The 72089-nt window shown below is 41.8% G+C and overlaps 1 protein-coding gene, 2 long non-coding RNA genes and 1 pseudogene across 3 annotated transcripts in view; 2 read left to right on the forward strand and 2 right to left on the reverse strand.

Moving 5' to 3' along the window:
* Positions 1 to 6703: 6703 nt before the first annotated feature.
* On the reverse strand, positions 6704 to 13318 carry LOC129640845 (rho GTPase-activating protein 20-like). The gene is made up of 3 exons (XM_055565833.1): positions 13137 to 13318; positions 12028 to 12192; positions 6704 to 6857 (listed from the first exon to the last, which is right to left on the reverse strand). The coding sequence occupies exons 1-3, from the start codon at positions 13316 to 13318 to the stop codon at positions 6704 to 6706; spliced, it is 501 nt and encodes a 166-aa protein (XP_055421808.1).
* Positions 13319 to 31339: 18021 nt separating this feature from the next.
* Positions 31340 to 39154, reverse strand: LOC129640863 (mitotic spindle assembly checkpoint protein MAD2A-like; annotated as a pseudogene).
* A 138-nt stretch (positions 39155 to 39292) lies between these two features.
* Positions 39293 to 46209, forward strand: LOC129640865 (uncharacterized). The gene is made up of 4 exons (XR_008709003.1): positions 39293 to 39424; positions 43207 to 43238; positions 44360 to 44494; positions 45702 to 46209. It is a non-coding gene; the product is annotated as an uncharacterized LOC129640865 (long non-coding RNA).
* A 24477-nt stretch (positions 46210 to 70686) lies between these two features.
* LOC129640866 (uncharacterized) overlaps positions 70687 to 72089 on the forward strand; it is a 2885-nt gene continuing 1482 nt past the window's right edge. Inside the window, exons 1-2 of the long non-coding RNA XR_008709004.1 lie at positions 70687 to 70793; positions 70901 to 71031. This is a non-coding gene — a long non-coding RNA (uncharacterized LOC129640866). The remainder of the gene's footprint in view (positions 70794 to 70900; positions 71032 to 72089) is intronic.

Below are 72089 nucleotides of genomic sequence, written 5' to 3' on the forward strand. Positions count from 1 at the left end.
CAACATCACTCATTATCAGAGAAATGCAAATCAAAACCACTATGAGGTACCATTTCACACCAGTCAGATTGGCTGCGATCCAAAAGCCTACAAATAATAAATGCTGGAGAGGGTGTGGAGCAAAGTGAACCCTCTTACACTGTTGGTGGGAATGCAAACTAGTACAGCCAGTGTGGAGAACAGTGTGGAGATTCCTTAAAAAACTGGAAATAGAACTGCCTTATGACCCAGCAATCCCACTGCTGGGCATACACACTGAGGAAACCAGAAGGGAAAGAGACACATGTACCCCAATGTTCATCGCAGCACTGTTTATAATAGCTAGGACATGGAAGCAACCTAGATGTCCATCAGCAGATGAATGGATAAGAAAGCTGTGGTACATATACACAATGGAGTATTACTCAGCCATTAAAAAGAATACATTTGAATCAGTTCTAATGAGGTGGATGAAACTGGAGCCTATTATACAGAGTGAAGTAAGCCAGAAGGAAAAACACCAATACAGTATACTAACGCATATATATGGAATTTAGAAAGATGGTAACAATAACCCTGTGTACGAGACAGCAAAAGAGGCACTGATGTATAGAACGGTCTTATGGACTCTGTGGGAGAGGGAGCGGGTGGGAGGATTTGGGAGAATGGCATTGAAACATGTAAAATATCATGTATGAAATGAGTTGCCAGTCCAGGTTCGATGCACGATACTGGATGCTTGGGGCTAGTGCACTGGGACGACCCAGAGGGATGGTATGGGGAGGGAGGAGGGAGGAGGGTTCAGGATGGGGAACACATGTATACCTGTGGTGGATTCATTTTGATATTTGGCAAAACTAATACAATTATGTAAAGTTTAAAAATAAAATTAAAAAAAAAGTCTTCTGCATTTAGCATTACCTTCCTCTTAATCCTGTGCTAGAAAGGGGCATTATTGAGATCAGCTAACAAAATGGAAAAGTAAATGGTTGATTAAAGTATTACACGTATGGTAATTTACCAAAGGTCATAGCTGTGTGACGGTTATATGAAAGACTATCCTTATTCTTAGGACATACCTAATTATTTAAGGAGAAAGGGCATGGTGTACGTATGACCCTCAAAAATAGTTAGATACACACACACACACACATATATATTTATATTTATATTTATATATATATATATATATATAGAGAGAGAGAGAGAGAGGAGACAAATAAATGGATCAAACAAATGGAACAAAAGGTTCATAAATAGGTGAATTTAGGTAAATGGCATATGGTGTGTTCTTTGCACTATTTTTTTAACTTTTCTGTAAGTTACAATTATTCCAAATAAAAACATCACAGGGGGAAAAAGCAAAACAAAACAAAACAAAAAACAGTGGAAACAATCCAAACCACAATGTAATGACACTCATCTTTTCACGGGAAAATATGTGTTCCCACACAGTGCTTGCTAAATTACTCCCCTCTCTCTTTCTCCTCTTTTTTGTTCTCCCTCCTACCCACCCCATCTCTCTATCTCTTCTGTATATCTCCATCAGTTTCATTTTGCTAAGTTGAGAACTTGGAATTTAATTTTTGATCTTAAAAATACTTACACATGCACTGTTTTTGATGTCCTCAGTGAAGATTTGGAGGGGAATGCTTTCTGATTGATCCTTCTCTTTGGCTAGATTGACGTACCTAATAAAATTCAGTAATAACCCAGGATAGGGTAGACAAATTAGCTTTAGCTATTAGCTTATTTTCAAATCAATCAATGTTGCTAATCTTTTAAATACTGTTATTATTTTCTTTAAAAAATTTATTTATTGAATTCGTTTGGCTGCACCGGGTCTCCCTTGTGGTACACAGGATCTTTACTGGTGGCATGCAGACTCTTAGTTGTGGCATGTGGGATCTGTCTAGTTCCCTGAGCAGGTACTGAACCCAGGCGCCTGCACTGGACCACCAGGGAAGCCCCTTATTTGTTATTATTCTTCTTTTAATATCTATTTTTTTTATTTCGCCTTATTTTAATTTCTAAATTTTCGGCTGTGCTGGGTCTGTGTTGCTGTGGAGGCCCATCTCTGGCTGTGGCCAGTGGGGGCCATGCTCTAGCTGCAGTTCACGAGCTTCTCCTTGCAGGGGCTTCTCTTGTTGTGAGCACGTGGGCTTCAGTAGCTGCAGTTCGGTTCCTGGGCTCTGGAGCGTAGGCTCAGTTAATTGTGGTGCACAGGCTTAGCTGCTCCGCGGCATGGGGGATCTTCCTCTATCAGGGCTCAAACCTGTATCTCCTGCATTGGCAGGCAGATTCTTTACCACTGAGCCGTCAGGGAAGCCCTTGTTATTATTCTTAAAAGCATGGAGAGATAAACTGAGTAAAATCAAATTAGGGATTGGAAGAAGATATGCAAAAATATTTTCAGGAAAATAAGATATGACCCAGAAAGTAACAGGTCACCTTTGTTATGTGCGATTTGGGCAGCAGATCCAATCCTCAAAGTTTTCCTGCCTAGATTGGCGGGCGCAGGGCCTTCCTGGGTTCAAGGACAGGACGTGGCATTTGCTTTGAGAATCTTTCATTAGAGTAAGTAATCTACACTTATGGAAATTTAACATATGTTTTGAGAATAATGTTAGTTCCAACCATTAGGATGGAGAGAAAGGAAAGATGACAGTGACACACAGAACTTCCTTAAAGCTAAGCAGAGCATACGTGTAAATGAGAGAACATTCTTTGCAGCAGCAGTCAGGATAAACCTAAACAAGAAGTTACTTGAGGGGAGTCTAACAATTCCTACCAGGGAGAAGGACACAGTTTGGGGGCACTGCCTTGAAGAGATTTGCATTCTTCTATCATGGATTAAAGATTTAACATACGTATACTGTTGTCAAAATACCTCTGAAGGAAGGACTGCCATTTTTCCTTTTGTTCAGGAAAACTGCAATCTTAAAAAATGGGAGAAAAATTACATAAAATACTTACACTAACATATTGCTGCTGCTGCTGCGTCGCTTCAGTCATGTCCGACTCTGTGCGACCCCACAGACGGCAGCCAACCAGGCTTCCCGTCCCTGGGATTCTCCAGGCAAGAACACTGGAGTGGGTTGCCATTTCCTTCTCCAATGCATGAAAGTGAAAAGTGAAAGGGAAGTCGCTCAGTCGTGTCTGACTCTTAGCGACCCCATGCACTGCAGCCCACCAGGCTCCTCCGTCCATGGGATTTTCTAGGTAAAAGTACTGGAGTGGGGTGCCATTGCCTTCTCCACACTAACATATTAAGACTTGTATTAGCATATTAAGTGCTATTCCAGATTAAAAAAAATATCAGCAGCCAGTTGTTAACTAATGTGTATGCATATGTAAGTTGTACCCTCTTCATAATTAGGCTCTTGATATGGAGTCTCTCTTTTTTAAACCATATTACAGTGATGAGAAGTAGATGTTAAACTTGACAAAAAGTTGGTTTGAAATCTAAACACTTAACTGCAGGTGTCATGCAAGCTGTGTAATCATGGGCAAGTCACTGAACCACTCTGTGCCTCAGTTTCCAGAACAGGAAAAGGATTAATTATACCTGAGTGTTCTTATAGGTAGAAGTGCTATTCAGATATAAAGAACATGATTATTCAGATTAAATCATACTTAGGAATTGGCATTTGGATGGAACTATGTTATCTCAGAAACAGGAGTATCCTATTAGGAAAAAACCCTACAATATTTTAGTCCTTTATGTGTGTTCAGTTCAGTTCAGTTCAGTCGCTCAGTCGTGTCCAACTCTTTGCGACCCCATGAATCGCAGCACTCCAGGCCTCCCTGTCCATCACCAAATCCCGGAGTTCACTCAGACTCACGTCCATCGAGTCGGTGATGCCATCCAGCCATCTCATCCTCTGTCGTCCCCTTCTCCTCCTGCCCCCAATCCCTCCCAGCATCAGAGTCTTTTCCAATAGTCAACTCTTCGCACGAGGTGGCCAAAGTACTGGAGTTTCAGCCTCAGCATCATTCCCTCCTAAGAAATCCCAGGGCTGATCTCCTTCAGAATGGACTGGTTGCATCTCCTTGCAGTCCAAGGGACTCTCAAGAGTCTTCTCCAACACCACAGCTCAAAAGCATCAATTCTTCGGCACTCAGCTTTCTTCACAGTCCAACTCTCACATCCATACATGACCACTGGAAAAACCATAGCCTTGACTAGACGGACCTTTGTTGGCGAAGTAATGTCTCTGCTTTTGAATGTGCTATCTAGGTTGGTCATAACTTTTCTTCCAAGCAGCAAGTGTCTTTTAATTTCATGGCTTCAATCACCATATGCAGTGATTTTGGAGCCCCCCAAAATAAAGTCTGACACTGTTTCCACTGTTTCCCCATCTATTTGCCATGAAGTGATGGGACCAGATGCCATGATCTTCGTTTTCTGAATGTGGAGCTTTAAGCCAACTTTTTCACTCTCCACTTTCACTTTCATCAAGAGGCTTTTGAGTTCCTCTTCACTTTCTGCCATAAAGGTGGTGTCATCTGCATATCTGAGGTTATTGATATTTCTCCCACAATCTTGATTCCAGCTTGTGCTTCTTCCAGCCCACTTTATGTGTGTACCATATAGTAAATTGTAATATATGAAATTAGTTTCTAGGAAACTTATTCTTCATTACTATGATCCTCTGATGCAGATCAATCTACTGCTAAATTGTTAAAGATTAGCATTTTCTGTGCTAAAGTTTGTGTAGCATTTAATTATCCAGAGCTGAAAATGTTTTAGGCTCATTCATACACAGACTTATCACTTACTAAATTTTATTTATTGTGGTAAATTATGCATAACATAAAACTGACAATTAGTGATCATCGGTAGATTAACAAGATTGTGCAACCATCACCATTATCTACTTCTGGAATATTTTCACTACCAAATGGCAAACCCTGTGTGCATTAAGGAGTCACACCCCAGTCTCCTCCATCCTCAGGCCCCATACCAGGTTTGGTTTATACATTCATTAGTTGATAAACACTTAGGCTATTTCCAATTTTTTTTTTTTTTTTTTTTTTTTTTTTTTTTTTGGCTGTGGTGGATAAAGCAGCTATGAGCGTTTGTGTATAAATTTTTTGTGTGGATGTAAGTTTTCATTTCTCTTGGATATATACCCAGAATATGTATGTTCTCCTATGGCTGCCACATTTTATATTCCTACCAAAACACTGCTCCTACCCCCCATCCCCATTTCAAGAACTGTTTCACCAGGAAGTAGAGTGCCCTCTGAGCTCCCAACCTGCATATATACCCGAACACAGCTGCTAATTACTCATGGCAACCTGCAGAAGAGTAAAATAGCAAATGGCCAAAGCACTAGGTGTCAGGCATTGTTATGAATGCCGTGTATGTTCTCGCACAGCTTTTAAACCTAAATAACATGTGTAAACCTGGCTTCCTCCTTTCTAGCCTCACTAGGAAAAAAGTTTCTTGGACACTCCCTTATCAGAAATTGCACATTCCCAAATGAAACTGCTTCCATTCACTTAAAACATGGAAAAGATGTTTAAGCAATAGGAACTGGATCTTTAGAGAAATAAGTCATGGAAAGCAGACATACAGAGAATGATACAAATACATATTTCTTCCCCAAAAGCTTTCAAAGTTTTCATTAAGTCAACAGCTGAATTCTAGCATTTAGTCAGTTTACCACTTGGCAGCATTTTAGTTGTCTTAGCTCTCTGATGATACAAGAGATCTTGGTGGTCAGGTGAGGAGGACAAGAAAGTGTGTCAAGTGCGTGTGAGGAGGGCCCAGTGTGCGCACGAGACTGAGATACGGGGTATGGTTGTTCCAAATGGCAGTTGTGAATGTTTCATGGCACTGGCGAACCCGGGACTGTCAACTTGGGATAGTCACATTCCCCATCCTCACTCCAGTCTAAGAATGTAATTGGAAAACTGACCTGTACTCCATGGAATCGTAGCTTTGTTTTATTGTCACCCTTCTACACACACCAAATAAGATTATTTGTACACAGCAATTCAGGCAACTTACTATTTGATGACACAATTAATGTTATGTGTATAATTAAGTCCCATTTTAAAGGGAATTAATTTGGGAGTATAAAGTCAGTTTTTCAAATATAATTGTACTTTTTCAAGAAAGATAATCGGGATTGGATTGAGGGCAGGATATTGGTGAGGGGTCCTAGAGTCTTGCTCTCATGATCCTCCTTCCTCATACAAGGATACCATGAACACAAGAGGATCTGGCTTCCCAAGGAGCTCACATAGCCCATCTGAAAAACCACTGATCAAAACCAAAGGAAATCACTCCAGTCATTTCCACTATTTACTATCCATATGCATGCATTTGCACATGAAAACCTTTTTAGGAGGGAAAAGTACAAGGCATATGTGTCATTTGTTGTTGTTTATGTCACTCAGTCGTGTCTGACTCTTCTTGTGACCGCATGGACTGTAGCCCGCCAGGCTCCTCTGTCCATGGGATTTCCTAGGCAGAATGCTGGAGTGGGTTGCCATTTCCACCTCCAGGGGATCTTCCTGACCCAGGGATTGAGTGGGCGGGTCTTCCGCAAGTCTCCTGCATTACAGGCAGATTCTTGACCACTGAGCCACCAGGGAAGCCCGTATGTGTCATTATGGTCAGTCAAGAAGTGAGTCACTGGCTTAATAGACAATCAGATTAAAATGTCCTCCTTTTGAACCCACATAGATCCAGGACACCAAGCTGTAGGTCTCACCTGGAGGGGGCCACAAAGTTCACCCTGGGCCAGCCCAGGACAAAGGACTTTCTGGCAACGACGCCGGCTTCACCAGCCTTGTGTATACGGTTGTCAGTCCATGTGGTGCTCAGTGGTGTTTTATCTTTTATCTTAAAGTTCTTTTTATACCTGGAAAGAACCAAATAATGCCTCTGTTAGTTTGTTTCTGAAACGTAATGGGAGCAGCTGTGTTCATGCTAAGATGGTGTTTCTTATTGCTGGAGGGCCAAGCATGCCTCCTTCATCTCTATTTCTCACTGTGGATGGCGTGGCTAGGCATTTGATAGACCTTTTCAAAAATACGTGTTCAGCGGAGGCTGGTCCAGAGAGTCCCTGAAAACACTTCCTTCATGGTGGGAATAGACATTTTCTGAATGTTAAGTAATGAGTATAGACCATCCTTTATATCTTAGAGCTTTTTTAGAGAACCATTAACTCATTTATCAGTCTCATATTTATTATTATATATTATATTAAAAATAAATCTTATATAAATGTAAATATTTAGCATTTTATAATTATAATAATATAAATGTAGAAAATATACAAATATGTTTGTAATTATTATAATTAGTTTATTATTCATTCATGTCTTGCATATGTCAAAAAGTATTGAGAGGCTGAACCAAAATACATGCATGATATATGGTTTATAAAAATAGTTACACTGGAGAAGGAAATGGCAACCCACTCCAGTATTCTTGCCTGGAAAAGTCCATGGACAGAGGAGCCTGGCAGGCTGCAGTCCATGGGGTTACATGACTGAGCATGTGTGTATGAGGGTGGAGGGTCACGGGTTGGTAGCAATAAACTGGTAGAACTAAAAAAAATAAAAATAAAAATAGTTACACAACTATTTCCTTAACAGAGACCAAATAATAATAATAATAATAAAGGCTAGACTAGAGAGATTTAAAATACATTTTCAACTTTAATTTTTTAAACAAGATGTTTTATTTTCTAGCATAGGTTATTTTAAATTTCCTTTCGTAAATTTTGTTCATAACATTTTCTCTTATAGGTAAAAACCGAAAAATTGTTAGCATACAAATTGAACCCCAACTTAAAACTCAATCAATCAGTCAGTCAGTCAACCTCAGATCAGTGGCCAGGATGTCTTCTGCATAGATGAGAGACATCTTTCCCATTTACCTCTGGGGAGTCAGAAGGTCACCAATGAATCTGCTCTCTGACAGTTTCTGCTGATTCTCTTTTGACTTCTAACATGGAAACCACCATATCTCTTGGTTAATTCACAAATTTAACTCTTGGCGGGCCTGAGATTTAGATAGCTACAAGCCCTATGAAAGATGCCGAGGTAACTGGGGTGCACAGCTCTGGAACTTCTACAATTCAGAACCACATGTAGACACACTAAATGTAGAATGAGATCCGAGATACCTCGTGTGCAGAAATGCCTTTGATTCTTCTGGTTCAGGGAACAGTTAAAGCTCCAACTCTTCAATGGGACTTATGAAATGAAAATAATTTTGCAGGGAGCCCACTTGAAGGATAATCTTGATTCAGTGGGCACTATGAATATAAATATGATGGAAATCTGCTTTGCAATACAAGGTGGGTTTTTTCTACATCTGATTTCAACATTTTTACCCTGTGCCTGTGTATTTGAAGATTTTATGAAACACAATTATCAAATAAAATTATTTTTCTATATAGTAACTCTAAAAGCATTTTCAAATTAAAAATATATGCCCAATGGGAAAGAGGGCTTCCCTGATAGGTGGTAAAGAATCCACCTGCAATGCAGGACACACCCGTTCGATTCCTGGGTTGGGAAGATCCTCTGGAGAAGGGAAAGGCTACTCACTCCAGTATCTGGCCTGGAGAATTCCATGGACTGTATACTCCATGGGGTCGCAAAGAGTAGGACACGACTGAGCGACTTTCAGTTAATGGGAAAGATAGATGCCTATCTGCTGGGTTTTATAGGTTTTTTTTTCTCATGTAGATGTCTAAGTGTGTTGACACCCAAGGTACTGTGTGGAACCGTCCAAATACACTGACCTGGGAAAAGGCATTTCAATAATTCTCTTCTTAGTGAAGTGAAGCGCCAAGATCATTCACTCCCTTGAAACCAAATCAAGGAGTTATCCAAAAGCCCAGAGCATGGTTTGCATTCTTCAGTAACACTGAGTATTTACCATATAGTGAGCATTGTTCTAAGACTTTTATAAACATTTTTTTCATTTAATGGTCAACTACACCAAGTAGTCTTTAGTAGCTGCATTTTAGGAGAAAGCAATGGCACCCCACTCCAGTACTCTTGCCTGGAAAATCCCATGGGCGGAGTAGCCTGGTAGGCTGCAGTCCATGGAGTCGGTAAGAGTCGGACATGACTGAGTGACTTCACTTTCACTTTTGACTTTCATGCATTAGAGAAGGAAATGGCAACCCACTCCAGTATTCTTGCCTGGAGAATCCCAGGGACGGGGGAGCCTGGTGGGCTGCCATCTATGGGGTTGCACAGAGTCGGACACGACTGCATCGACTTAGCAGCAGCAGCTCCATTTTACAGGTGAGGTTAAGTCAATTTCCCAAAGCAACAGAACCAGGATTTGAACTCAGACAGCCTAAATCACGAGCCTGTGCTCCTACCCACTTGGCCTCCATCGGTGTGGACCTCAGCTTCCCTGAGGTACCCTTCTCCTCTTTCCTATCCTCAGCCTCAACTCTTCTCCAGGAGCCACCAGGCTTTCTGACGGGATTGTTCTTTAATTTGCAGACTGACATGATAAATCTCATGACACTATACCAACAAAGCTAGATGCCAGCTTGGAAATGTTTAAGACAACAAAACTTTATACTGCAGTGGATTCTCCTAGGGTCTCATTGTATTTCTTCAGCCTTAGTCATGACTTAATGAGATTCTCTCACAAGTTAGAACGAATCTAATATAAAATGACTGAAGGATGAGAAGGAAGAGGAGGACTACATTTAAAATTTTTATTGTGTATCCCTTACTACGGATTCCCACACCCCTCTCCTTTCCTCTTTGTTGTTGTTCTTCAGTTGCTAAGTCATGTCAGACTGTTTGCAACCCCATGGACTGCAGAATGCCAGGCTCCCCTGACCTTACTATCCCGCGAGTTTGCTCAGATTCAAGTCCATTGAGACAGTGAGGCTATATAACCATCTCTAACTCTGCCCTTCTCCTCATACTGGAAGGTAAGCCCCAATGGTTTGTGGAGTTTCTGGGATTCTAGGCAGACTTCCCCTATTCCAACACAAGACTGTTCCTTTAGATGCTTGGAAATAGAGATTGTGGTATGGTGTGTAACTGTCTGCTGTTTCACTGGTAAGTTAATAGTAAATTATCTTTTGATCTAAATAACATTCATTTTTTATTGTTTCTGTATTCTGTAACAACTAAATGTGAGGATAGTGATGTCTAAAAGTGGTGTTGGCTATGTATGGTCCCTTCCTATTTGTTAATTCTTCATAGGCCTCTGCTAGTATTAATATCGTAATATTTATAAAGTAGATCCTGTTATAAAAAATAAAAGTAATCATTTTATTTGAAAGATAGCTTATTAGCATTCTAATGAATATCAAAATGATGTTGAAGAATTCATGAGATTAATTCTTGAGAACAGATGTTTCTAATGTTTGTAATATGGGAAAAAATGACTAAAAAAAATCTCAAAATAATTTTAATTGAATATTAACATCCCACAATTGGAGAAATATAATTTCTCTGTGAAGAAATAAATATTTAAATCCCCCTTATTATTACCTAGAAACTAAAATGTACTTATTCTCATCAAATGCATAGGGAGAAGTTAGTAAACCATTTATTCCATTTGTGTTAATTTCTATGGCATCAGCCTCAAGATGAGTGAGTTTTCCACTGAAGTCTGAAGGTGAGCTGAGGCAATAGGGAACCTCAGTGTCCCCACCTCTTCTTATGGCTAAGTGGCAAAACTAGGTGCTACACTCAGATTATTAATTTGAACAGATTGATTCAAGGCAGGATACAATATTCCATCTAAGAATGAGGCATGACAGGAAGAGATGTGTTTGTTATCACGGGAGGTGATTTCTTTTTAGTTATTTCCTTCTGAAAAAAAAATTTTATATTAATAATAATCATGAATACACCTAAATGTTACTGTGGGAATGATCTTCTAGGTCTTTTTCCAAAACTTGTGTGAAGAACAAGGACTCAGTGCTGTGGTTACTGCAGTGGGGGAACTGTGTCCCCCGCCCCTCCTGGCTGCTAAAGTCCTTAATACAGTGACGCCCTCCCTGCAAATGAGACTATATTTGGAAAATGAGCTTTGGAGGATGTCATGGAGGCTAATGAGGTCATAAAGGGTAAGATTCAAATCCAGTAGGATGGTGGGCTTATTGGCACCAAGGAAATGCCTTGTGAGCACACAATGAGAAGACAGCCATCTGCAAGGCAGGAAGAGAGCTCTCACTAGAGCCTCATCATACAGGTACCTTATTGTGGATTTCCAGCCTCCAGAACTATAAGGGAACACATTTCTTTTGTTAAGCCACCAAGTCTATGGTGTTAGTTGCATCTATGTTGAGGGTTGGGAGGAAAGTGCACCCCGCTGGTTCTGTCTCCAACATATATTCCACATCTGTGTGGCTGAATCTTTTGTTTTTACCACCAACCCCAGGGTGAAGTCCTTGATACTGTTCACAGGACTGTTGCCTCCCTAACTAGTCTCCCTGCTTCCACCCTTGCTTACTCCAAAATCTCTCGTCTTCCGATAGCCAGAAAGCTTTGCTAAAAAGTATATGTCAGATATGGTTACTATCCTAGTTAAACACCTTTCAGCATGTATTTTAACCCCTTACTGTGGCCTGTGGGGACCCTGTGTGGCTGGACCCCTGACTACAGTGTTATATCTAATGTCATGCCCCTTACTTTAGGCTCCGGTCACATTGGCCTTCCCAGAACTACCCCATCCACGGGGCCCAGCTGCACCCAGTCAAAGCCTGCTGCTCCCTCAGCCTCGAAGGCTCAGCCGCCTTGGCTGAGAATGGAGGCTGCTTCTCAAGCCACAGGTCTAGCTTAGAGGCTGGCTTCTTGAGAGGTCCTGCTGAACAACCCCTTTCAAATATGGTCCCATCGTCTTCATGGTCCCCTTCATGATGCTCATGGTATCTACCTTGTATCACAAGCACGACGCAATCTCTCCTTTCCCCCTCTCCTTTTTTTATCATCTAAGTCACAGAGAAGAGAGACCTTGCCTGTCATATTTTCCTCAAGGTTAGCAGAGGTGCCATTTTATACTAGTTAGGAAAGCATGTAATATGTACTCACATGGTATTAGACGTAGGCAACGCATCACTAAATGAGGAGAGGTACCGCTTCTGCTTCCTCCAGCCGCTTTTGAGTTCTGCGGGGCTGTGGATCAGCAGGGTACCGTTGGCTCCCTCGGATGATGAAGTACTCTCCCTCTTGGTGGCCACCTCAACGGAAGGGCTTCTGAAAAACATCAAATACCACAGAACAACGAGTCACTGGTCAGATATACGATGGGGTTTATGTTAAATGTCAAGATCGACACAACTTTAAAAAGAAGCCTCAGTCTCCCAAACAGGGCTTCACAGCTCAAATCCAGGAATCAGCAAGCTATAGAAAGTTACTGAGAGAAATGAGGTCACTCGGGCAGTTGATGCGGACAGGCGACAAGTTCAAGGACAAAGCCCTTGGGCATGCGGACTCTTAGAGGCAGGGAACAGAGAAAGGAGCGGAGCTGGTCATGAACTCTTAGGAAGAGGAGAACCAAGAGGCCAAAGGTAGAGACGATGGCAGGAAGGCAAAAACAGACAACGTTAAAAACCCAATAACCACACAAAATAGGATAATGTGTGGCCTATTAGAGATAAAAAGATATGGAGATCTGCCAAGAAGTAATTACAACTTGGTTTCATGATGGTCTAAAATTTTAGATAACCGAGGATTCTGGAAAACTGACTTCAATCATATCTAAATCAATATTCAAATTTTGGGGAAAATTCTCTAAGATCAGCGAAATAATACTGGAAACATCAAAAAAGTTTCTAAATACTAGGCAGTGCCTAGTTATTCGTTGATTGAGCTAAGGTCTCATAGAACTGCCTCATCAAAACAAATACGTTACACTGAACATAAAGATCCTTTGATAAATAGAGCAGATATTTTCATAGATCTACAGAAAATTCTAGGCTTGAAGCCAAGAAAATGTCCCCCTACACCCTGGCCCACCCTGAAGATGTAAAGCTGCTCACTTGTGTTCCGCAGTATGAATCTTAGGAACGCCAGTAGCTTTTCATGAAACCCATGCTGAAGTTAAAAATTAGTTCATGTCTTAGAAGAAACAAAATAAAATTCACTGTGAACACCAGTTTGTTTTGATGATAAAAAAAAATAGTATATTAAAGGATTACCTGATGTGGTAAAACCTTGAATGACAACCAATAAGTTCAAAGTGCGTTTTGATTGCCGTGAAAATCCTTTTTTCTCCCAATTCTCGGCACTGAAAGCTGAGTGTGTCTACAATACTCGGCAGAGTACTGTGAACAAACCCATGAAGCCTGAGGATTCTGTAGTAGTCCAGGTCACTGGCCATTATGATGTCAACATTGTGAGGCTCATGCCATAGCTGACAAGCTTTAATGTTTGTTTCCCTGACTTTACACCTATCTTTCAATGTTTTTGGAGAAGGGAATGGCAACCCACTCCAGTATTCTTGCCTGGAGAATCCCATGGACAGAGGAGCCTGCTGGGCTACAGTCCATGGGGTCGCAAAGAGCTGGACATGACTGAGCGACTGACGCTTTGATTTTTCTTAATTAATATTTTTACTTTGAAATAACTCTAGGTTCACACACAGTTGCAAGAAATAACACAGAGTCTATAACCTTTTACCAGTTTTCCGCGATGGTAGTATCTCTCTATAGTACAATATAACTAGGATATTAACATTGAAACGGTCAAGATACAGCACGTTTCCATCACCTCAGTGATCCTTTACAGCCACACAGACTCCCCTCCACTTCTGCCACCTCTTTAATCCCTGCAGCCACTAAGTTTTCTCCTTTATTTTTGCCCTTTCGAGAACGTTATATCAACGGGATCATACAGGATGTAACATTTTGGGATTTGCTCCCGTTTTGCTCCCTGCTCAGCATAAATGGAGATTCATCTAGACTGTTGCAGGTATTAATAGTTCATTTCCTTGTACCTCTCAGTAGCAGTCCATGAGAATGATGTATCCGGGTTTGTTTAACCATGTTGGGGAACGCCTGTGCTGTCTTCAGTTTGGGGCCATTACAAATAAAGCTGCAGCAAACATTTGTATACACTTTTTTTGGTGTTGATGCAAGGATCCATTTCTCTAGGTTAAAGGCCTAGGAGTGTAAATGCACGACTGTATGGTAGTTGTAAGTCTTCCCTGGTAACTCAGGGGTAAAGAATCTGTCTGCAAATGCAGGAGACGAGGGGTTGATTCTTGGGAGCAAGATCCTCTAGAGAAGGACAAGGCAACCCACTCCACGATTCTTTCCTGGAGAATCCCAAGGACAGCGGAGCCTGGTGGTCTACAGTCTACGAGGTCACGAAGAGCTGGACCCGACTTAGCAAATAACAACAGCAATGGTATCTTGTGTTTAAGGAAAATAAAGACAGTATTCTCCTTCCACTAGAAAATTGACCATTGTACAGTTGAGGAGGCTGCCACTCAGTTAGTCTGGATACCTGTGAGGGCAAGAAGCCCAGTATAATAGTAATGAAGGATCAGCTCCAGCCAACCCAGGGGTCACGCAGCTTCTGGGCAGCAAGGCCCCTAACCTCTTCTCCTGAGGACGGTCTCTTTCCTTTGACAATGGCGGAGACCTGAAATTTGACCATGTGGCAGTTTGTGGTTTCTCTTGTTGGCTCTTATAATATTAATCTGAATACATATTTTATATTCCCCACTAGACTCTTTCAGGGGCTTCCAAGGTGGCAAAGTGGGTAAAGAATCCACCTGCAATGCAGAAGACACAGGAGATGTGGGTTCAGTTCCTGGGTGGGGAAGATTCCCTGGAGGAGGGCATGGCAACTCACTGCAGTATTCTTGCCTGGAGAATCCCATGGACAATAGGAGCCTGGCGGGCTATAGTCCATGGAATTGCAAAGAGCCAGACATGACTGAATCAATTGAGGATGCATGCAGACTCTTAAGGACTTCAAGGAATGAGTCTATTTTTGATATATCATTTAATTCTCACAGGCATTGGCACATGGGAAGAATTCAGAACATTTTATTGAATAAATCAGTGAGATAGCTTTCTGCCGTGGTTGTAGGGGACAAAGGATCATCTCAAGTAGTCTCTCTTTCCCTTCATTTGTTCAACAGTCTTTGAACCTGCGCTAAAGGAAAGGCATTTGGTTAGGTCTGGGCAGAGGGAGCAAAAGGGATTCTAGCTCAACTCTAGATTTAGGTGGAGGAGACAGAAATTAAACAGTCTCACCAGTAAATCTTAATGCCAGACTCTGATAGGTACTACAAAGAAAAATTAGAGAGTGAGATGAGCAATTACCACTGAGACTAGACACCTGACTTTGTGGAGAGGGCAGGCGAGGAAGGCTTCTCTGAAGGACTCATGCGAAATGAGCTTTTAAGTTAATTTGGAATTAATTAGAGAATTGGTGAGGCGTGGGAGGGAGAAAGAGGGATGGAGACAGGAGGAGAGACAGAGAGGGAGAATGAGAAAGGGAAAAAGGGAGAAGAGGAAGAAAAAAGTGTTTGGTGAGAGGATGTTTCAAATTTCATGCCAAAGGGATAGAACTCGGATCTATGACATTTCAGAGACAGGAAAGAGTTTACGGGGTGGAGACACAAACAAGAGGTATAAGAAGGTGAAGTAAGTCTGAAAAGGTAGGTGGAGGCCAGAAGTAAAGGTCTTTGTAGTTTTTATGACCTTGTTAAAGGCCTATCATCTTAAAACCAAACTGGCATGGCAGGCAGGTTCTTTACCACTAGCACCACCTGGGAAACCCAAGCATGGAAGCAGCAAATAGTGGCCTCCAGAGACTGCTTACTGCTTTTAAAGGGATGGGGCCACTGGACATGCTGGACTGTATTTAGAACCATAGAGGCTCATTGGGCAACACTTTCTGGCCTCTTATCAAGGGTCTGGCAGAATCTATTTAAGGCAAGAAATGCAGACAGACACATCTCTGCACTTTCCCCAATTCCCAGATTATCTCCATTTTCTGTCTTACTCCTTCAGAGCACTCAGAGCCAAGAAAACTCCCCTTCTGGAATCTATTCACTGGTAATCAGTTTTGATCTGTTTCAGACTTTTTAGGCTATCCTCCTCCAGAGGTTCTGAGCCATCAGATCCAAAGCACCTGTATTTGTGGAAAGTGTTTTGTGTGACCTTCATGTAACCAGGATAGTGGTTGTGTTTTAGGTATCCATTGAGAAAGAAGCGTTCTTTTATCATCTTTCCCTTGGAGTGAAGCGAAAGAGATAAAACTTTTTTCTCAGAAAGATCAAGGGAGCTTTCCTTAGTTATATAGTAGTTAACTTTAAAGCTTAATTTTTACCAAAATACCATTACTAGTTGTTTTAATTTTTGAAAGAACTAAATGGAATAACAAAGTGTTTTATTTCATTGAACGTTGAACTCTTGCCCTAAATATCAAATAGAAGACTTGATCCTATGCCAGTAATACCAACATTTAAACACATTGCAAAGACAAGACTATTTTCTTAATTCTGCTTTTTCCCTTAGATTTTTAAATTTTTGATTAAATATCTGTATTGGAAAATGGATGGTGTATTGTCAAGAACGTGAGTTTTGGATCCCAGTTCCCCAGCTTTGACTCCCTCCTTGCTCTTCACTACATACACGAGAAGACAAGGAAAACCCGTTTACAATGTCCTCATTTGTAAAAGAGAGATGATAGTAAAAGTACCTACCGAATAGGCTTGGTATTAAAATTAGATAATACTTTGGAAAACTCACTATGCTTCCTAGCACAGTAGTCTGTTGGGGGCCGGCGTGAGGCACTCCGCCCATGGCAAAGGTCACGAGCAAGGAGGCTCGACATACGCAAAGGCGGGATCGAGCCTCAGGAGTCCCCCTGGAAATCCTCGAGCATCTACCCCCATAACCAGAGCCTGCCTACTTTACTACTTTGTGCTCTCACCTACACCTCTGACTTTACAGGGGGCTGTCCCCCACCACCTCTTTCGGAGAAGGAGTTAACTTAGAGCTCCAGTTAATAGTAATTCCTGGGCGTGATAGGAGTGTTTTAACCTACAAACTCCTCTGAAAGTTCTCTAGCCTGCCTGACAGGCTTGTCCGGCCACATGTGATTGCTCACAGCCTCCCAACTGTGAGAGGCACGAGATGCTTTAAACCTTCTAAAAACAGGTTCTTTAGAAAAGTTGGAAAATTATTAGTATAAGTGTAATGGGCTGATTAGAAATCGTATTGGTGAAGGGTTTTTCATTTGTTGAGCCAATGTTTGTTGCTAAGTCTCCATATCCCCTGCCCTTACACACATTAATGAATATATAGAAGAAATAAGTATTAACGTTTGATATAAATCACGTTAGACCTTAGGCTAAGTAAATTCTTTCCTTAACTAAAACCCACTACACCCTCACCCTATAGGAATGTAACTTTATTTGGGTGGCGTCTGTTTTAAGAATAATCACCCCTGGAGAAATAAGTGTCCTGGTTGACTGACCGCTGTCACAAGGAGAGGGTCGTAAATTGTCAGCAGGCCCCCTGGCCAGAAGATGATGTAACACCCCTAAGACCTCTGTATACATTTGTATGAAGCACCTGACTTTGATAAAAGTCAGGACTGCTGACCCCACGTGACTTTTGCATAACATCTCAGTGTATAAAAGTAGACCATGGAAAATAAAGAATTGGGATCAGTTCCTCGAAAGACTGGTCTCCCCATGTCTCTCTCTCTCTCACTCTGGTTGAGTCTCCATCTGGAGCGCGGAACCCACCATGCTTACTAATTATGCCTGGGCTTCTAAGATCCGACCGGGGAGGCCTCAGTGTCTCCTCTCCTTCGGGAGAACGGAAGGACGCCTGTGGCCTACGTAAGTGGTGCAAACTTCTTGTCTTGAAGTTTTATTGGTCCCCCGCGTAAACCAAGCTACTCAGCCTCTTTTCTCCACTGAATTTTCCTACTGAGCTATCCTCATTCTATTACTCTTTATATCCTTAATTAACGTTTAATTAAGCAGTTGTTCCCTGACCCTCGCCTACGCCGTCTCTCCTTCGAATACCCTGGATCAGCTGGGGCTGGACCCCGGCAGTAGTCCCTCAGTTAATGTTAGTCATACTCTTAGGAGACTGTGAGACTTGGTATTGCAAAACAGAACACAGTCTCATGGCGATCCCCCCATGGCGAGGCAGGGAGATGAACAGGCGCCAGTGCTGACTGACGCGCGGGGAGCTGCGTGCTCCCTCTCAGGGGTTGACGTATGTCATCTGATTTCTTTGCAGCAGATTTGTGAGGTAAGAATCATTATTTATAGCTTTACAAACAGAGAAACTGAGGCTCAGTAAAGTTAGGTAACTGAGAGTCATGGATCTAACAATTCATAGAGGCGCGTTTGTCTAATTTAAAAGTCCTATGGTGTTTCCACAACTAGCGAATGTTTGCTCTCTGGAGGAAGGACGTGTATCTAAGCCACCTCACGTTTAGGTTGGTTCCCAGATTATTTAATTGGAATGTATCTGTTTTCATTAACTGTCAGCATTGTACTCAGGCAGTAAAGAATTCACCTGCAATGCTGGAGACCCTGGTTCGATCCCTGGGTTGGGAAGATGCCCTGGAAAAGGAAATGGCAACCCTCTCCAGTATTCTTGCCTGGAGAATTTCATGGACAGAGGAGCCCAGCAAGCTCCATGGCTTGCAACCCCAAGTCCATGGGGTTACAAAGAGTCGGATGTGACTGAGTGACTCACACACAGACACACAGACACACACACACACACACACACACACACACACACACACTCTTCTCCTCAAAATGGCAGGTCGTGGTACCCTTAGCCAAAGCTGGAAACGTGGGCCAACGCTCAGACAGGAAGTGTGTATCATCTCCCAAGGTGGATAGTACACTCCTGTTACTTTAAGGACCCTTACTTGGGCTTTAGACAGACTGGGGGGAGCAGGCAGGACTTGAAAGTACTCTAACTGATGATTCACCTCCTGATGTCCAGTTGTTCACGTCTCTAATGACAGATACCAGAATGAATTGTGGTTGAACCTTTCCACTGCCTCTCCAACCCATCCCCATTCTGGGTCACTGTCGCTGTGAGGAACTTCTCTCCTGCTGCTGCCTGCTGATTGATTGCTGCCTTCACAAAGAGGGAGACCAATCCTCGGCAGTGAGCACTTGTTCCACTACCCTTGGCTGCCCTCTGCTGACCATACCTGGAAATTATGTTTAACCTTCAAGCCCTCGGTTGAAGGCAGATTTCTAAACAGTGAGTGAATCCTGGCATACAAAAAATGAAATAAATAAAATAACTGATATATCATGCATCATTTTTAAAAGTCGAATTTAAAAAATATACATTAAAATGTATTTCAAATTTCAAAAAAAAAATACACAGTGAACTAAATATTTAAACTTACCTTTAAAAAATACAGTCATACCTCAGTATCTATGAGGGGTTAATTCTACCCAGTATGCCCTGTGGATACTGCAATACATGGCTATTCAAGTGCCTGGTGTAAAGTGGTGTAGTATTTACATATAACCTGTGCACATCCTTCTGTATGCTTTATATCATCTATAGATGATAATCTTATAATCTATAGATGCAAGGCAAATATAATGTAAATATTACATAGTAAATATTTACATAGTTGCCAGTGCACAGCAAATTTAAATATTGCTTTTTGGAATTTTCTGGAATTTTGAGGGGAACACTTTTTTATCTTAGGTTGGTTGAATCCGTGGATGTGGAGTCTGTGGACACATAGGGCCTACAGTACTAGCTTCTATGCACATAAACCCTGCCATCCACCTCTTCATTCATGGGAGAGGTCTGATAGCACAGATGAAAGTTATGCAACCAGTATTAATCTTTGTCATCATGCATGTGCATGGAAAAACCATGATGTTTAGAAGATACCAACAGCAAAATATAAGAAGGTCCAAGTGGAGCAGATTTAAATTGACCCCTGAAGAAAACAGGAGTCTCTTTACTTAAGAGAACTGAAAAAAATTTTTTGATTAAACTCCCTGCCCTCCAAAACTTGATATCTGCAGGTCAAGAACCCAAATAATAAGTGGTTAGGAAACAAGAATAATCAAAGAAAGATTTCTTAGAAATTAAAGGTCAGTTCAGTTCAGTTGCTCAGTCGTGTCCAACTCTTTGCAACCCCATGGACTGCAGCATGCCAGGCTTCCCTGTCCATTACCAACTCCCAGAGCTTGCTCAGACTCATGTCCATCAAGTCAGTGATGCCATCCAATCATCTCATCCTCTGTCGTCCCCTTCTCCTCCTGCCTTCAATCTTTCCCAGCATCAGGTTCTTTTCCAATGAGTCAGTTCTTCGCATCAGGTGGCCAAAGTATGGGCGTTTCAGCTTCAGCATCAGTCCTTCCAATGAATATTCAGGACTGATTTCCTTGAGGATGGACTGGTTGGATCTCGCTGCAGTCCAAGGGACTCTCAAGAATCTTCTCCAACACCACAGTTCAAAAGCATCATTCTTCAATGCTCAGCTTTCTTTATAGTCCAACTCTCACATCCATACATGACTACTGGAAAAACTATAGCTTTGACTAGACAGACCTTTGTTGGCAGAGTAATGTTGCTTTTTAATATGCTGTCTAGGTTGGTCATAGTATCATTGCCTAAATGAGTAATTTATTTGAAAGTCTTGAAGATTGAATTTAAGGAATCTGATTTGACCTTGACACTTGGAACATTCATCTTTCCATCTTATGATATAGAGTCCTTATTTTTCTCAATAAATAAAGCTATTTAATGTTTCAGTAAGTAGTAATTCATAATGCAGTAATGTAAATGCTATTTCAGATTATAGAATCAGCATATAAATAAAACTTGGAAGACAATAATAACTATAAAAGAGAATCTAATATTCACATTGATCTTGTAAAAAAGAAAAAGGAAGTTTGAATGTTAAAGGCAGCAGACACATGTGGAAGGTTATGTCAGACACAAATTTTTCTCACCTTCTCAAGATACGCTATCTAAAATTGATGTAACAAAATATGGAGACTAAGCATATTCTTTAAAATTATAGATAACCACCAGAAGTACCAAAATACTGTGACTGGAAAAACTTAGCAATGGATAGATAAAGAAATATGAACTAAGTTTATCATCTCTCAGTAGATACTGTCTAAAGTTGATGAACAAGAGGTGGAAGAACTAACGTAAGTTTCAGAGGTATGGTAATAACTAGCAGCAGAATTAAAAAAAAAACGTTTAAAAGTGGGGAGCTGAATTAGATATGGGGAGTAGGAGAATGAGGTCAGGTAGAGAACTTTTCATTCAGCACAACTCTGTACTGTTTGGTTTTAAAAAAAAAACAAACTTGCATATGTATTAATTTTATACATTAAAAGTGAAAAAAGCAAGAAATTTCTGCAGCTGCAACTCTTGGCACCACTTCCCACCGCAGCTGCAGTCTTTCTCCTTACACTAACGATCAGTCAGATCCTGCCGAGACAGGAAGGAGGGAAAAAGCAAAGTTTCTGCCCTGAAGTTTAGGTTTAGGTTTTTCTTTTTTTCTTTTTTGGCTTATGCTTATGTTTTATCTTTTAAATGGCCCACCTTTTGGAATACTAACTTTTGAATTTCATCTGTGATATCTAGACTCTCCTTAAAGTCTTACTAAACTTCTGTATCCTTCTGTTCCTTTTTCTCAATTAAAAAAAAAAATGAGGTAAAATTAGTATATCATATTCATACAAACTTCAGATAGACAATATTACAAATCAATATTGGCGTACAGTACAAAGTAATCAGTAAGTCTAGTAACCAGCCATCACCATACACTTGATCCCCTTCCTTCATCTCACCCTCCTTCAACCCCTTCCCTTCTGGTAACCAGCAGTCTGTTCTCTGAATCTATGAGTTTGTTTTTGTTTTTTTTTTTTCTTATATTCCATGTAAGATAAATTATATGGTATTTGTCTTTCTTCATCTGTCTTATTTCACTTAGCAGAATGCGTTCAAGCTCCATCCATGTTGTCGCAGATGACAAGATTTCCTTCATTTATGGCTGCCTACTCTTCTGTTGCGTGTGTGTGTGTGTGTGTGTGTGTGTGTGTTGCATCTTTATCCATCTTGGACATGTCAGTCATTTCCATATCTTGGCTGTTGTAATAATGCTGCAGTGAACACAGGGATGCATATACCTTTTCAGATTAGTGTTTTTCTTTTCTTCAGACAAATACCTGAAAGTTTTGGGTTGGCCAAAAATGTCATTCAGCTTTTTTTCTATAAGATGCTATGGAAAAACCTGAATGAACTTTTTGGCTAACCCAATAGAATTGCTGCATCAGTTAGAAATTCTGTCCTCAATTTTTAAAGAAACCTTCAAACTGTTTTTCACAGTGGTGGAAGCAGTTTACATTCCCACCAACACTACAAGAGTAATCCTGACCCTCTGGTCTTACTGAGATCCTGGTGTTTTAATTTTTTTGTTTTAATTTTGACTCTGGTCACCTACTGCCTATCTAGGTCCAACTCAACCTACCTAGGTAGGAAGAAAAAGTTTATGGAAGAGTGATGACAATCATAATCATCAGACTAAATAAAGCAGCGTATATTATTAAGTTAAAAAACATAGTGCTAAGGAAGTAGGGTGATGGTCTCTACCCAATCCCTTATATTTTCATGGAGAAAAGTGTACTTCACTCCTAGAAAGAATGTGGTTGGAAGAATTTGGGAGTAGAGGTTTTCTCTAGGCCACAATCTTCCATGAGACAAGAAACTAGAATATCTAAATTTTCTAAGAAGGCAATAATGTCTCACATGTCCCTCTGAGACAAAGTAGGCAGCATATACGGGGAGATCGCATGAGCACCACCCAAACAAAACAAGAAAAAGCACAAAGAAGAAATACACACATATATTAAACATGGACAAGCACAGCTGTTGGGCAGTTTCCGGTCAGTGAGTGCAGATTCCGAGACCGTGGACTTGACTCTGGCGCAGCTGGCTGGCCTGCCGTGGGACTGAGACCCGCTCTTCTCAAGGCCTCAGTGTCTCCAACACAGGTCCCGCCGAGTCGTCTGTCATGTTCTTTGGCTGAGAATAGCAGCGTTGACCCACACTACACAACTAGAGATTAGGTTTAGAGAAGCTACATTCTTATGAAAGACAGCCCAGGACGCAGCTGCAGATATAGGAAGCCAGACAACTGTGTAAGACCCTCTGGCTGAGACTGAGCCCATAACATTGGGAGTGAAGGCATTTGGGCTTTAATTTCTATGGTCTTTTATTTGCAGGGGGAGTTAGTTTTGAGGAAGTCAAATAATAAGAGCTGCCTATTGTTTGAATTTGGAGCGTTTTTACGTTGTTGATCCAGTCTTTGTGTTCATTTCATAAAGTCTGGCGATGTATTTTGGACAGCATGCTAGGACATAATTAGTGATAAGAATAGAATAGGGACTGAATTTTGAGTTTATGGTGTTGCATGGACTCCTGTCTGACTCATATGCTGCTAGACTCTTTTGTGGGCAGAGTGAAAGGCCCGTCAGTGGCTCCAACGGGGAGGTCTGTGCAGCAAGGAGCAGAGTGCCGGATGGCGAGAGCACGCAGCACTGTGAGCACGCAGCCTGCCCCGCTTAGGGACGGCCACCCTGGCTTACGTCTGACCTCCTGAGGCCATGGCTCATGACATCGCCGCCAGCCTCCCTTCATATCCATGCTGCCTTCGTGATTTTTGTTTGCCTAGCACCCACACTAATACTTCAAAAAAAAAAAAAATGTTATGTGTACTTAAAAATCTTTAGCTCGTATGTTAAAATGTGTTATGTATTTTTCTGAATACATATTAAAATACATAATTAGCAAAGTAAAAAAAAAAAAATCCTTATCGCCATCACCATGAATATTTCTTTCACACAGATGCCTGGAAGTATTGGGCACCAAAGTAACTGGCATGGTGCGAGCAGAACACAGTGGGGTACGACAGAAGGTCAAAGACCCAGCAAACACTTGGGGGGGGGTGCACACTACTCCTGCCTCCAGGTTGCTGCTCTGATACTGCTGATGGGAGCTGGCACTGGAGAAATGTTTGCGGCTCCTCTCTCCACTTTCTCTCATACCATCCCAGCAACGAAGAGGAACACTTTCTGAGACTGACAGGAGCTCAGGTCAGGTGCTTTCTAGTTCTACCCTTGGAATTCAGGATGCAGGTCTTCTACTCCCATGCTGGTGCTGGGGTTGAGTGAGCAGGATGGAAGTGTTCTGAGTGTTCACAGTTCATCCATGGAGGAGGAGGAGGAGCAAGCCTGTTTCTGCTTCCTCCTACCCAGCATTAATAGCAACCCCATAGTTTAGGTAGTAATAAGTACATTTCAATCTCTTCCTATTTTCTGTGTCTGTTTCTCAAATGGGTTAAAGTCCATAAAGTAGAAACCCAAATTCTAACACAGCACTTGGTGCAAAAACAAGTGAAAGAATGAGAGAAGAAAATGTTGATAGAAGAAAATGCTCCTGTTACACAGCAAAATGCTCTGTGTTTATAAACATTTAGTGATAGCTTATTATGAAAAAGAGTCTTTTAAAAAAGTTACACCTCGACAGTCAAATATTGTGGCTGTGAGTTTTCTCTTCTGCAGCCTGGGGTTAGATTCAGTGGTAAGTCTCCTTGGCTGAGATGGGCACTGGAGCAGGGGAGCTCTTCCTTGTTCCCTAGTCTCTGAGAGGCAGTGAGGTACAGTAGAAAGAATATTGGTTTTGAAGTCAGGTCTGGGAATGTATTCAGGATGTTTGAAGTTGGGCAAATTACTTAACCTACCTGAATCTCACTTTTTACAGGTGTAAAATGAAGATAGTTTGTTCTAAGGATTGAGATAATGTGTGTGTGTACTCAGTCGTGTCTGACTCTTTGCGACCCCATATACCATAGCCTGCCAGGCTCCTCTGTCCATGGGATTTTCCAGGCAAGACTGCTGGAGTGGGTTGCCATTTCCTACTCCACAGACAATGCATATAATGTACTAACTTGATGCCAGAGCCCATTCCTGTCTACAACTTGAGCTAAAGATACTCTATGAAGGGCTCTTCCTACCTACTCAGTGTTCCTTCACGGTTACCCTCTAGGCATCAGGAGTTATGAAACCTTCCTTTTGGATCCAGTCCTTCTCTTTCCACACTCTTCTCTCCTCGCAGTCCTGAACTGAGGCTTTGGAGCCGTTCCTTACTGCGGAGGACTTGTCACTGAGACTCAGACCTCATCCTTTTCTTTGCTCCGTGGCCCTCCCCGTGTCCCCTCACCAGTTCCCAAGGCCACAGGGTGCAGCCCAAGTCTCTCACTTCTTCACGAGCCCCACCCTCCGGTCTCCTAGAAGGAATGAGGCTGAACAGATGTAAAGCATTCATTGGTGCTTGGCACATGGTAGATAATCATTGCCTACAAATTTCCTTTCTTAGATCTGGAAACCTTGAGTTGGTTTCCACAGAGCTGTATTGATTATTATGGTTGAGTACAGCAATCCAAGAATGGTATTTTAGACATGAACTATTTTGGTATTACTGACTCAATCTTTAAAACCACTAACTTCTGCACATAGACAAGGAGACTGCCCTTCAGATAGAAATCATATCCATGTCTAGGCATCTACTTGATATATCTGTATCTAACTAGTTTTTAAAGATGTTTGAGATCTTTCCCTTGCATGGAAGCAGAGTGTGGTTAGCCTGCTTATGCTCAGAGGCCTTTTCCAGCACAGATGAAATTCCAAGACAATAAAGATTCTGATCTGATGTTAAGTTCCTTTGTGCAAACCAGCTTGCATAGCAAAATGATGCAGATAAATGTAGATGAAAATGGACCTAGACAAATAAATGAAACTGTATTATGTTTCTCTAGTATAAACATAGATTAAGTGGTAAGAGGACAAAAATAGGTGAAGTGGTAACATAAACTGACTTGTGTAATCAAAGGGTCAGCTCTGACATTTTTCTCTCTAGGCCTTTTCTAATAGTTTTGTCGCTAGGGCTACAATGTTTTTGCCAGATTGGAACCGGATTGTCCGCTCTAATGGAGATTAAGTAGCTCTCCCAGCTAGATTTTTTTTTTTTTTTTAATAAGCATAGGTTAATTCTGCTGACTTTCAAAGCCATAATCATGAAGAATGGAAAGATTACTAAAGATCTGTTTTTAGAAAATATAACTAATAAAATTTGAAGTTTAATAGGTTTTATTCCATTGTTATTCCAACACAAACTTTGATCATGGTTACAATGAATAAGTAACTGAAATACAGTTTCATACACGGAATTTTTAAAAATGAGAAATTATTTACAAGTTGAGCCAAGAATTAATGCCCCAAGGAGTAATGAACAATTCTCCTGGCAAGTTGGAAAACTGGTTCACAAATGCTTGAAAATTCATACTTGATTTTTTTCCATAACCACTATAGATAAGGTATAGGAAAATGTCCTCTGTGTTTTGGTTGCTGCCCATCATTGGTCAGTCATCTGAGGTGGAAATACAAACTCACCAATGAAACTTAAAGCCCAGTAAAGGAAAACTTGACTTATTCTGGACACTCAGTTGCTAACAGGATGTAGACGGTTAACAGCCACCAAGAAAATGGTGAGGAAACACTCCTTTCGATGTGCTTGGTATGGAGTCAAATGAACTTCCATGGCCGCGGACAAAGGAGACCATCTAAACTTTAAAACAGTGCTGTCTGCATGCCCACTGACCCTGCAATGCTTTTTGTGCACTAAAGCATAAGAGTTAAATGAGACAGTTCATGTAAAATGCCTCGCAAAGGACAGATGCTGTGTTTTCTCTCCCGACGTCTTTTTGTAGCCAGAAGTCCCAATGTTAACTTTCAATAAGAAAAGTGGAATATTAGTCTTTAGAGTCAAAAGAAATTCACAGTATTAGTGACGCCTGGTGGAAAACTTAGGTATTACAATGTAGCATTATTTCAGCTATCCTGAATTTTCACACTTAATAAAATTAAGATGAATCTTACAATTACATGAAACAGAAGGTAAAGAAAAAATTAAATATGTGTGTGGATACCTACTTTATTATGCTAGTAATTTTTCAGTCCATAATTACAAAACATACAGGAGGTTAGGAACCTAAGAAACTGAATGCATACTGGTAATAAAAATGTATTCAGCATCCATGTTTCTACAGTGATTAAAAATAGAAGCATGTAGCGTTTTCGCTGTTCTCAACCTCTTCATAGGCGCCATATGCCAAAGAGGCTCCCTTCCCAAGTTTTCAGATACAAATTCATGGTAGGGTGTCCTGAGGAGTACCTCAAAGAAATAGCCAGTTGTTTCAATACGGGATTGAGATGAAATAGAGGGCCATCCCATTTGAGGTACTGTGGATAGATTCAATAAATAATGATGTTTTAAATGTGAGCCTTAAGTATCAGAGAATCAGTTGCTTTGAGCCAGGGACAGGTTTGAACATTTGCGAACAAAAGAGCAAAAGTATCTATTACAGGGTCAGCAAACTGTAACCCATGGACCAAATACAGCACATCAGCTTTTTGTTACTGGAACACAGCCATGCTCATTCGTTTACTTACTGTCTGAGGAGCTTTCATAACAACTGACTCACTTGAGTAGGTGCAAGAGACCATATTGGCTGCAGAGCCTCAACTGACCCTTTACAGAAAAAGTTTGCCAATCCCTGGTCTATTAGAGCCTTGCATTCGATTTTCACACCTCTCCCCACCATCTCCTGGGGAGGAGTGTATTTCCCTTTCCCACTCAAGTTTGGCTGAACCATAAGACTTGCCTTGGTCAGTGGAATGTGGAAAAGCATCAGTGTACAAGTTTGAAGTGAAGCCTCCGAGTTCTGTGCCTCTTCAGCAGTAAAGCGAGAATGAGGCCATCTGCTGACCTGCAGGCTTGAAGGAGAAACAAATGATTGTTGTCACTGTTGTGCTTGTCTGCCTGTTAGTTACTTAGTCGTGTCTGACTCTTTGCAACCCCATAGACTGTAGCCCACCAGGCCCCTCTGTCCATGGGATCCTCCAGGCAAGAACCTTGGAGTGGGTTGCCATTTCCTTCTCCAATGCATGAAAGGGAAAAGTGAAAGTGAAGTCGCTCAGTCTTGTTTGACCCTCAGCGACCCCATGGACTGCAGCCGACCAGGCTCCTCCATCCATGAGATTTTCCAGGCAGGAGTACTGGAGTGGGGTGCCATTGCCCTTCTCTGGAGATTGTTCTACTTCTGCATCAAAGTACCAGAAGACTGACTTCTCTGTCCAGCTAACGCTATGGGGAGAAGGACCCTGAAGACTAGGTGGGGTTCAGTCCCTTCTGGGGCTCTAGTTCAGACTTTGATGGGCTCAGCTGGAACATGTGTTCATTCCTCTACCTATAGTAAGCAGAACTGAGTCAGAGTGCAGAGTCTGGAGGCTTACCAGACTCTCTTGGCATCAACTTCTTTAACACGGTGGGGATGTCAGTCACAATTCTTTCCTGTTAGATTAAATATTTCCCTTCCAAGGTGAGCCTCAAGGTATAGAAAGAGTGGGACAAGTTCAATGGGAATCGTAGGCCGAAGTTTTTCAGTCAAGCTTTCTCAATAAAGCTCACAGCTTGGCTTCTTCCTACTCAACTCCAGTAAGTATATTTCTGAATTGATATATAATCTGTAAGAGGTAAAAAAGATCATGACTAGCTCCTCAGAAAACTCGCAATATGCAATCTAATTTAACCATCTTAACAATGCTGGCTGCATCAAAGTGATCAAAATATTTAAAAATGCAATTTCCCAGAATTCTTAGTCTTATATCTCAGCTTGTTAGAATGCTAAGGCTCCTCATTGTCCCTTTTTTTTTTTTTTTTTTTAAACTATCCATATTACTCTTTTTGAAACCATCAGTTTGACTCCTTTGGAGATGTCACTGGGTAACACCAGTGACCCATTTATTAGAGTTCACAAATTTGTGACTTGAGAGTCCTTGGGGCTGCCCTAGTTCTCTAGTTTTCAGCCTTCCCTTTGATTCTTTATGTAGTTAATGTTCTTTCATTAATTTTTTTAAAGCCAATTTTTGCTGTTTTTTTTAAGAGCCTAGCTAATGCAGAATTGGTACTACAGAGTAACTTCTAGGCAACAGACTATGGCAGAAGCTCCTACTGAGACTAACATTCAAATCCAGAGCATGAATTTCTGGACGTAACTCTTGAAAAGAGAGTATGAGTCATAATAAATCAGTATTAAGATCACTAATACTAAATGCATAAATGACAGACATTTAAGTGTTAGCAGTAATCCGTAATGTTGCTACTGGTGTGCTTTTAGGGGAAAGAACCACATTTATTATTCCTATTAGCAAAGAGGCAGTGTTTCCAGAAGCAGTCATTGCTTTCTATAAAGATTTTCAAACGTATTTCCTAAAAACAGGACCATAATTTTCAACTCTCTTCATATTTTTACTCAAGTTCTACTTCTGCTTTCCTTCTCAATCCCTCAAACGTCAACAGCCCAAGAATTCGACTGTCTTTTAATAGTGACCGCTATAACGCACCTCACACTGTTTGGAAACAGAGACTCTGTTGTTCTGTTGCCAAGTTGTCTGACTCTTTGCAGAACCCCAGGGTCCTATCCTCCACTGTGTCCTGGAGTTTGCCCATATTCATGTTCATTGATTCAGTGATGTTACCTAACCATCTCGTCCTCTGCCGCCCTCTTCTCTTTCTGCCTTCAGTATTTCCCAGCATCAGGGTCTTTTCCAATGTGTCAGCTCTTCGCATCAGGTGGCCAAAGTATTGGAGCTTCAGCTTCAGCGTCAGACCTTCTAATGAATATTCAGGGTTGATTTCCTTTAGGATTGACTGGCTTGACCTGCTTCCAGTCCAAGGGAATCTCAGGTCTTCTCCAGCACCACAGTTCAAAACATCAATTCTTCGGCGCTCAGCCTTCTTCACAGTCCAACTCGCATATCCATCCATGACCACTGGAAAAACCATAGCCTCAACTAGACGGACCTTTGTTGTCCAAGTAATGTCTCTGCTTTTGAATATGCTGTCTAGGTTGGTCATAACTTTGCTTCCAAGGAGTAAGCGTCTTTTAATTTCATGGCTGCAATCACCATCTGCAGTGATTTTGGAGCCCCAGAAAATAAAGTCAGCCACTGTTTCCACATCTATTTGCCATGAAGTGATGGGACTGGTTGCCATCATCTTAATTTCTGAATGTTGAGCTTTAAAGCCAACTTTTTCACTCTCCTTTTTCACTTTCATCAAGAGTCACATCTTTTCTTCCAAGGAGCAAGTGCCATTTAATTTCATGGTTGCAGTCACCATCCACAGCAATTCTGGAGCCCGATAAAATCTGTCGCTGCTTCCACCTTTTCCCTATTTGCTGTAAAGTGATGGGACCAGATGCCATGATCTTTGTTTTTTGAATATTGAGTTTTGACCATCCCTAAATCAACACAATTTCCACTTCTACTTAACTGCTTTTCTTATTCAGGAAAAAAAAGACACGGGTGGGCCTAAGTTAGATACTTCCAGCTCCTCTCTGGGGATGGCTTTTACAGCAGTATACATGATACCCATCATCAAAACCTGGTACCTATTTGTCCAGCAGCACCAAGAGATGAAAGAATGTGAGACATCGCCCTTTATTCTCAACAAGCACCCAGCTGGATCAGAGAAAGATTATTCCAAGTGAAATAACACAAACACACAATGAAATAAACCTCTTTGGTTACTTGATGGTCCTCTGTCGTATACTTTCCTCTCCTTCATAAGATCTCAAGCTTTAGAAAGGCCAGGACTTTGTTTCATTCTTCGTAATACCTGGCATGCAGTATTCTTTTTCTGCACATTAATAGATGCTCATTATGTAATTTTTGAATGAATGGATACAGATTATGTATATTTACTTAATAGTGAAGGTTGAATGAATACATATAAAGATCTTAAAACAGTGTCTGCTACTACATACCTAAAAAAATGAATTCTTACAAAATGAGCTAAAATTTAGTATAGAGATTAGAAAGCAATTTTTATAAGTTTGCCTTAAACTGACTCTGGAAAAATAGGTGGGAACTGAAAGAACATACTTGATGAGAGTATTAATGCAGGCACAGGCAGAGGAATAAACGTGATGTTTAAGTATACAGCTGACCTTTGAACAACAGTTTGAACTGTGCAGGTCCACTTATATTTGGCTATTTTTCAATAGTAAATACTATAGTACCACATGACCCATGGTTGGTGGAATCCATGGGTTTGGGGTGCCCACAGATATGAAGGGCTGGCTATAAGTTTTACTGGGATTTTCAATTGCTTCGAGGGTCAGTGTTCCAACCCCCATGTTGTTCAAGGGTCACTGATAATAAACCTAAGAGCATAGAAAGGTTGTATACAATCTAACATTTGCTAAACTCAATTAATTCCAAGTGACATTTATCATTTTACATAAAGAACAATGTTTATTTTAAATCTACTGTTAGAGGGTGAAGGAGGTTTAATAAAAGTTTGTCCAATAAGCTGAAAGTACCTCAAGACTTACTCTACTTTGTGTCCTTAGGCCCTCCCTACAATATAGTAGGCACAGGAAATAATATGCCGTACTGAATCCATAATAACTACGTAACTGTATCAATACACCAATATAAAAAATTTAATACAAATGTAAAACATACACATGTAACTTTATTTCATCATTGCCATTTAAAGCCTGATTTTATAAAACATCAAAGACATTCTTAAGAGTGCTGTATCACAACAATTTGAAAAGTGGGAATATCCACAGCTTTATAGGCTCAAGTTACATAAATTAAACTCAAATAATTGGACATTTTTTCAATACAGAAACTATACAAATGAAATAAATGACAAGAGGATGCAATAGGAGAAATATGTCACTACTTATGGACTATCATTAGTTACTTTCAGGATGTAAATGAAGATTCTGAATATTCATATTTCTTTTGTTCTATTTCATATTTAAATATTTCTCTACATTCTGAGTCAAGCTACTTGACCAAAAGTCTGATTTAGGAAGGCATTTAGCAAAAGTTTTTCCACCTATGGTTACTACCTCCAAAGAAAGTAACACTGCAGTACTGATGCAATCTGCGCAGTTACTTTACTTTAATGTCAACCCTATGGAAAGTCAGATAGGTACCAAAAACGGAACAATTTTGCACAGATTCAGTTAGGTATCATGTTAAGTTTTCCTCATCTAAAAATTAACCAATGAAGTAAAACATACCAACTACAGTTGACCTGGTAGGAAAACCACATTTGAGAGTTACAAGTACGTTATTGTCCATATCTCATCCTCAGTCATTGACAGGAATTTTGTAGGCTACCATGCTATTTACTTTGTGAATTGTAGTAGTAAATGAACGAAGACGAACTTCCTCAGGATTGGTAATGAACTGTGGTCCCGACTCTTCCCATTTTTCAGGTACAACCAGATCTTTGTCTGTATAAATGAGGAGATCAAATGAACCTAAATTGGAGATAAAATCATTAAAGTACATTATTTTTTTCCAAAATAGAAGAACCCTCCTTGTCTCTCTCACATTTTGAACCACCCAGAGTATTAGAAAAGAGAGTTTAGCATGGTCTGTAATGACTAGTCAATTGCTTTTCCTCCATAGACATTTACTGTATTACAGAAAATATTGTACTCCTTTTGCTAAACTTCAAGTTTTCTTTTTTTTAAAAGAGAAAACCGTTATCTGCAGAAAGTATGGAGTCCATCACACAGGACAGCATAAAGGCAACCTGAAGGAAAGCTAACATCTGGGCTCTGTGACTGATGTAGCCTGGGGCCTAGAGCAGTGTCTCGCATACAGTAGGCATTCAGGAAATATCGGATAAGGTCGAAAAGCAAGACAGTTATGGCTAGCCTTAAAAATATACATAAAAAATTAAGATAATGAACGGGATTACATTAAGACATTCAAGAATGAATACTGTGGAATACTTTCATTCCTTTCCTTTTCAGAATTTCCAAATTTCTAGAATGCATATAACACTACTTCTGCTTTATAATGGGTTTTTCATTTTTATTATGTAATATTAATAATTAAGAAAAAATTTAATAAAGGGCCAATTCTTAAAAGAGTAGCTTAGTCTTTTCTCTGACAAATTTTAAGTCAATGTGACGTTGTAGAATACTTACAAGAAACTTCCAACAGTGGCAGAAATGTTACTGTAGCTGTGATCTGTCTGATCACTGAACGGATTTCATCTTGGATAGCTTTCTGAGACTTTTCTCTGGGTGCACTATTGAAGAAACCAAATCAATTTAAGTGTTAACAAATTATTTAAAACACTGTTAAGACTGATTAAATGTTTCCAAGATCAAATAATTAATACATTAAAATGGATTTTTTTTTTTTTGTAAGTTATAAGTATATCATTAGGGCCTATATCTCACAAGAGGCATATGCATTTTTATTATTTCATTTATCATTCCAGTCATTTTCTAGAGGTGGTCTTAAAATCAGGTTATTTGGTATCAGATAATCAGAAAACTGGCCAAGTGCTTCAAGTTAGGAAAACTACAGCACCTTTCAAAAAATGAAAATAATATCTAAAATATTTTGTTGGTGCATTTTTCGTAATGCTTAATTCCCTACTGCCTCAAATAAGATATTACATTAAATACCAAATTATTTTTATAAGCTAAACATTTCCTAAAATAAACCAAAGCCTTCAGAAGCAAACTACATTTCATTATGAAAAATGATTCTGAATTTACCAGTAAGCAAGCCTAGGACTATGCTAGACATGATCATATAAGCATTTCCCATTCAGGTGGGCTGGAAACTTTTTTATGAAGTGTCTTAGAAAATTTGGGGCATTCAATGAAATACAATAGAGCTGAATCTTAGGCTTGGGGAATCTAGGATAACCCCTGATGGTTAAAAGTACCTTTAAACAATTCACTAAACGGGCCACCAGGTACATACTACCATAAACACTGAAGGGTGAAATTCACCAATTTACTCTATAGGCAATTATGTTAAAAGTTCACTGTCTTATATAAGACAGTGAACTATCCTTTGCCACAGGAGACTAAGGATCAAATTAAACGTCCTAGCAATGGCACCCCACTCCAGTACTCTTGCCTGGGAAATCCCATGGATGGAGGAGCCTGGTAGGCTACAGTCCATGGGGTCACTAAGAGTCGGACACGACTGAGCGACTTCACTTTCACTTTTCCCTTTCATGCATTGGAGAAGGAAATGGCAACCCACTCCAGTGTTCTTGCCTGGAGAATCCCGGGGACGGGGGAGCCTGTTGGGCTGCCGTCTATGGGGTCGCACAGAGTCGGACACGACTGACGCGACGCCGCAGCAGCAGCAGCAGCAGCAGCAGCCATTAAAAAGAATACATTTGAATCAGTTCTAACGAGGTGGATGAAACTGGAGCCTATTATACAGAGTGAAGTAAGCCAGAAAAACACCAATACAGCATACTAACGCATATATATGGAATTAGGAAGATGGTAACGATTACCCTGTATGCGAGACAGCAAGAGAGACACAGGTGTATAGAACAGTCTTTTGGACTCTGCGGGAGAGGGAGAGGGTGGGATGATTTGGGAGAATGGCATTGAAACATGTATAATATCATATAAGAAACGAATCGCCAGTCCAGGTTCGATGCAGGATACAGGATGCTTGGGGCTGGTGCACTGGGATGACCCAGAGGGATGGTACGGGGAGGGCGGTGGGAGGGGGGTTCAGGATGGGGAACATGTGTGCACCCATGGCGGATTCATGTTGATGTATGGCAAAACCAATACAATATTGTAAAGTAATTAGCCTCCAATTAAAATAAATAAATTTATATTAAAAAAAATAAACATCCTAGAAAAAAATCGTACTTTATATGAAACTTGTTCAATAGAATTAGAACTCATTTGGTAAAGAAAATAAATTTTAAAACATACGAAAATGGAAGTAGTTCCTACTTACCTGTCATCTTTTGCATCTTTTGAACTCAATATCAAACTGCCATCTTTCAAGGACCTCTCCACCTTCAACATTTGAGATGACTACCACCAGTTTCTGAACTGAACACTTGTATAACCATTCTGCAACACACAAAACAAGGCATCTCTTTTAGTTTACTGCATTACAAAGCAACTCTCCTCTCACGACCAACTTCCTATCCTCAGCAAATTTCTCCCACTGCTATTTTGGTTCTCCTCCAAATTGTGCAGAAAATTTGCCCCATCAATGGCCTAGCTCCCAATTTCAAACTCTCAGTATTTGTGCCAGGTATAGCACTGGGTGCTAAGACAGTGAACATGAGGTACTTCCATCCTAATCCAAGGGAAGGGTGAAGGAGATGTCATTACTCTAACAGCAACAATAAATGTGCAATTGTAACTGCTGTAACTGCTGTGATGGTGCAGTTTCCTAGGACATAATAGCGGTTACCTATGATGGTGCAACACATACTACAATTAAAGCACAGAATAGGAAATTCTGACTGAGGGGGTTTGAGTTTTATTCTAAGAGACAACAATATACATATGCAAAACAGGGAAGAGGGTATAGGTTTTAAAACACGAAATGATGGGTTTATGTTGGTGGTGTGAGGTCTTAGTTGAGGCACGTGGGCTCTCCCTGCTAAAGCTATAGGTCTTGGACTCAAAACAGATCACTGGATCAGAGGACTGAAAGGAGGCCAATACAACTGCAATTTAAGAAAGGGAGGATGAACAAGGCTGGTCTGACAAGAATAATGGGCCACACCACACAAGGTCATGAGCGCCAAATTAAAGATGTTACACTCTAAGAACTAAGGAGGTCATTACTGTGTTTGAAGCAGAGTATGATGTGACTCAAGTTGTATTTGAAAACTATCCTTCTGGATGTGATGTAGAAAGTAAACTGGAAGTAAACAGGGGATCTAGGGCACTAATTCATGAATAACTCAAGCAAGAGCGAATCAAGACTTAGAGAAAGATATACTGGTAGAGATGGAGCAGTAGACAGATTCAGGACATTTCATGGTTAAAACTGTTAAGATTTATTGGATTACTTCAGGGTAAGGAAGAGGAATGAATCAGGGATAGCTCCCAAGTTTCTGATTTATATCAGTAATCGGATGGTTGATCCAGTCACCAAGAGGAAAGAGAACTGAAATGGAGATGATCCTAAATTCAGTTTTTAATACACCGAGTGTGAAGTGGTCTAGTATATAGCTGCATAAAGACATTAAGGGAGTCACTCAATATATGAGCCAAGAGTTAGGAGAGGCTTTGGTTAGATATTGGTTCATGAGTCAGATACAAAGTTGTTACTAGAATTATGTATGTACATGTTAGGAGGTCAACTAGAGAGAGATTACTGTTAAGAGGGCCTCAGACTGAGCCCTCAATCTTAGAAACTGAGAATACTTTATTCAGGAATCGGCAGGTTGTTTTTTTTTTTTTTTTTAAGAGATAGAAAATATTTTAGAAATATTGAAGGCCTATGGGTCACCTACGTAGCATAGTCTTCTTTAAAATGTAATATTCTTAGCTTGCAAGCAGTACAAAATCAGCCACTTGCTGGATCTGGCCTGTTGGCCTCGCTCACTCCTGGCATATATGAACAACTTTTACCAGCTTACCTGTGAGAAAGAGATTGAGTGGTCATTTGAAGATATGGGGAAGTTGGTGATTTTTCTCTCTCTTAAAAATGGAAATGAAACCAATGGGAATAATCCAAAAGGAAACAAAGAAATTGACAACATAAGAGAGAGGAAATAGGGTAAAGTTCCTAAGGCTAGAGAAGTGGAATTTAAAAGACTGAATAATTTGCCTGTAAAGCATTTCCTCCCTTTTAACTACAAGGGAGAAATTAAGTAGGAAAGTGTAGATACATCTGACAAGAAATGTTATTGGTCTCAAAGGACACAAACCAAAACCCAGTAACTTAGGCAAGGCTGGCTTGCTACTTCTTCAGATTAAGATGAAGACATACATCCATAGTTGCCTAGAGGTTCCATAGCGAACAATCTGAGTACAGCCGTAGGAATGACTATGGGTGGCTTAGCTCTGAAGTTAATGAAAATGCAATGATGTAATCTGAAAATGAAGCTAGTTGAAACAACAAAAGTGATTCATGAATTTTAAAGTGAAAAAAAAAAAAAAATGCGGCTGTAGTATTTTTAGAACTAGTATTTTGGAAGATCTAATGAGCAGAAAGGGAGAAACAATTTACAACACAGAGAAATTAGAAATGAGAATCCTAAGTGGAGAGAAATAGGAAAAAGAAACAAGTAGAAATTCTAGAAATAAAAGGAATAGATGGAGCATACTAATCCAACAATACTGCAACTTCTTGAGCTAAAAGAAGAAAATGAGTGTGCAGACAGAAAAGGCTTACTGACTCACAGGCATGATTAAAAAAAAAAAGACAAATGGAAACAGGTGAAAAATAAGAAAATGCCAATGAGTGCTGTTATTTAGTAGTTCCTTCTTTTTCAAGTTTAGTTCCCTAAGTTGAATCTGATTTTAGTTCCTTCATCTTAATATATATAATGATGGCTTTAGACTCCAAGCAGCTACCAAAAATAAATGCAGTGGATTTTTCTCAGATAATGAATGCCATCATAATTACATAAAATTCCAATGTGTTCTATCATCCCTGAAGGAGTTGATGGAGATTGTTTTGTTAAGCCATATCAGATTCCGAACCTTCAAATATTCAGCCTACTCAAAAACGGAGGAAGGGTGGGAATTCTTTCAATTTGTATGTTATTTGCTTCCCTCCCAAACTGTATCGGAGATGGTAGTGCGGTTTACACTACCCTGTACAGAGCTGAAAAATGACGGCCAAGAAGCTAGAAAATGTGGATCGTAGGTGTGCTGGTATCCAACTCTTTACAACCCAATGGACTGTAACCCACCCGGCTCCTCTGTCCATGGGATTATCCCGACAAGAATACTGGAGTCAGTTGGCATTTCCTCTTCAAGGGGATCTTCCAGACTCAGGATGGAACCTGGGTTTTCTGTGTCTCCTCCATTGGCAGGTGGATTCTTTACCACTGAGTCACCTGGGAAGCCCCGAGGATCTTATTAACATTAAGGCCTGCAAAACTCAAAACTGTGTCCAACCATAAAATATCTTTTAGTTGATCCACCACATTATTTAGGTATTTTATGAGCTCAGGATCAGTAGTTACAAGCAAGGTGAGTCCATATTTCTGCACCCGAGTAAAGGTTTCCGATGGATATATGCCACGCTGATACAAAATACTGTTGATGCCAAATGCTGAAAACATAAGAAATATTAAAGTCATCGTCACGTTGTAAGTTCAGGGGAAATAAAGCATATGTAGATGGGGCTATGGTTTCATTAATACTGTCAAGTTATAAATGTCTAAACACGTGTTTGTGTTTTGCTGAAAGCCGAGTAGGTACAAAGTGGCATTAAAAAAAATCCTTAAAATCTTGCGTCTAAGTGATAGCTGCATTTATGTGGCAACAGAAGAAAAATGCCAAACTGCACTAATCTACCAGTGCCAAATTTCATGTCATTGTAAAACAAGTCCAGATGCCTCTTTTATGATTCGAGGGTGTCAAAACAGGCAACTGACAGACGGGTACCAAGCCCGGGCAGGCCTCTCCCCGTCTCTCTTTCCTCCTCTTATCCTCACCAGTCTTGCCAGGTTCTGTCAGCAGGTACACCTGGCCGAGCTCAGAACAGCTCTTCCCGAGGTCTAGCCCGTCACGGTCCACCCCCGAGGCCCCTCGCCGTTGGGGGCGGGGGGTGTGGGAGGAGCTCTGCATTGGAAAGAAACGCTCCCGCAAAGGGGCTCCCCGCAAGGCGGGCCCCTGCAGCGCCCGGGCCGCCTCCTCCGCCGGCAGCAACACGAGCGGAGGCGGCGCCCGCCGCCCCACTTCCTGAGCCCTCCTGCGGGCACCGGAGGCCGCGGTACAAGGGCCGGGATTCGGGGCCGCTCCGGCCGAGCCGCGGGCCTGCGGGTGGCCTGCGCTCGGCTCTCCCCGCCCTCCGCCCCGCGCGAGGAGGACTTACAGCAGAACTCGGCCACGATCTCGGCGCTCCCGCGCAAGGTGATGCCTTGCTCCCGGGAGAGTTGCAGCGCCATGGCCAGGCCCACGGATGACGGTACGCGTTTCCACCCAGCAGACAGCGACGCCAGGGGCTTCGGGAGCAGTTCCCCGCCACTCGTTTCAAAAGGAACGACGCGGGACGCCCTCGCGCCCTTTGCGCAGGCGCGGAGAGCGTCTAGCCCCCCGCCCCCTCCCGTCGTGCCCTTTGCGCAGGCGCGAAGAGCCTCTAGACCCCGCCTGTCGCGCCCTTTGCGCAGGCGCGAAATGCCTCTAGACCCCCCCCGCCCTGCGCGGCGGTGTCCGGCCGGTTCTCTAGGCCCCTGCCGGAAGCGGCGGTTCGCGCAGGCGCAGTGGGGAGGCGTGGCGGCGCCGTTCCCGGGCGGTGACACCTGGCCGGGTTCCTGCTGTAGTTGTGGGCTGGCTGGCGGGCTGGCGGCTAGAGGGGAAGACGGTAGGTCCAGGTTTTAGTGGCCGCTCTCTGGGTCTGCGGACAGAGCGACCTAGGAGCACAATTCCCGAGTTTGGGAGATTCTTTGAAAGTTTTATGAACTGTCCGCCACCCTGAGTGGCCCCAGTGATCCTTAGTCAGCGGTCGGAATTTGCTAGGTGCTCTGGGAGTTTGCTTCCCCAGTGGCTCAGACGGTGAGGACTCTGCAATGCCGGAGACCTGCAATGCACGATCCCTAGGTTGGGAGGATTCCCTGGAGAAGGGAATGGCAAAGCACTTCAGGATTCTTCCCCGGGGAATTTCATGGGCAGAGGAGCCTGGCAGGCTGCAGCCGATGGGGTCACAGAGTCGGACGCGACTGAGCGCCTAACACTTTCAGTTTCAAAGCAGCTGCGTGCCGCAGACAAGGTTTTAGAGATATTACTGTGCCGGCGTGGTGTTTTCCTGAGAAATTGGGCTAGGGATGAAAGGGACGAACGGAATCCCTTTTTCTTTCCCTCGTCCTGGCTCAGCTCGAGTCTACCCCCGACCCCGCTGCTAGGCGGAGCCTGGGGGCAGCAAAAATCTGCGTCTGATAGTCCAGCCTCTACTCTGTGTACCCCACCACCCCTAGACAGATGGTCAGGGAATAAAGTTCTCTTACCAAAAAGGCTCGTCAACACTGAAGAGCTTCTCAGGGAATTTTGACTCAAATCCAGTGGCTTTGAATGTTTCTATGAGAAGTATTAAGCAGATGTTGTTTAGTCGCTAAGTGGTGTCTGCCTCTTTTGCGACCTCATGGACTTGTAGCCTGCCAGGCTCTTGTGTCCATGGGCCTCTCCCCGCAATAATGCTGGAGTAGGTTTCCATTTCCTCCTCCAGGGGGTCTTCCCCCACCCAGGAATCCAACCGGCTTCTCCTGCATTGGCAGGCGGATTCTTGACCACTGAGCCACCAGGGAAACCCAATTAAGCAGATAGTGCACTACTACTGTCATGTCAGTTGTGAAGCAATTGTATTCCTACAGCAGGTGGAGAAATTATTTGTGAAATGAAGTCTGAGAAACCTGCCCAGATGTAGTTATTTAATTATATGAGAAAGTGCCTGAGTGTATTAGTTTTCTATTGATGTGTAACAAATTAGTGTGTGACACATTAGTGATTTAAAAACAAAAACAGCAACACCCATTTATTATCTCAGTCCTTAGATCGAGAGTCTGGGCATGGCATGGCTGGGTGCTCTATGTAGCCTGGTAAGTTTGAAGTAAAGGCACCTGGCTGCATGAGAGATCTCACCTGAACTTCTTTGTTCTTAAATTGAGGTCCTCATTGGGTTGCTAGCTGTTGGCCAGAGGCCAGTCTTGAGCCCTTGTCACACTTCCACTCTCTCTCTTTCCAAGGAGGTCCTTTTTAACAGCTCATATGATTAAGTCAGACGCAGGCAGGTGATTTCCTCTTTGTTAAACCTAATCTTCAAACTACCACAAAATTGCACTCATCTCACACGCTAATAAAGTAATGCTCAAAATCCTCCAAGCCAGGCTTCAGCAATACATGAACCATGAACTTCCAGATGTTCAAGTTGGGTTTAGAACAGGCAGAGGAACCAGAGATCAAATTGCCAACATCCGCTGGATCACGGAAAAAGCAAGCGAGTTCCAGAAAAACATCTATTTCAGCTTTATTGACTATGCCAAAGCCTTTGACTGTGTGGCTCACAATAAACTGTGGAAAATTCTTCAAGAGATGGGAATCCCAGACCACCTGACCTGCCTCTTGCAAAACCTGTATACAGGTCAGGAAGCAACAGTTAGAACTGGATGTGGAACAACAGACTGGTTCCAAATAGGAAAAGGAGTACATCAAGGCTGTATATTGTCACCCTGCTTATTTAACTTACATGCAGAGTACATCATGAGAAACGCTGGGCTGGAAGAAGCACAAGCTGGAATCAAGATTGCCGGGAGAAATATCAATAACCTCAGATATGCAGATGACACCACCCTTAAGGCAGAAAGTGAAGAGGATCTAAAAAGCCTCTTGATGAAAGTGAAAGAGGAGAGTGAAAAAGTTGGCTTAAAGCTCAACATTCAGAAAACGAAGATCATGGCATCTGGTCCCATCACTTCATGGGAAATAGACGGGGAAACAGTGAAAACAGTGTCAGACTTTATTTTGGGGGGGCTCCAAAATCACCGAAGATGGTGAGTGCAGCCATGAAATTAAAAGACGTTTACTCCTTGGAAGGAAAGTTATGACCAACCTAGATAGCATGTTGAAAAGCAGAGACATTACTTTGCTAACAAAGGTTCATCTAGTCAAGGCTATGGTTTTTCCAGTAGTCATGTATGGATGTGAGAGTTGGACTGTGAAGAAAGCTGAGCGCTGAAGAATTGATGCTTTTGAACTAGGGTGTTGGAGAAGACTCTTGAGAGTCCCTTGGACTGCAAGGAGATCAGCCCTGGGATTTCTTTGGAAGGAATGATGCTAAAGCTGAAACTCCAGTACTTTGGCCACCTCATGCGAAGAGTTGACTCATTGGAAAAGACTCTGATGCTGGGAGGGATTAGCGGGAGGAGGAGAAGGGGACGACAGAGGATGAGATGGCTGGATGGCATCACCGACTCGATGGACATGAGTTTGAGTGAACTCCGGGAGTTGGTGATGGACAGGGAGGCCTGGCGTGCTGCGATTCATGGGGTTGCAAAGAGTTGGACACGACTGAGGGACTGAACTGAACTGAATCTTCAAAATGATTTTGCCTCATAAATACATGTCTGGCCACACTCAAGGGGAGGGATTATATAGGATATGTTCCCTAGAGACCACAAATTTGGGGGGCCATCTTAGAACTCTGCCTATACGCAGTGTTATATATCAGAATTGAATCAGTTTGAAGAGTGAAACAGGTATATAGGTAATAAGCTGACTTGATCCAGTAATACTTTCCTTACATCTTTTAGTCTCTGTGGTACAAGTGTGTTTGTGTGTCTTTAAATCACCTCCTTTTCATTTCTGCCACCAGGATTTTGGGTTAGAGCCATGCTGGTAGAGCGTGATGCCCACCTTTCTCCGTGTAGAAATTGTCTCTCTTTCTAAGGAGCTTACAGCTTAGCACTTCAGGAAAGACATCCTTCAGTTTCACAATACTATAGTTTGTAAATTTTTTGAAGATACAAGTAATCATTAGTATCAATATAATTTGGGAATTCTAGAAGGCTGGTGAAATATATGAGGTTTCCATCTATAGAGGAAGTATTTGTTAGTACTTTCTTTGTGTTCTTAAGAACTTAAGTTCATGTGACTTAAGAACTTGAAATATGCTGGTTTGAATTGAGATATGCTACAAGAATAAGGTACCAGATTTTGAAGTCTTAGTATGAGAAACAAATATATATATATATATATATATATATATATATATGTAACAAATGTATATGTGTGTGTGTGTGTGTGTGTGTGTGTGTGTGTATATATATATATATATATATATTTAGTTAGGTGTTCAGTCGTGTCCAACTCTTTGGGGCCCATGGACTGTAGCCCACCAGACTCCTCAGTCCATGGGATTTTCCAGGCAAGAATACTAGAGTGAGTTACCATTTCTTTCTCCAGGCAATCTTCCCGACCCAGGGATCCTATCTGGGTCTCCCACATTGCAGGCTGGCTATTTACCTTCTGAGCCACCAGGGAAGCCCTGTAAAGTATATTGATATGTCTTTAATTGATTACTTATTGCAATGATACTATATGTGCATTGGGTTAAATAAAACATTAAAATAATTTCACTTTTTTTTTTCTTTTTAGGCTTTTAACCTATCAGAACATTTTACAATAACGTATGTAACTTGTATTCTATGTATACTGGATAGTGCTGGTCTTTTTTATGGAATCTAAGAGATAACTTGTTTTAACCAGAATCCCAAATGATTCTGATGCAAGTTCTTAAATCACTCTTTGAAAAGCAGTAAACTGTGATGGTGATTTTAGTAATGCCAGCCTAGGAGCTTGAATTCTTGGACAAAGTGGATGCCAGAGCTTAAATAAGAAGATGTACATCAGAGCAAGATGTTTTGAAAAAAGAATTGAGTTTTGATGACTGATGTGGAGGAAGAATGAAATGGTAGTACAGAATCCAAGGTGGCAAGCATGTAGTATATTCTGGTATTGGTCAAAGCTGCTTAACTCTGGGCCTGTTCTGTTTCTTGTTTATCACGATACCACGTGATTCTAGAAGCTCTGGTGGAACTCCTTTCACATTAACTTTTGGGTGCTTGGTTTGATGTTGACTCCATCTTATCTAAAGCATACACTCTTATCCTTACAAAAAGTTTTTTAAAAACTTGTTTTCAGTTACTTGAGTTGACTTTTATTCACAATTTGGTGACATCTTTCTAATGTGTTTTGAAGGTTTTTTGGACAGGGAGAAGTATAAATTAAGATTTATTTCTGAAGAAAATTCAAGCAGACTGCATAACCTAGCAATTAGAATTAATAAAAGATAAATATGAAAATATATGTCATAAACAGGCCTGTATTCCATATTAGGATGCTAAAATCAGAAATACTTATGCAAATTTCTAAAGCTAGAGTCAAATGGAATTTTAGAGAGAAAGTGACAATAACTTAGCGGGACAAGCTTAGAGATGAAGAAAATGAGGTCCAGAGTAATTATATAGTCTGTTCAGTATCTGGTTTTTGTGGTTCAGCCTCTCAGTTGTGTCTGACTCTTTGCAACGCCATGGACTGCATCATGCTAGGCTTCCTGTCTATTAACCCAGTATCTGTTTAGTAGAAACTTGAGTAATAGAATCTAGGGTTCCTGATTTAGTTTCTTTTAAAAGTATTTGAAGATACTCTGGAAGATGCTTGTTTTTAAAATATTAACTGCTTTTAGACTAAGCATGTTCAGTAACCTTAGGTTGTTGAGTTGTTGCTAAGTTGTGTCCAACTCTTGCAGCCCCACGGGCTGTAGCCCTCCAGGCTCCTCTGTCCATGGGATTTCCCAAGCAAGAATACTAGAGTGGGTTGCCATTTCCTTCACCAGCGGATCTTCCCCACCCAGGGATCGAACCCACGTCTCCGGCATTGGCAGGTGGGTTCTTTAGCACTGAGCCACTGAGGAAATCCTGTGAACTTTCAGTAGCCTCACAGCTGTCAGTGTGTTAGTGAAGTCGCTCAGTCCTGTCCGACTCTTTGCGACCCCATCGACTACACAGTCCATGGAATTCCCCAGGCCAGAATACTGGGGTGGGTAGCCTTTCCCTTCTCCAGGGAATCTAGAACACGAGCTTCTTGTTAAACACACACACACACACACACACACAACTTAGCTGTAAAGTTAGTGTCGGCAATAAGAGTTTACCACAACCGTGTGAATCACACGGTGTTTAGCAGGTTGGCATTTTTATGTCCAACCTCTCATTCTTAAAATTTTAAGTCTCCAGTTAACGCTATCAAATATAAGCCCAAACTGGAATATTGTTTCTAGAAAAAATTATGGCTACACACAAGACTCAGATTATATTCTTCACACTGACAACTTTCAGCACTTTATAATTCCTAAAGCTGAGGGCCTGCACTATTCTTGAATATCTTCACTTTCGTTTTCCAACTTCTACTCAACATAAACTCTTCTCTCAAGATTAGATATACACACACACACATCACAGAATGTGTTCAACCTACTCTCAACATCAATTGTAATATAAAAACTCCAGATGATCTAAATTTTACACTAAGTAGTGTAATTTTGAGAATTGAGATTTTAATCCTATGCTACTTCGGAGGAAAAAAAAAATGTGAAAAGAAATGTAACTTAATTCATTTATTAGGAAAAAAATATTACTCTTCAAGTTTTGGCAGGTTCCCAAAGTGAAGTGTTCTTATGTATGAGTTAAAAGCTACCGCCAAACACGCCCAAGTTTGTGTTTTTAAAGGGAGAGGAGAGAAAACAAAGAAAAGGACATCAACGCTGATTTTTAAATAAATACTTTCGTTCGTTCTTAATAATATGCCTAAGGCACATCTCTAAAGAACATCCCCCCACACACTTAAAAGATCAGCCCAGTTCTCCTGTCCAGTCTCTTCTGCGCTGTAATTCATTAAGGGTGGAAGTGTGCAAACGGTGAAAGGAATCCGGGGACAGACAGCCTCGGAGGAGGCGACCTCTAGAAACTGTCGGCCTCCAGCAATGGATCATTCCAGGCCTAGAAGGTCTTGGTGCTCACCCCAAACGCGCAGAAAAGTGCCCTTCGGAAAGAAACCACTTTTATTCAGGGTTTATCCTCTGGTCACTCCAGATTAAATACTGTGATAGAAGACGAAAGCGACGGAGAAGAGGATTTTAAAAGGAAGGCGGAGTAATTAAACAGAAGAGATAAGGTTTGTCCCGAAACCTTCGCCTCTGTTAAAAACCCCCAAAGTCATCAAACCGATAGCAACCCTGAACGTTCGCTGGGAGAAACGGGAGTTAAAAAGACTCAGTTAACTAAGATTTCAAAAATATTACATCTGCAGGAATGTAAAGGAAGACAAAAATGTCAAAGAACGCATTTTCAATAAAGCATCTCCCAGCCAGTGTGACCCGGGTGCCACCACCCAGCACAGCACCCGGCCCCACCGCGCCCCCCGGGAAAACTGGGAAAGACTGGGGCAGTGCTGAAGGAAGTACCTTGTTTTGTCTCCAAAAGGCAACATAGCAAACGAGGGGAGTTGGAGGTGCACACCAGGCGGCCTCGGCGGACCCTGGACTGCAGGAGGCGTCGGGGGCGACGACTCGCCCAGGTGAGGCGGGTCGCTCGAAGCCGGCTTCCCTACGGTCCCCGCCGTCGCGCCGCCGCCCGCTCGCCCCGCGCCGCGCCGCGCCGCGCCGCACCGCGCCGCCCCCTGGCGGGGAGCGCCAGGCCGGACCGCGGCGGTGCGCCGGAGGGTGGGAGTCCGGCGGCCAGCCCCGGCCGGCTCCTCCACCATCACCGCCCCGAGCGCGCCTCCCTCCCGCCCGAGGCGGCCAGCGCCGGCTGCCCGAAGGCCGCTGCCCCGAGCCGGCGACGGCGAAGTCCGGGCCCCTTCTCCAAAGGAGTGCGCCTGGGAGTCAGCACCCGTCCGCGCGCAGCAGCCTCGCCCTCGCTGCGGCTTCGCATCAACTCTCCGGCTTCCGGGCACCCTCCCGCCTCCCACTCTTCGTTCCACCCTCCTAGCCCCTCGGCTTCAGCCTGGATGCCTCTCCAATTCTCCCGCGGGCGCTTCCCACGCGCGCCTGACTGTCCGCTGCGCAGCCTCCTCCCCAAGCACAGGCTCCCTTCTCCCCACCCTCCGCAGCAGCCGCCCCGGCGCTTGGCTCCGGACCAGGAAGACTGGCCTCCGGGGTCGCCTCGGGCCGCGCGGGACCTGCCACCCCCCCGGGGTCAGCTCTCCGCCGTCCTTTGTGTGCGCGCCGCCAGCCCCTCCACGGAGCGCCTTCCACGCCGCCGCCTTGCGCGCAAACGCGAAGGAAAGGAAGAGCGCGGGACAACCAGGGGACTGGGAGGGGGGCAAAAGACGACAGCACTCACTCTGGGAAGGTTCCGGCATGGTGCTGCCTTTGGGTGCTTCTCGGTCTCGCCCCTACCCCGGCTTCTCCGCCCCGCCAGGGCCGGGGCAAAGGGGGACGGGGGAGGAGCGGAGCCACGGGGACCGCGTTGGAAATGGTGCTTCCGGAGCTGCAGGGAAGGGGGTCAAGCACTGTTTTGGTTTCGCTAAGGAGAGTTAGGGGAACCAGGAGGCTAGAGAAAGGCCCGTGAGAACAAATATATGGAAATAATCTTGCTCCCAGGGACTACCAGGGCTGCCGGCGTGTGGAGGGGGTGGGGGTGGGGGTTCGGCACATACATTTTTGTATTTGAACTTTTGTGAGCAAGTTGGATCGGATCCGACGCTTGGGTTTTTCGACTGCACTCGCCTTAAAAGTCGAGGTCTCTACACCGTAAGATCATGGCCCAACTTCAAAAGCAAAGGGCCTGAGAGTGGAGACTGCTTAATGCTTGAAGAAGGGGAGCATTCAATAGAGGAGAGAGAGAAACCCCAGGTCACGCTCCATGCCCCGGCCGGGGCTTCCGCGGCTCCTCTTCTTACCTGGTGCCTTTCCTAACAAAGTAAGAGAAGGTAAAGTCCCCAGTGATCGTCCAGCCACGCTTCGACCGAGTCCTGGTCCCATTGCCGTTGCGGCCGCGCGGAGCCTGGGCCGGCCCTCTCCATGATCAGCGCGGCGTGTCTCTGTGGTCAGCTGGTGCTGGTTTTCCACTCCAGCTGGGGTCCCTCCCTCGGAGGAGCAGAACTCGCCTCGAGACCCTCCCCACTTCGCCCTGCTTCAGTCGGGCAGGCTTTCGGCGGAGCTGCTCAGTCGCCGGGCCAGCCTCCTGCCGCGCCCCGCCTCTCCAGGTCCTCACCGTTTCCAGGTGCGGAGGGCGGGGGGTGGGGGGGGGGGTGGGGGGGGTGCCGCAGCCCCGCGCCTTCCCCGGGGTGTGTCTGAGACTGGCTCTGGAAGTCTCTCTAGTCTCTAGATTCCGGGGCGGCCAGGGCGGCGACTGGCGAGCTCTCCGGAAGCCTAGTGGCCAGGACTAGAAAGGAGGCCGTGCGGCCGCTGGGGTGCGCTGCATGCCAAGCCGGCTCCGGAGGAGCGCGCAAAGGTGACGGTGGATGTGTTCGCTGAGCGTCCCTCTCTAGGCAAGGAAAGGTCACGCTGTGGAGACCCAGCCCAAACCCAGAGAGCTGTAGCTGGGGAAATTTTCGCCCGAAAATGAGAGGTGCTGGTAGCCCGCGCTCTTTTCCCCGGGCCTGGGAGAACAATGACTGTCCTGCCTCACTTTCCGCCAGATCAGCGCGTGGGTCTGGGAGGAGCTGGGACCCACCTCCCACGAAGCCCTGACGGCGCAACGGCTCAGGGCGCCCCAGCCAAGGGACCACATCTGGGGTGACGAGATCTGGGACGTGAGTCACCAAAATAGATTTAACAGTCCTGGTGGGTAACTTCTAACAGAGCCATTCCTGTGATTAACATTAATAACCATAGTAAGTATAAATTAACTGCCTTCACAAGAAAGGCTTAATTTGCATTAAGCCCCCTTTCCTAACTGGAAAAAGATAAAGGTAAATTGAGATACAATAATCACCATGGTTTGTGTATGAAATCACAAATCTCCATACAAGTAGGTTAACTTGATCTACGGGGCAGTCCCCAGGTACCGTGCAGAGCAGCCAGTTAGCCCAGTTTTTAATTCTTCATTTATATTGAACTGGAGTTAAAGTACACATACCACGAAAAATGTATCCGTTTAAAAGGACTCAGCATTCCTACCCTGTTTTGTCGTTATCCTCATCATGCTTTGATAGGGCTTCCCTTGTGGCTCAGCTGGTAAAAAAAAAAAAAAAAAAAAAAAAAAAAAAAACTGCCTGTAACTGCGGCTGGGTTCGATCCCTGGGTTGGGGTGTTCCCCCGGAGACGGGAGAGGCTACCCACTCCAGTGTTCTGGCCTGGAGAATTCCCTGGACTGTATAGTCTGCTGCTGCTGCTAAGTCGCTTCAGTCGTGTCCGACTCTGTGCGACCCCAGAGACGGCTCCGCCGTTCCTGGGATTCTCTAGGCAAGAACGCTGGAGTGGGTCGCCATTTCCTTCTCCAATGCATGCAAGTGAAAAGTGAACGTGAAGTCGCTCAGTCGTGTCCCACTCTTCGCGACCCCATGGACTGCAGTCTACCAGGCTCCTCCGCCCATGGGATTTTTCCAGGCAAGAGTACTGGAGCGGGTTGCCTTTGCCTTCTCCGCTGTATAGTCTACGGGGCTGCAAAGAGTCAGACAGGACTGAGCGACTTTCACTTCACTTCTATCATGCTTCACAAAAAAGAATTGGGAGTCTTCCCTTGCTTTATTCTCATCCCCATCTCCCTGCGGTTTTAATATGGTATTTTGCAATGACCTAATTTTTTTGGCAGAATTAAACTGGAGCTGTGTGTTTCACAACGTGTGAACGACACCATTAGCAGTGATATACCAAAAGTGATTTAGCTGACATACTTTTAACAAACTCCTTTCCAAATATTCTTGGCAAGAATGTAAGACATTACTCACTACATAGAAACACGTAATTAAACAGATAATATGAGAACTTTAAGAAATGTCTTCCAGTCCCCCAGTGCAATGGTTTATACTTCCTTCATTAAATGATTGTCCTTTTGTCATTTCCGTTTCTTTGAAACTTCACTGCTGTATGCCAGTAGCCACAAACCAGTAAAAAGCAAGCAAAGGAGTATGAACTAATACATGATAAGTTATATCAGATTTTAAAATGAGGATGATCTTCTAATTTCTTACTATGATAGTGATTATAGCGCTCATGACCTAAAGACCATCTCCTCAGTGCTCAATTTTTCTCTGTGGAAGGTCATGCATTTCTCCTCTCAGGAGGGCAATTATATTTTAAAATTCTACTTCCAACTAAGGATGGAGTGAATTTTTGGCTTAAAATGCTTGCTTTGGTTGGCTACCATGATTAAATAAACAGGCATTATCCAAATGTCCCTTTTCTCTCCCAACCTGAAAGGGTTAAATTATCAGAAACCAGGAAGGCGTCTAAAAAAAATTGTGCAAGAAAAACAATCCCTGGACTCTCCCATCAGTGAGTCTCAATTCTGTGTGGTATAGATGTTGGGTGGGGGTTACTGTGAAGGGATGGGATGAGGCATTTCAAACTGTTCTAGTCTCGAGAAAACTCAGAACAGTACCTCTTGTAACTTTAAAGTACTTAAAGTTAAGAATATTTTGAATTGGCCTCACCCTGGCATCTTGTTCTCTGGCTTCTTTTATTCTTTATCCCAGTTTCCTCCATTTTTTTTTTTTTTAACATACATTCTTTCTAACTTATTGATATGGATTGCTCTAAGCATATCAAATCTTGTTTTAGAATAAGTTGAAGGATGAGTAAATAATAAACATTACGAGGAAATAACTTGGAAGGTGAGGTAAATGCTACTTAAAACAACAACAACAAAAAATGCAATGACCTAACAGACAAGCCCTCCAACCTGTTATATTCTCATTGTACTAGGAAAAAACTCAAATCTCTAACATGGCTTACAAGGTTCTGTATGACTTTTACTCATTTCTGTTGCTAAAGGTTTTGTTCATACAACTAGAAAAAACAAATAAAACCGTGGATGATCAAATTCCTTTTCCAAAAGAGAACACAGATTATGAAAGTCATGACATCTTTCCTGCCTTGTTTTTTTTTTTTTTTTCAAATACTACATAGTATCTTCTTTTTTCTTACAGCAAACATATATTCTAAGCTTGAGAAAATTGAGTCAATATATTAGCACATATAATAGGATCTAGGTCCCTCATTGTTGAAGGGGAAGCCTAGAAGGTACATTGTGATGTTGAAATGGAATTGGAGGTTAAAAATTAAATGTGTGTGTGTGTGTGTGTGTGTGTGTGTGTGCATGATGTGGGGAAATCCCACATGACAAGGAAATGCAGGCAGCTTTTAAGAGCTGTGGGCAGCCTGCAGCTGATAGCCTACAAGGAGCTCCAGCCACCAAGAAAATTAATTTTTTGGTATTATAACTGTAAGATTAAGAACTAAAGTGAGCTCAAAAGCAGATATTTCCCCAGTCACGCCTCAAATGAGACCACAACCACAATTCCAGCCAATAAACTGATTGCACCCTTATGAGATGCTAAGCAGTAGACATCTTCATAACCAACATCTTAATAACACTGAGTCCTATATCTATTAATGTATGTATTTATCCATTTACTTCAATCTTTTAAAATTTCTCCCAGCAGTGTCTTGAAGTTTTTAGTGTACATGTCTTACATGTATTTTGTTAAACTTATTTCAATATATATCCCACTGTCACTGAGAAATACTAGAAGCAATGATATTCATGTGTCAGAGTACACTTAGTCCTAGATTTTGGCTTAAAAATATGTTTCTTCACTTTAAAAGAAACCAAGAGTCTCTGTAGAAGATTCCAGGTCTGTGACAGGGAAAGCGCAAAATATACCTGGAAAATATTGTTTTGACAGAATGTAAGAAAGACTTAAACATAATGCCAGCATATCAGAACAGAGGACTTCCAAAGTCTAATACAAGTCTGAAACAATTAGAATATCAAAATACGTATTGATATATATTGACATATACTGATAGTAACAAATTTTAAACCATTGACTAAAATAAGAAACTGTGATTCCATACTGATATAAATAAATAACTAGATAAGCAAATAAACAGAAGAGAAAGGAATGTTCCTTACACTAGAATGTCAACAAAATGAATATAAAAGGAATCATGTAATTACAAAATCATTGAAAATAAGTTGTTAGTCACTCAGCCACCTCCGACTCTTTGCGACCCCATGGACTAGAGCCCACCAGGCTCCTCTGTCCATAGAATTCTCCAGGCAAGAATACTGGAGTGGGTAGCCATTCCCTTCTCCAGGCGATCTTCTTGACCTAGGCATTGAACCTGGGTTTTCTGTATAGCAGACGGATTCTTTTACTGTCTGAGCCACTAGGGAAGCCCAGAAAAATCACTAATGGTCATTAGAATTAACTGATGAGAGTGTGATGATGGGTGGGATATTTACATAGCTTGAAGTATCACCTGGCAGGTTTCTTATTAGTTACCATGGGCAAATAGTATCTTTACAACAAAGAGACTCTAACCAAGTGATTCATTATCACTTCAGATCAGATCAGATCAGATCAGTCGCTCAGTCGTGTCCGACTCTTTGCGACCCCATGAATCGCATCACGCCAGGCCTCCCTGTCCCTCACCAACTCCTGGAGTTCACCCAGACTCACGTCCATCGAGTCAGTGATGCCATCCAGCCATCTCATCCTCTGTCGTCCCCTTCTCCTCCTGTCCCCAATCCCTCCCAGCATCAGAGTCTTTTCCAATGAGTCAACTCTTTGCATGAGGTGGCCAAAGTACTGGAGTTTCAGCTTGAGCATCATTCCTTCCAAAGAAATCCCAGGGCTGATCTCCTTCAGAATGGCTTGGTTGGGTCTCCTTGCAGTCCAAGGGACTCTCAAGAGTCTTCTCCAACACCACAGTTCAAAAGCATCAATTCTTCGGCACTCAGCCTTCTTCATAGTCCAACTCTCACATCCGTACATGACCACAGGAAAAACCATAGCCTTGACTAGACGGACCTTTGTTGGCAAAGTAATGTCTCTGCTTTTATTGGGACAAACCAATAGTATACACATTTAATAGAACATACTGAGGAGGATACAACATTATATTTATGTCATTACTGTCAAAATTGTGAATCTAATCATGAGGATGAGATTGATTGATTTCCATACAAACATACCTAGATTGAGGGACATTCTGCAAAATAACTCGCCTGCATGCTTCAAAGATTTTAAGGTCAAGAAAGGTAAAGACTGAGCTGTAGTTATCCATTGCTATGGAATGATATTACCACAATATTAGTGGCTTAAAGCAACACACATTCATTATCTCTGTTTCTGTGAATTAGGAGTCTAGGTTGGTTGAGCTGGGCACTCTGCTCAGGGGTGTCTCACAAGGGAATCAAGGTGCTGGCCAGATCTACAGTCTCATCTGAGGCTCAACTGGAGAAGGATCCTCTTCTAAGATTACTCAGACTGTTGGCAGAATTAACTTTCTTGGGATTACAGAACTGAGAAATTCTTTCTCTTGCTGGATGCTGGCTGAAACTTTTACAGGTCACTGGCTGAAGGCCCCTCTCTGGTTCTCAAAGCCACTTTCAGTGCCTTGCCACGTGGAGCTTTCCAACGTGGCCACTTGTTTCCTCAGAACCAGCAAGGGAGACAGCCTCCAACAAGAAGGGCAGTTTTTTAATAATGTCATCCAAACTGTCACAGACGCATCATCACATGCATACCTTTGCCATATTGTTTGTTGGAAGTGTGGGCAAAAGAACACGTTGCCTGCCGTTTCAGTAAACAGCGAATGTTGCCTGCCATCAAGCCTTCAGCCACTGCAGCTGTCCCAACCGTGTGCCCAGAGGGGAATATAGGACGGAGACACACAGGATACTAGTCTAGATAGTTAAGATGCATATCTAAAAGGACTAATTTCTATGACCCCAGACTCTAGCATCTTCCCATACACAGAAAAGCACTAAAATCATTCATTTCAGATGGCTGTGTGTGTGTATGATTAGCAGTAATATTTTGATGTTTGACAACATGGTTTTTGTTTTGTTTTTCAGCAAAGACTCTTTCATGCTCTGGCTCCTCCCTTATCTCCTTGGAATAGTCCCTCAGAGCTATTTGAGAGGATGCGTCCTAGGCTACGGGCTTCTGTAGTGGCTCTGATGGTAAAGAATCTGCCTGCAAAGCAGAAGACAGGTTCGATCCTTGGGTCAGGAAGATCCCTTGGAGAAGGGAATGACAACCCACTCCAGCATTCTTGCCTGGAGAATTCCAGGAACAGAGGAGCCTGGTGGACTACAGTCCATGGGGTCATAAAGAGTTGGGGACAACTGAGTGACTAACATTTTCACTTTTCATCCTAGCTATAGTCCTTAGTAAGGCCAATGAATAAAATATAATTCTCAACTTTTAGGTTGTACTTTTTTTTTTTTAGTAGAAAGAAACAAATTAAGGTTTTGCCCTTGACCATACCAGGGTGTAAATAGAGGATGAAGGGATCATGGAGGCTACCTCAAGAATCCACCTAGAATAATATTGTAGAATAAGGTATAGTGATTGGGACATAACATGTGTTCAGTAGCTATTTGTTGGGTCAATTTAAACAGAAATGTGGGCTTTTTAAAGAGTATTTGGCAGTTGTTTTTGTTCAGTCATTAAGTCTTTGTGACTGTGGACTGCAGCACACCAGGCTCTTCTGTCCTCCACTCTCTCCCAGACTTTGTTCAAATTCCTGTCCATTGCGTCAGTGATGCTATCTAATCATCTCATCCTCTGCTGCCCCCTTCTCCTTTTGCCTTCAGTCTTTCCCAGCATCAGGGTCTTTTCCAAGGAGTCAGCTTTTTGCATCAGGTTGCCAAAGTATTGGAGCTTCAGCTTCAGCGTCAGTACTTCCATTGAAGATTCAGGACTGATTTCCTTTAGGATTGATTTCCTTGGTTTGATTGGTTTGATTTCCTTGCAGTCCATAGGACTCTCAAGAGTCTTCTCCAGCACCACAATTCCAATGCATCAATTCTTTGGCACTCAGCCTTCTTTATGGTCCAACTCTCACATCTGTGCATGACTACTGGAAAAAACAGTTTTGACTATACGGACCTTTGTCAGCAAAGTGATGTCTCTGCTTTGTAAAATGTTGTCTAGGTTTGTCATAGCTTTCCTTCCAAGGAGCAAGTGTCTTTTAATTTCACGGCTGCAGTCACTATCCACATTGATTTTGGAGCCCAATAAAATAAAATCTGTCATTGCTTCCACTTTTCCCCTTTTGTTTCCCCCTTTTATGAAGTGATGGAACTGGATTCCATGGTCTTAGTTTTTTGAATGTTGAGTTTTAAGGCAGCTTTTTCACTCTCCTCTTTCACCATTGTCAAGAGGCTCTTTAGTTCCTCTTCACTTTCTGTCATAAGGGTGGTATCATCTGCATATCTGAAGCTGTTGATACTTCTCCCAGCCATCTTGATTCCAGCTTGTGATTCATCAAGCCTGGCAGTTGGATGATGCTTATTTAACTGCATATAAGTTAAATAAGCAGGGTGACAATATACAGTCTTGTCATACTCGTTTCCTAATTTTGAACCAGTCCATGTCTGGTTCCAACTGTTGCTTCTTCACCTGCATACAAGTTTCTCAGGAGGCAGGTAAGGTGGTCTGGTATTCCCATCTCTTTAGGAATTTTCCACAGTTTTCTGTGATCCACACAGTCAAAGGCTTTGGTGTAGTCATTGAAGCAGAAATACATGTTTTTCCTGGAATTCCCTTGGTTTCTCCATGATGCAATGAATGTTGAGAATTTTATCTCTGGTTCCTCGGCCTTTTCTAAATCCATCTTGTACATTTTGAGATTCTCGATTCATGTACTGCTGAAGCCTAGCTTGAAGGATTTTGAGTATAAGCTTGCTAGCATGTGAGATGAGTGTAATTATATGGTAGTTTGAACATTCTTTGGCATTGCCCTTCTTTTGGAATGGAGAGGCGTTCCATTGGGATTGGAATGAAAACTTATTTTTTCCAGTCCTGTGGCCACTGCTGAGTCTTCAAATGTGTTGAGATATTGAATGCCACACTTAACAGCATCATCTTTTAGAACTTTGAAGTGAAGTGAAGTCTCTCAGTCATGTCCGACACTTGGCGACCCCATGGACCGTAGCCTACCATGCTCCTCCGTCCATGGGAGTTTCCAGGCAAGACTACTGGAGTGTGTTGCCATTTCCTTCTCCAGAGGATCTTCCCAACCCAGAATTGGGAAGATTTAAAATTTTAAATAGCTTTAAATTTTCACTCAACTTTGATACTGCCTATGGCAGTACTTTTGCTTATTGGATATATGTAAATATGTCAGCAACTGATCTTTGGGAAAGGTTTATTTCTTTTAGTGGTCTGTGGAAGTCTTATCACTCGTCACAAGATCATCCTTTATTTTTAGCAGCACTAGGCTCATGTGATCTAGCAGTTCTCTACAGAGAGCATTGGAGTACATATTTCAAGGTGTCACATGGTAGGGATCAGCTTAATATTTTAACTGCATAAATTTAAATCAAACCATAATTATGAATTTCAAAGACAGAACCAACCTATGAATAATAAGACCGTGTTATGGTGCAGTGCAATGATTTCAATCAGTACACAGCATTTTCCCTCCAAATCAAACATAGGGTTTTTTACCTAAGTCTCTTGAAGCAGCCAAGAATTCTATTTGATATATAAAGGCTGATCTGTGTGAAGAGACATTACACAGTGCATGGCGAGCAGCTGTTCTTCCCATCAAGGAAGGTCACAATGAAAGGAAATGGACTTACATTCAAACAGGAGAGATTCTGGACAGATACTAGACACACGTTCCTGACAAAGGGATGCAGCACAGATGGATTCAGGATGAAAAACAACTGTGGAATTTCCCCCTAGCAACTTTTACAAATGAGGTGGACAACCATCTGTTGGTAACGCTTTGAAGTCCTGTCTCAGGGCAGATCAACCTCAGGAACTCCTGAGGCTTCGCACTACCCTTTCACCTGCATCTGCAGAAGATATTAAACAGAAGAACGGTGGTGTTTTAATTGATCAGTATAATAGGCACCATTCACAGAAACATGAAATAACCTAAAACACCTATACCCAGAACAAATGCTCCTTTCATCCTTTCATCTATGCTCCTTTCATCCACTTTCCTGTTAAAGAAAAGATTTCATTCTCTAGAGAAAATATCTTGTGCTAGTCAGAATGGCTAAAAATAAAATAATTAGTTTAAAAAGAAATAGCAAGGAGTGAAACACTTTTAAAAGTCAACTGCATCTGGGTGTGACACACTTAACTAAAAACCAGTTTAAAAGTAGGTCATTTAAAAATAGACTCTTTAAAGGTTAAAGGAACAAAAATGTGTATGTTTAAATGTAAATCAAGAGATATAGTTTTGTTGATCTTGATTCCAGCCTAGAGAATCATTTGTCTTTTCTTTGTAAGTTACAGACTAAAATTTGTTTTAGGTGATGCTCAGTCTCATTTAAAACATCTCAGATGACTGCATAGACATCATTATGAAACCTGCTGCTGCTGCTAAGTCACTTCGGTCGTGTCCGACTCTGTGCGACCCCATAGACGGCAGCCCACCAGGCTCCCCCGTCCCTGGCATTCTCCAGGCAAGAACACTGGAGTGGGTTGCCATTTCCTTCTCCAATTTTGAAGCCTGCCTTTTTCCAAATACGTAAGGAAAGTGTGATATAATTATAATGCCACAGAAAAAAAAAAAAAAAAAAAAGAACCTCATGACCAGAGATAATTTTCATCTCTTAAGAGTAGCTTTTGGATAACTTGTTTGACTCAACTCTGAAAACAAAAGTCAACATTTTATAATTTAATAAAATCAGCTAAAACTCAAAAAAGACCCAAAGTATTAGGGACACTTATGCAAAATTCTTCATTCAATTTTGCTACATGCCTTGAAAATAATACATGTTTTAAATAAACAAAGGCTGTATGGAGATGAAGCCAGAAGTTCATTCTTTTCACAGTGACTCAATTTTCCCATTCACTTCTTATAGGGAAATGAACAATATGTTGAAAGTAGGTAATGTACAACATTCTAGTCTGGAAGTTCCAGGATAAAATTCCAGCTATGCTTACATAAAATGTTGTCTTTAAATAATGGCACTTCCAAGAACAGTAATCAATAAATCAGTTGAAAGAAGGAACTGCTCTATGGAACAGGCCCTGCCTGATTCCTTCAGTTCATTTGTTTTCATTCTTCTCCGTCAGTGGAATCACTGAGGTGGTGCATATATTGGAAGTATTGTGCAATACTAGTCTGAGAACGTGAAAAAACATTTCTATAATGTCTTAAAACTCTAGAATTGATCAATGTAAGTTATTGTCTCTTTGCCATAGTTACCTTGGAAAGCCTTATGTTTTTATAAACTGTGTTGCCATTGCTTGAAACATTTTGGGAAATTTCTCTTTGAATTGCTTTCAGAGTCTGCATTTGACTTTTTGCATCTCTTCAGTAGTGACAATATTTTGGTTTGTAGATTTCATGCTGAGAGTGATTTTTTTTTGGGGGGGTATATTTTAAAGAGCCCAAAGTTACTTCACCTATGGTCCGTTGGGAAATATGAGGGTTTTTTTTTTTTTTTTTTTGTAAAATGGTTACAAGGTTATGAGACTGATTTTTATAGTCTAGATTAGAAGTGTTGGAGAAGACTCTTGAGAGTCCCTTGGACTGCAAGGAGATCCAACCAGGCCATCTGAAGGAGATCAGCCCTGGGATTTCTTTGGAAGGAATGATGCTCAAGCTGAAACTCCAGTACTTTGGCCACCTCATGCAAAGAGTTGACTCATTGGAAAAGACTCTGATGCTGGGAGGGATTGGGGGCAAGAGGAGGAGGGGACGACAGAGGATGAGATGGCTGGATGGCATCACTGACTCAATGGATGTGAGTCTCCCTGAACTCCGGGAGTTGGTGATGGACAGACAGGGAGGTCTGGCGTGCTGCAATTCATGGGGTCGCAAAGAGTAGGACACAACTGAGCAACTGATCTGATCTGATTATCCTGTTTGTCAGCTATGTGACTGCCCAACACCTCAGTTCCTTTATTTGTAACAAGAGTAACAATGGTTCACATAGACTTGTTCTATTAAGTGATATAATAAATACACCATAGTAGTCAGAGTGCCCAGCACACAGTTAAACAGTTCTCACCTAGAGAATAACTCCATGAAGGGATTTCTAGACCTCTCCTTTCTATTAAACTCTCAACCCATCAATTCAGATCCAGCACATCCTTCAAAACTGACTCCAAATCCATTCTCTGAAGTCACCTTTTTTGTGTAAATAATTCATTTGTAATTTTCTCTTTTTCCAAGCAGTCATGGAGTCCTCAAGACTGATCTTTCATCATGACTCTTAAATCTTTTTCTCCAACCCACTTCCTGTCTTCAATCCTTGAAGCCATGCCTTCTCCATGCTACAGGAAGAGTGATCTTTCTGAAGTGTTAGCCTGATGGAGTCACTTCCCTCTTAAAACATGTCAGTGTCTCCCCATTATCCTCTGGTAGAGGATAATCTTCTCAGTAGGACATAGAAAGCTATTTGTGATCTGAAGTTGGTTTACTGCAGAAACTCAATGCCTCATTTCTTTAAATGTAGCATATTCTCATGTTCCTAGGATTTTGCATGAGGCTGAAATTTGTTCTCTTTTGCTTCTGGCTAATTCCTACTATTTCCTCTGGATTTATTTTAGACATTTAGTGCTCCAGGAAGCTCAACACTCTCAGGCCCTCTAAGGGCCCCACTTCCCACACAAGGTTTATTTATGTATACCTCATAAGTAATCTCATAACACCTGCTCAGCCATTGCACTGTATTTTTACCCTTTATTTGAAATTTATTTACAGGTACTGTGTCTTAGTCATACCAATCTTAGTTGCACCCTCCAGGACCCTGTGTTCATATTTGTATCCCTAGGAACATCATGTGCTCAGTTGTTCAGTTGTGTCTGACTCTTTGCGACCCCATGAACTGTAGCCAGGCTCCTCTGTTCATGGGATTATCCTGGAAGAACACTGGAGTGGGTTGCCATTTCCTCCTCCAGGGAACATAATAGGGCTCAGTAATCATTTATAGAATGAATGAATGAATGAATAATGTTTCTGACGTCTTATTTACTGTTCTTGTGACTCATTAACAATTTTTATTGCTATTAAGATTTTATAAAAACTTTCAAATGTTTGCTCTCACACCTGCCTTCTCTGCCTTGGAAAAATCCAAATAGTTGCATTGAATCTACCTCAACCTCTCACTTAATGTGGATCTTTAAGGATCTTCTTAAAGGATCATCTCAGAAGGGTCTTCTGAGTAAGCAAATAAGACACACAATCAGAGCTGCCAAACAGAGCTGTGACTTTCTTGAGGCGTTTGTCTACTCTGGACATTATATTCTATATTTACTACTTTTTTTTTTTTTTTTTTAATTCCTGATGTCTGTAAGCTTCATAAGGTTGAGTTTGCTTCGTTCACCACTGGGTCATCAGGTCCCACAATACTATCTGGCACATACTGGGTCTTTAATTTTAAGTAAAGTATTGAATACCAGATTACAAGATCCTTGAGAACAGTAAATTGTGTATGTTCCACATCATAACCTAAAATGTCATATAGTATGTGATTGATAGATATATGTTCATGTATTTTTTTGTTGTAGTTGATGATAAAAAATAACAGGGTGCCTCTTGAGGCAGACAGTACCTGTATGTATCCTTTGAGGGGGAAAATTAAAAATTAAGTGAGCACTTCCAACCTGTGAGAAAGAGGGCAGACAGTTTCTTTGAATCAGATCTGCTAAAAATCGCATGGAGTATTGCCTGTAGTTATGTACAAGTGGTATAGGAAGGTTTCCCCTAAAGGGGGAACCTGGGACCCCTTGAGCAAAGAAAGATTCCTAGGATGGAGTTAGATTAATTTGCATAAGGAACTTGGAACTTCTGAAAGAGATGAACTAAAATGTATATCTGAATCACCTGAGATTTAGCCCTGGGAGGCAGCCAGGGGTGGCGGGGGTTGGTGGAGACTGTGGCAAGCTGAGTCAGGATGTCCCTGATCTAGGTACAGAGGCAGAGAAGAGCACTGGGCTCCTCCTGAGGAAAATTCATCTGCCGAAAGGGCAGAGGTGGTTTCACCTCAAAGTTACGGAAGCATACCGCATCGTTCACTTACAGGACACCTTCTGAGTCTGAGTGAGTCCTAGCAATGTGGTCACATTGTTGCAACTACTTAACTGCTGACATTGAGCGAATGACTGTTTCCACCCAACATTTCCTCCTCAGACTCTTCAGTAAGATCACTGGAGTGACTGAAGGCATTTGGGGGATTCAGCTAAGAGGAAGTTGAGTTAGGAATACATTTAGTCTGGTTTAAGGGGGATATCTTTATGTGGTTCAAAGTCAGTTCATTTTTTAAACAATTAATTTGTATTGGAGTATAGTTAGTTGAGCAAACTCTGGGAAATAGTGAAGGACAGGGAAGTCTGGCGTGTTGCAGCCCACGGCAGGGTCGCAAGGAGTTGGACATGACTGAGCAACTAAACAACAGCAACAAAGAGCTGCTTTACAATATTGTGTTAGTCTCTGCTGTACGGCAGAGTGAGTCAGCTATTTGTATACATATATCCCCTCTTTTGGGGATTTCCTTCCCATCTAGGTCACCACCGAGTACTGAGTCGAGTTCCCTGTGCTATACAGTAGGTCCTCATTCATTATTTATCTGTTTTATACATAGTAGTGTGATATGGCGATCCCAGCTCATCCCACCCTCTCACCCCCCAAGCCTGGTGTCCATACATTTGTTCTCTACATCTGTGTCTCTATTTCTGCTTTGCGAATAAGTTCTTCTGTATCATCTTTCTAGATTCTACATATAATCGATATTATGTTTGTTTTTCTTTTTCTGTCCTTTCCTTTTTATTGTTGAGTTTTTGCTAGCTGCCCTGATGTAGGAATGACTTATAAGAATATCCCTACCACCCATTCTTCAGAATCACCTAATCCCAGGACAAGAAAGGTCAGACATCCTGTCAAGATATGAATGTGCCTATGTCACCTGTCACTAGAATTAAGTGGATAATTCTAGAGTAAAAAGACTCCGATTTGGAGAATCAGGAAAACTGTGAAGAAACAGTTTAAAATGAAACTGTGAGATGTTTTAAAATTACTGGACAGCAAAAAATTCTGGAAGGTATAGAAGGAAAATGCTACTTTACTAGCCTTTGCTGAAAAAGGTATTAACTATTTGATTCTGGAGACAAACCAAAAAGAAAAGGATGTAGGGTATGGTTTCCAGGGCCTTCACCTGATACTCTACCATTCCCTACCCTCCATCATTTTTTTAAACAGAGCTTCATGGTGGCAGAGGACATGGTGCCTGACGTTGCTGGACTCCTGGGGGTGCAAGTGCGCTGTACCCCGAGTTTCAGTATGCAAGCACAACAGACTAACATGTGGCCAGTGGCCCTGTGTAAGGATAATCTGTCAAGATATCCCAATGGTGGGATTCCAACTGGAAGTAAGTCTATTTTTTCCTGTAGGTGGGAAATAGACTACCAGAAATTGAGGATGTGTAGGTGATGAAATTCTAGCCCAAACCAAAGAACACTGTTGGGTATGAATGCAGATTAAGAATGAAAGGTACAACAATAGGAAATACAGATGTAGGTAATGAAGGGCTTATATGGTTCCCTCCTCTTGGTGATTCCTATGTTCTCCTGTATAACCATAGCACAGTGTTTGGAAGTCCTAAAATAAATATTTGAAGATTAGGAGAGGCACTGGGTATCTTCTGTTTGTTCCTCTGGCTCTTCTGTTCCCCAGAGGGCTGGCTTATAAGGACTGTATAAACAAGTTCCTTTGGAGGCAAGAATATATACAGTGGAGAAAAGACAGCTCTTCAATAAGTGATGCTGGGAAAACTGGACAGCTACGTGTCAAAGAACGAAATCAGAACATTCTCTAACACCATGTACAAAGTTAAATTCAAAGTGGATCAAAGATCTAAATATAAGACCGGATACTATAAAACTCCGGAAAACTCAGGCAGGACACTGACATAAATTTCAACAATACCTTTTTGGAACCATCTCCTAGAGGAATGGAAATAAAAACAAAAATAAACAAATGGGACCTAATTTAACTTAAAAGCTTTTGCACAGTAAATGAAACCATGAACAAAATGAAAAGATAACCTAAAGAATGGGAGAAAATATTTGCAAACAATATAATCAATAAAGGATTAATATCAAACATATATAAATGGCTCAATATATAAAAAAAAGGACAACACAATAAAAAATGGGCAGAAGATCTATATAGACATTTCTCCAAATAAGACATACAGATGGGCAACAGGCACATGAAAATATGCTCAACATTGCTAATTGTTAGAGAAACGCAAATCAGACCTACAATGAGGTATATTACCTCACACTGGTCAGAATGACCGTCATCAAAAAGTCTACAAATAATAAATACTGGAGACAGTGTGGAGAAAAAGGAACCCTCCTACACTGTTGGTAGGAATGTAAATTGGTGCAGCCAGTATGAAGGACAGTATGGAATTTCCTGAAAAAACTAAAAATAAAGTTACCATCAATTCAGTTCAGTTCAGTCGCTCAGTCGTGTCCGACTCTTCACAACCCCATGAATCGCAGCACGCCAGGCCTCCCTGTCCATCACCAACTCCCGGAGTTCACTCAGACTCACGTCCATCGAGTCAGTGATGCCATCCAGCCATCTCATCCTCTGTTGTCCCCTTCTCCTCCTGCCCCCAATCCCTTCCAGCAGCAGAGCCTTTTCCAATGAGTCAACTCTTTGCACGAGGTGGCCAAAGTACTGGAGTTTCAGCTTGAGCATCATTCCTTCCAAAGAAATCCCAGGGCTGATCATATGATCCTGCAATTCCACTCCTGGACATAAATCCAGAGAAAACTATAATTCAAAAAGATGCATACACTCCAATGTTCACTGCAGCACTCCTTACAATAGCCAATACATGGAAGCAACCCAAATATCCATTGACATTGGAATGGATAAAGAAGATGTGGTATACTTATACAATGGAATACTACTCAGCCATAAAAAGAATGAAATTGGCAGCAACATGGATGGACCTAGAGATTTTCATACTAAGTGAAGTCAGTCAGACAGAGAAAGACAAATATCATATGATGTCATATATATCTGGAGTCTAAAAAAGTGATAAAACTGAACTTATTTACAAAAGAGAGACTGACAGACATAGAAAACAAATTCATAGTTTCCAAAGGGGAAATGGGGAGGGAGAGATAAATTAAGAGTTTGGGATTAGTACAGATACACTGCTGTATATAGCATAAATAACCAACAAGGTCCTACTGTATGGCACAGGGAACTATATTCAATATTTTGTAATAACCTATAAGGCAAAAGAATCTGAAAAAGAATATATATGTGTATATATATGAACTGAATCACTTTTTACTGTACACCTGAAATGAATACATTGTAAATCAACTATTGTTCAATTTAAAAATATGAATATAAAAACATATTAACCAATATAATATATAATATGTGATTATAAAAGTATAATAATATAGATTTGTAAAGTTTCTCATTTTATTAAATTTTAGCAGGATTAAAAATAACAAGTTCCTTTGCCCTCTGGCCTTTGGTTGTCTTGGTTAATAGGGAGGATCAGCAAGAGATGGCAGGCCAGGAGGAAAATGAGCTCAGAATCTTTAAGAAACCTGCTATGGTAAACTAAACATGATGCCATTTTTTTTTTTTTTTTCTTTTTGCTGTTGAAGGGTGAAGTCTAATTCCTATCTCCCCTGTAATCAGGACTGGCCTAAGTAACTTGCTTGAACAACTGAATGCAGTAGAAGTGACATTTTGAGGCTTCTGAGGCTAGATCATCACAAGCAGACTTACAGACCCCGCTGCTTCAGTCTCTTGGAGAACTCACTCTTGGAGTTCTGAGCTGTCTTGTAAGTAAGAGGTCAATTACACTGAGACTTCCCTGCTGGAAGGACCCACAGGGAGAGAGCATGGAGAGAGTGATGCTGGCCACCCGCTAGCCGTTCCAGCCCTCTGAGGCAGATATGTGAGTGAGGACAAGGTCTTGGAGGACATGGCAGTCCCAGCAGATATCTCGTGAAGAAGAACCAAAGGAGCCAGCCAACGGCTTTACTGAGGCCCCAGATATATATGACCCCTGTTGTGCTGGCTCAGACAGCTCCAGCTGCTCCAATCACCCCAGCCGAGGCTCCAGGATTTTGTGAAGCAAGAATAATCTTACATCCCTGCTGTGCCCTGCCAGAACTAGTGACCCACAAAACTGTGAGCACAGTATGTGATTATCGTTTCACAGCAATAAACAACCAAACACCTGGTAACCTCCTAGCTGGGTGAGCCCTGATAGACTCTGTCCCTCTGCCAAAGACTCTTCAAGACAGCCTCTCCATAGAACCACTCTCGCTTTACAGCCTGCAGGAGGGAATGACTCCCCGCCATCATGCACTGTACTATCTTTTGTTATGGGCTTTTGAAAATCTTGTCCACCTTTCAAAGTAAAGTCCCCTAACTAAATTCTCCTGAATCACCTAGTTTGAGAGTGTTATCTGTTTCTTGTCAGGATCTTGGCTTATAAACCAGACTTGATATATATATATACACATCTCAAGATTTATTAAAGAGCAGAGGAGAAAGCTACAGTCTATGTAAGGAGGTTCAAAATTATGCTTTAGAAAGCCACAAATTAACAAAACAGCACATGTACATACTTATATCAGGTAATTAGCATGTTACCCTTAATGAAATGTTTTAGAATACTTTAGAAGAGACTAGGTGTTTAAGACTGTCCTTAAGGTTTTCTGGATTCATTGAGTCTTACTCATTCTTTTGCTTTCTGTGGAAATTGGTCATTTTCTGGTACTGTGTTATTTTATTTAACAGTTTTATGTCACACTTTCTATATTCCAGGCACTCTGGAATAATATACAAATAATAATTCACTCAATCCTCCTAATAACCCTATCAGCCGTGAGCTGCTATCATCGCCATTTTACAGATGAAGACACTGGGGCATGCAGAGATTATATTAATGGGCAAAGGGCTCACAGTAAGTGGCAGAGCTAGTGACTGAAGCCACACAGTGCAGCTAGAGGGTATGCACTCTTTGCCACTGTGTTATACTGTGAGGTCTTGTCAGGATTATTTGTAAAAGTGTGGGAGTGTTTAAAGAAAACAAAAATAAGGATTGTATAGAACTTCCAAGCTAGTAACAGTAGAGAGCCATTACCTTTCCCTGGACTGAAGGAAAGGGAGAAGTTACCAGACATCAAGGGAGCTGTTTGTACAGGGTATCTGACAAAAGTTGGTAGCATTTAGGGAGAGATGCAGATAGCCAAAGATGACCCAGTGGAGGAGAAGGAGGGTGAATACACACTCTCATCTCATTGTCCCATGCCCTTCGATCTTCTGCTTATCTAACCCACCTGAAGCCAAGTGGCCAGGGCAGTCCACGTAGGTCAGCCTTCCAAGACTACAGAGCAGGGTGCTGGTGAGAATGGTGGAGGATGGGTCTGGACAAGCAAATAGAAGATAGCCAACACACCAAAATCTTACCGAGGGTCAGGTTAGGGTGGTGTAAGGCGAGAAGGGTGTTTTGGAGAATTACCAGGTGTTCCATGTCGAGCTCTAGATGAGTGTGGCTGGGGCTCGAAATGCAACCATTTACAGACTTTATGTTGTACCATATGACATTACCATTTTTATAGGTAAAATACCTGGAAAAATTGTCAATTTCATATAGTTCAACCTAATAGTCTGTGTATTTTCCCATAGAGTTGCTAATAGATAAACGACTCATACCAGATGACTAAATATGTTGCTTCTCACTTGTCAGTTAGGGTTGTTAAACAGAATGGGTATTCTAATTGGACTACATGAAACATTTTTTTCTTTTTTGGTTGTTCAGGGATGAGTCATTGCTCTTCTCTGTTACCATGTCTTGGTCAGAACCACCCTAGTCTATCCTGACAGGTCACTCTAACTCCAGATTTCTGTCCTGGTCCCAATCTCTCTAAGGCTCCAAGGTTCTTCATGCACATTTCTCGTATGGGTTTTTAAGCAGCAACAGTAAGGAGTGAGTGTCAAAAGGAATCTATCCTCCTAGGTGCCCCCTCACTATATTCATGTAACTAGGAAAATCACTTTTATTAGTTCCCTATGGCTGTGGTGAGTGGCTTAACACAAATCTATTCTTTTATACTTCTGGAAGTCAGAGGGCTGAATTAAGTCTCACAGGGCTAAAATCAGTGGGACTAAAACTGATGTGTCTGCAGGATTGGTTCATTTTGGAAGAGAATCCATTTCTTGCCTCTTCCAACTTTTAGAAGCTGCTAGAATTCCTTGGCTCATGTCCACATGGCTCCAACCTCTACTCCATTGTTGGCAAGGACCCACCAGAATGGAATTGTCTGGTCCCTGGGGTTCTTGGTAAATTGATGGTGGGATAGGGAGGGGAGGGCTGGGAATGAAGAAACTAAACTATACCAAAGGCAACCCACTCCAGTGTTCTTGCCTGAAGAATCCCAGGGACGGGGGAGCCTGGTGGGCTGCCGTCTATGGGGTCGCACAGAATCGGACATGACTGAAGCGACTTAGCAGCAACTTAGCAGGGAGGGGAGGGTTGGGGGTGAAGAAACTAAACTGTACCAATTACTACATTCTTTATTCTTTGCTCTTCACTAAAACAAACAAATAATCTTATAATACTATACAATAAAAGGATTTGTACCTACATGTTTCAATCCCTTTGATGGTTAACTTCTTTAATTAGGAGACTCCGTCAATGGGCATTTTCTAGAAGTCGCTAAACCCTTATGGTCTGTGTGCACGCATGCTCAATCGCTCAGTCGTGTTCAACTCTTTGTGACCCCATGGACTGTAGCCCATCAGGCTCCTCTGTCCATGGAATTCTCCAGGCAGGAATACTGGAGTGGGTTGCCATTTCCTACTCCAGGGAATCTTCCCAACTCAGGGATGGAACCCGGGTCTCCTGCACTGAGACTCCTGGGCCTATTTTATGTCAGGCATTGTCTCATGATCTTACATAGTTCATTGCATTTAAATCTTCCCTCCTTCAGTAAGGCAGATTGTCTTTCTATTTTATAGATGAAGTGATAAGGCTCAGGAATTTTTTCTAGCTGGTTATAAGAGACGGGTCTCTAGCCATATTATTGGTTTATAAGCATCAATTACGGTCACATTTAAATCAAGTGGCAAGTAAAGCAAGAGTATTGCTGGATGCTTGAATGCAGCTAATCTAGGAGCACAGCCAAGATGTTATATAATTGTAAGATGTAATGAGAGTTCGCATAGGTCCTATTTTGTTCTAATTAATCCCTCACTCCAAGCAAACCCTATTATCCAATACCCCAGCATATCCTCCTTAAACTCTCTCACCACCAAATCCCTGAACTATATATATATGTCAGTAATGTATGAAAGATGTGTAAAAAGTACCTTGAGTAAGGATGAGTGTGTGTGTGCTAAGTCACTTCAGTCATGTCCAACTATTTTTGACCCCATGGACTGTAGCCCACCAGGCTCCTCTGTCCATGGGATTCTCCAGGCAAGAATACTGGAGTGGTTGCCATGCCTTCCTCCAGGGGATCCTCCTGACCCAGGGATCAAACCCATGTTTCCTGCGGCTCCAGACTTGCAGGTAGATTCCTTGCCACTGTGCCACTGGGGAAGCCCAGGTAAGGATAGTGCTCGTTAAAGTTTGGTTGAATAAAAAGTTAGAAAAAAACATAATCTGAAATGCACAGTAACAAATACAGAAGGCAAATAAAATGTTTGCTACCATTCCAAAGTTACAGCCTTATTCTTTACCACTGAGCCTCCTGGGAAGCCCAGTTTAAAAAACAGCAGCCACAAAATGACCAAGTTGGTATATAAGTCCTTTTTGAAAAAAGGTTGAAAGCACACCATGAAACTGAAAGACAGGACTGCAAAAATCTCCTGACTGAAAGATTATGAAGCTACAGAACAACAATTCTGTATATATAGAAGAGTGCTCCCTCAAATTTTTCACTTGCTTTTGATTTTTGGAGAGCTGTATTTTATATATGAACAACAATCACCATTTGAAACAGACATTTCTGCTGCGTACAAGCATTGGTTTCTCCCTTCCTTCCAACAATACCTAGACTTTATTCAAGGTATCGTCTCTTCCCCATACCTCTTGTAGGTCTCAGGAGAACTTGACCTCATCACTCCAGGTTGCTCTGGCGGGCGGGTCTAGTGCACCTAAAGCTAATTGCCCCTCTAGACCAAGTGATGGGTGCTAGAGATGACATGTGACCCAGCTAACTGAAAAGAGGTTCGCAAGGGGCCTCTGAGAAAGACTTACCATCACAGTGAGAGAGATTCCTAGAGTAACCCTCTCTCTAGACATTATCCTGAAAATGAAACTTCTATTTAGAGTCAGGCGGGTCATGGTGGAGAGGTCTGACAGAATGTGGTCCACTGGAGAAGGGAATGGCAAACCACTTCAGTATTCTTGCCTTGAGAACCCCATGAACCGTATGAAAAGGCAAAATGATAGGATACTGAAAGAGGAACTCCCCAGGTCGGTAGGTGCCCAGTATGCTACTGGAGATCAGTGGAGACATAACTCCAGAAAGAATGAAGGGATGGAGCCAAAGCAAAAACAATACCCAGTTGTGGATGTGGCTAGTGATAGAAGCAAGGTCCGATGCTGTAATGAGCAATATTGCGTAGAAACCCGGAATGTCAGGTCCATGAATCAAGGCAAATTGGAAGTGGTCAAACAGGAGATGGCAAGAATGAACGTCGACATTCTAGGAATCAGCGAACTAAAATGAACTGGAATGGGTGATTTTAACTCAGATGACCATTATATCTACTACTGCGGGCAGGAATCCCTCAGAAAAAATGGAGTAGCCATCATGGTCAACAAAGGAGTCTGAAATTCAGTAATTGGATGCAATCTCAAAAATGACAGAATGATCTCTGTTCATTTCCAAGGCAAACCATTCAATATCACAGTAATCCAAGTCTGTGCCCCAACCAGTAACACTGAAGAAGCTGAAGTTGAATGGTTCTATGAAGACCTACAAGATCTTTTAGAAGTAACACCCAAAAAAGATGTCCTTTTCATTATAGGGGACTGGAAGGCAAAAGTAGGAAGTCAAGAAACACCTGGAGTAACAGGCAAATTTGGCCTTGGAATACAGAATGAAGCAGGGCAAAGGCTAATAGAGTTTTGCCAAGAGAACGCACTGGTCATAGCAAACACCCTCTTCCAACAACACAAGAGAAGACTCTACACATGGACATCACCAGATGGTCAACACCGAAATCAGATTGATCATATTCTTTGCAGCCAAAGATGGAGAAGCTCTATACAGTCAGCAAAAACAAGACCGGGAGCTGACTGTGGCTCAGATCATGAACTCCTTATTGCCAAATTCAGACCATCAATCATCAGGGAAAAGCATACCAAAACCATAATGAGATATCACCTTATACCTATTAGAATGGCTATTATTTAAAAAGTCAAAAAATAACATTTCTAGGTACTTTTGCCCTAAGCATCTTTGCCACAAGCATTTTGCCACATTTTTGCAGCAAAACTAATTGGCTATATGGCAATTTTTCTGTAAAAATAAAATGAATGGTTGATAGTTTGGTTTGATGTATAAAACGTGTGACAGATGATGATGACTTTGCACCAAAAGTTGTTTTTGTTTTTTGTTTTTGAAATACAGTACATTGGAGGAGAAAGAGGCCAAATACCCATTTCCCACAGAACTTTGGAATGCCGCTCAATGGACATGTGACAATAATATTCCAAGAAAAACCAATAGTGTGGAAGGTTTACACAACACAGTACAAAGCTCAGTTATAAATAGGCATCCTAATATTTGGAAAGTCTATCTAAATGAAGGAAGACATTTTAGTGAAAAAAGAAAATGTATGGTTCTGAACAAGGAGAAGGATCAACAAGCCAAAAAACAAAACAAAACAAAAAAAAAACAAAAAAAACCCAAAAAACCAGATATAAAATACTACGAAAATAGACCTGGAAGACAAGTGTTTTGGTACAAGCCAATAAATTTGTTTTGAGAAGTATTGCCATGAGTCTACACATATTTTAAAGGTATTCAAATATTTTGTATTTTGCAATAATCTATTCCTTTCTGATGTTTCCTGTTTACATTCTTTTTAATGTCCTTTTATTTTTTGTTACTTATCTTTTATGGCAAGACTGCCTTGTGGCTAAGTAGTTATGCGGCAAGAATGCTTGTGACAAAGATGAAGAAACCACCAGACATGAACACAGCACATGTTGGTGAGGATACAGAGAAAAAGAACCCTTATGGACTACTGCTGGGAATGTAAGTTAGTGCAGCCACTATGCAAAACAGTATGGGGGGGAGGAGGCCTTCCAGTCTTAATAACAGAAGTCCATGTGATCTAGCAATTCCACTTCTAGGTACTTGCCTAAAGAAAAAACAAAAAAACCACTAATTCAAAAACATACATGCATCCCCATGCTCATTGCAGCATTATTTACAATAGCCAAGTCATGGAAACAACTTAAAACTAACTGACAGATAAATGAATAAAGTACGGTATCATAAATAAATACAATGCGATATTATTCGGTCATAAAAAATGAAATCTTTCCATTTGCCACTGCCACTACGTGGATGGACCTTGAGGGCATGACGCTAAGTGAAATAAGTCTAACAGAGAAAGAGGAATACCATATGATTTTACATGTGGAATCTTAAAGAGAAAACAAGCTCATAGATCCAGAGAACAGATTTGTGTTTACCAGAGGTGGGGGGTGGAGCTCAGCAAAATGTGTAAAGGGGTAAAAGGCACAAGTACAGATTTTCAGTTACAAATAAATCACATGGATGTAATGTACAGCATGGTGACTATAATAAAAAATCATGTATTGCATATTTGACAGTTGCTATGACAGTAGGTCCTTTTTTTAAATTTTATTTTATGTTTTAACTTTACAATATTGTATTGGTTTTGCCATAAATCAAAATGAATCCGCCACAGGTATACATGTGTTCCCCAAAAGCACTCGTCACAAGAAAAGCATTGTTTTGGTAGCTCTGTGTAGTAATGGACGTTAACTAGACTTCTTACAGTGATCATTTTGCAGTATATACAAATAACAAATCACTATGTTGTGTACCTGAAACTAATACAATTTCCTATTTCAATTACACCTCAATTAAGAAAAGAGAAAGTGAACACTCATTTCAAGAGGCTTTGAAAATTCTGAGCAGGAGGATGGACATAGGACGCTCAGGAAAGGCCTGGTTGAGAAGTGACATGAGAGGGAAACGTGAGAGGATAGCTTGTTCAGAAATAGCAATAAGGTCATTATGGCTGAAGCGGACTGATGGAGAAAGTGGTAGGAACATTCGCT

The sequence above is a fragment of the Bubalus kerabau genome, unplaced genomic scaffold, assembly GCF_029407905.1.
Source record: "Bubalus kerabau isolate K-KA32 ecotype Philippines breed swamp buffalo unplaced genomic scaffold, PCC_UOA_SB_1v2 scaffold_50, whole genome shotgun sequence".
Classification (NCBI taxonomy): domain Eukaryota; kingdom Metazoa; phylum Chordata; class Mammalia; order Artiodactyla; family Bovidae; genus Bubalus; species Bubalus kerabau.

What these genes read in the sequence shown, in the direction of transcription:
- LOC129640845 (XM_055565833.1), bottom strand. Translation starts at nt 13,318, where the DNA reads ATGGCCAGTGACCTGGACTACTACAGAATCCTCAGGCTTCATGGGTTT. An exon ending in TCAAGGTTTTACCACATCAG is followed by an intron (nt 12,193 to 13,136) that starts GTAATCCTTTAA and finishes GATGTTTTTCAG; the next exon opens with AAGCCCTTCCGTTGAGGTGG. An exon ending in TTGCCTACGTCTAATACCAT is followed by an intron (nt 6,858 to 12,027) that starts GTGAGTACATAT and finishes GGTTCTTTCCAG; the next exon opens with GTATAAAAAGAACTTTAAGA.